Consider the following 72,089-nt stretch of genomic DNA (forward strand, 5'->3'; position numbering starts at 1 on the left):
GCCTTTTGTAACAACGTGCTTATTTTTATTGGTTTGGGGTGGCAAGACCCTTGTTCAAAACCTGCCAGTTCTAACTGCAGTCCTGAAGTTACCAGAGCTTTTGAAGTAATCCTTCTGAACTAGCATCATGAATTGGAGAGAGAAATGGAGGGAAAGAAGAGTTGGGAGCAGAGCTGTGTCCTTTGCAGTTGGCTGCTTTTTCTCTGTTGGGTTAAACCTTTTGGTATTGCTTAGTGGATATGCTGCTTGGTTGGTTCATTTTGTTTCAAAAAACTGAAGAATAAATTCCATTGGTATGAGAGAATGAAATGACTCCAGCATATAGAGCTCTCGTAATTTGTCAAGGGAATTGCCAAACTGCTGGCCTATAAGAAGCTACTGAATTCTCTAAGTACCTGAATGAGTGATCACCTATTTTGTAAACTTATTAAATGTATCTGAAAAGGACAGAAATCTTTAAACAAAGGAATAACTTCCATCTGTCTAAAAATACACTTTTTTTTTTTAAAAAAAAATAATTACAGGACAATGGAATTGAGGAAGAACTCCAGCAAGTTTTACGATTACTTTACTTTAATGTATTTTTCATAGCAAAATGACTGGTATTTCTGTGGCGAGAACTCATTTTTCTGTGTGAATGCCATCAGATTGGATGGACTAGCAAAACATTGCACAACAACAGATTAAAACTGCTCAGTGAAGTTAGTGAAAGATGGGCTAGGTGTAGAGGTCAGAGGGTTAAATTTAGCAAGATGTAAAGTTATGAGATAAGGAGTTATGACTAGTTAATAGAGAGCAGACGTTAAAGAGGCTTGGACAAGGTTACAAGAAGGCTGTTAAGGAAATCTGGAAGACAGCCAAGGTGGAGAAGTATAATATATAGTAGTTTACAGTAATCCATACCAGTAACATATTTTTTGGTATTGTGTGTGGAATATTTTAACGATACTTAAGAATTGGTGCTGCAGTGGCATTTGCAGTGGGTACTGCCTAACTTCAGAGTTTGCAATGCTTGCTTGTAATGACATGAGCCTGCCCCTTGAAGTGTTTCACAGGTGACCTATCAAAACCAAGTTTGAGGCAAAAGGTTTCTCACAACAAATTAAGAGGATTTGTTAAGATAAGGACAACTTGGGAATGATTCAAGTGCCTGAGTATAGGTGTCTAGAGCCATTTTAGATACTTTTGGCCTCGTAAAGCATCCCCATATCCAGTCCTGCCATATGTTGTTGAAGTCTATGGGAGACCTGTGGTACCCTAGAGGCCTGTATGATGGTTACCAGACAGTATCTAAAATGGCACTAGCTGTTTAGTTTAAGCAACTGAATCCCATTCCTCATTTGATAACACAGGTGACAGGACAAAGAGCTTTAAATAAAACTAGCATTTTCCATACCTCTCCTTATGTACCTATTAAAATAAGGAGGATCTCTGTTCACTGCTGTGGTAATTTGCTTCACAAAGGAAGTACTGATGTACTTGTAAAGATCTAATGATTAAAAAAAGTGTAACAGGGATCATCTACATAACTCCACTTGTCTATATTGAATCTTGCAGTTAAGTGAATTAGCTTTCAAATAGCATTCATGAAGTAAATAAGAGAGCTAAGAAATGCTGAGAAATACTGCTATTAATAAGATTTAAACTTGGATTGCATCACAGTTGTAATATGGCTCAGAAAATGAAATCTTTCCTAGTCCAGCAGCTTTCTTCTCTGACTGTTGTTCATGCCTTCTAAATTCATGAGTTGAAAGAGAGCAAAGAAAGGATTACCTTTAAAGGCTGATCCTTGAAAAAATTCTGAGGAATGAATTATGAATAAAATTGTAAGTTAATGTGGCAATACCAGGTACATTTCCCCATAATGAATTATTATATCATCTAGGAAAGTCTGCTTAGTTTCTATGAATAATGATTTGATGCTTTTGCAGGGGAACAAAATCTTTTGTAAGGTGTTCTGTATACACCTTTTACTTGACTTTAAAATCTTTTCCTTCTATGCATCTTTAAGTGCAGAAGATGCTACTGGAATTGGTTGGCTGTTGTACAACAGGGCCCAAATGTGATTGATTTCCCACTCCCATTCCCAGCAACTATTTCAGTACTGTCTGTTATGTCTGTCTAAGTCTTGTTTTTTTTCCTCACCTGTGAGTAGTCAGAGTATCTACGCATTCCTCAGGTCTCTTTTTTTCCTTCTAGTTGAGCCTCTCCAATGCTGTTAGCTGGTGCCAGATTACCTCAGCCTTCAGGCTGGCTCTGCCTTTTTTACCTCTAAAGCAACTAAAAATAGCCAAACTGCTGTGGTTGAAATTTTCCAAAAAGAAAATTCAGCTTGACACATGGACCTCATACAAATTTTCAAACTGAATGGTTTAAGACTGTGAATATCTTAAGTAGCAGAATAGAGTGTCTCTAGCAGAATAGACAGAAGCATTGAGCAACCTCTACCTTTTCAGAGTTTCCGGGGAGTGCTATTGCATACTACAGGATGCTCAAATCTGCTATAATAGCAAATCAACAAAGTTTCACTCATGTCCGTTTCTTAAATGGCTGCCTTTGTGGAAAAAATCTCAGAAGTGTAGTAGTATTGATCTGGAAGTATGTTTTGAGTCTTTTGTGAAGGTAAATGAAGAAGATTGTCATACATAGCATGGTTTGTATGAACTTTTATGATATGTACTTTGCAACTATATTTGACCTGGGTTTTACAATAATGGCCTTTCCTTCTTCCCCTTTCCCCTCTTGTAGTCAACCTGAACCTCACTGAGTTCTGAGGGGGCTTTACCATTGACATCAGTGGTGTCTGATTTAGGGTCTAAAAGCTCAGTGCAAAACTATGTTTGCAAGACTAGGAACGAGCTTGGGGTTTCTTTAAGTGGTATTTTCAGTAGCAAGTTGTCAGTGAAGTCAGGAACTACCAGTTTAGGAGGAGGTCCCAAATGGGTATTGCCCTCCTATTTTGTTTCTCATAGACTAGGAATGACAGGCAACCATTTGCTCTCTCACTGTCAGTGCCTGTGGAGTCAAGCTGCATCAAGAGGAGTTCTTCACAGAGCTGTTTCTAGGATCTCTTGTTAGATTCTTGATTCGAAAGGTAAGATTGAAGAGGAATGAAGGGAATTTTCCACTTGGTGAACATACACCAAGCTGTGAATGGAGCTATAGTTGCTTAAATCAAATAATGGCCTCAAAAGTTTGAGTTCAAAAGCTGATTTTCTTAACCAACTTGCTAGAAAAAGAACTTTTAAACATGATTTTTTTAAAACATTCTGTGTTTTTTGAATCATCGTGGTCTTGTCACTTGAAGCCAGTAGCCAAAATTGTGCAATGTCTTTGTGTATTTTCCAAATATGAAAAAATACACTGGAATATTGGAAAAGGAAGGGTAAAATGTTGCATGGATGCTGTTATTTTAAAAAATTTAACTTACCTCCTGGTACTTTGCTGGATTTTGCATCTAATGCAAGGAATGTTTTTGTAAATGTATGTTTGTCACCTCAGTGTTGAAAATACAGAATTACTGTACAAGGCAATTTTATACAATTATTTTTTAATTTAAGATATAAAAGTCACTTGTCAACAAGTCAGGGATAATGCAGGGCAGTTATATTCAGTGTAACACTCGGTGTATTTCAAAAGCTTTATGTACACTAAGACAATTTTCCATTATGTAAAATCCATTTGAATTCCTCTTATTAAAGACAAGAGCTATGTTCAGAGCTAGTGAAGCCCAAAAGACATCCGATAGCAAAGAATTAGGCCTAGTGACAAGCATTTAGAAAAAATGCATAATGAATTATTGTTGTTCTCTCCTATTCTTAATCAGTTGATTGATGTTAGGAAACTAATCTACCTTGGAACAAAGTGTTGTGTTTTTTTTAATGGTTGCTCTTTAACCATATCCTTTTGAGTTGGAATGAGAGTGGAGGTCAAAATGGGTGGGAACTAGTTGTTATTTATGAAGCTGTTTCACCAGCAGTGATTCATCAGTGAAGTAAAGTTTTTCTTCTGAGCTACATTTTGATTTGAAACTGGTTGTTGGAGTTGATAGAGGAAATAGGGTGCCGTGCAGCACCAGGAACCCCATTGAAAGAATTAATCTGCATGTCAGAGGTCTGTCCCTGTATACAGACATGGCGTGGTGGGATTACAGTTTTGTTTAAATCCTGTTTTTCTGTCCTCGGTTTTTTGGATCGTGCTTTCGTAGGCGCTAGCTAACTAGCTGCTTGCCAACTCCAAAATGATGCAATTTCTAAGAACCATTTCTCTTTTATTTTCGTCCATATTAATATATACTTAAGAAGTATCAATCACATATGCTACCCTTAATTTCGGGGTTGTTTTGTGTGTGTCTGTAGACAACTGGGAAGAAGAATTACACTATTTGGGTCACTCGACCAAACAAATAATGCAAACCTTTATATCAATTTGAAAATAGTTACATAAAATAGTTACATAACATGGTGCGTGATGGTGAAGCATCCTGAGCTAATGCATGGATATGAAACAACAAAATCAGTTGGCTAGAATTTCAGCTCTACAAAGAGGTGGGAAAAAACACGGGTTTTTTACCTCATTGCAACTGAGATATTTGTTAAGCGAAACAGTATAGTATAATGTTGCAATAGATAACCCTCAGCAAATAACAGAAAGGGGGAATAAGGGGATTACATTTAACAAAAATAAAATTTAAAAACCTTTTAGTAGCACATAATGGAATTTTTTATTGTTTGTTTTTTTTTTTTGGGGGGGGTGGGTGTTGAACAATATCCTATTTTTAGTGGAAGGTCAACTTGAGCTTTATTTAAACAGAGTCTCTGGTTCTGAATAGAGATAGGAACACTTTAAAAGTGATAACAAAAGGGAGGGCTTGGAGCCAGACCTTCTTAACCTATCGTTACCAGCACAGGATAGCCATCCATGTAGGAACTGTATGCCACTAATAGAGAGGGATCCTTGTTCCGTGCTCAAAGTGCATGCAGTGAAAATAGCACAGAGACTCATGTGAAAGGATATTTTTTTTTTTCTGTAAGAATTTGATATGGCTCCAAAGAGTATTAATGAAGACATTGTCTTTTTGAAATAAATGCTACCATCTGGTGTTGTACCACCTTGGTGTATTTTTTGAATTAAATGCTTTTTCAGTATCTTACATATTACAACTGCCGTTCCAAGACCAAAAACTCCGGTACCTGCAAATATGTACTTGGAAGAAGTGTTACGAAGATAAGATTGGTAAAGCATTTCTAAACCGAGCAGGGTTGTTTTGATTCTGCTGTCACCCATAATGGTGTATATCCACTAGAATTTCACTGATCTCAGTGGAATTATTCAGTTTACTGCTAATACAGTGAGAGCATTGTCAGGTTCACAAGTTTCCATGTTTACATTTCAGTGGAGAAGACTTTCCTTGCTGTGGCTGTAGGCTCAGGACCATAACACACATTTTTGGATAGCTGTTGGTTGAAAAGCAGAGTATGGCATGCTAGTACAAAGCCAAAAGTTCTGTAGCTGGTCAGGCCGTAGGATTCACACCTCTGCTGGAACGTCTCTGAGAATTCATCAGTGTGTTGCAACTGCCTGGAAGTGCGTGCGTTCAACCACGGCAGTAATTTTGATAGTATGTTTAAGGGAGAGGAATGTGTTAGCTGACCTTACTGAGAATAAGAAATATTAGTATCTGGATAACTTTGACATGAATATGGAAGTTGAAATTATATTCTTTAGATTAATAGCATAAATTGTATTTGGCAATGTTTTACTCTTCTTATCCTGTTTATTGGCCTCATTAAAGAAAGTGTGAGTAAGGTGCTCTAGTGCCTAGATGTTTGTATCCCAGCACTCCATCCCTGATTCTGCCACTGGCATTCTGTCTGATCTTGACTAATAATTTTTCCTTTGTGATTCTATTCCCTTATGTGGTATTGGAAGACTACCTCTGCTTGAAAAAGTGCTTTGATGGAATGCACTGTAGAAAAAGTAGCTATGACTATTAAACAGGGAAAAGAGCATGTTCTGAGTGTTACAACCCTGGGAAAAATCTTTATTTGTTGTCTTACTAGGCATCAGAAAGTCTGCATGAGATGAGTTCTTTGAGATGTAATGCTTTCCCCCATCTCAAACATGTTTGGTTTTTTGTTTGTTTGTTTTCCCCTATAAACCTTAATTAAAGCTTTTCATGCCCTTAGGTCAGTCATGATCTGTTCCTTGCCATGTGGATTCTCTGGTATCCAGTAAGAACTAGGCTTATGCTGTGTTGCTTTCCTTGGTAGTTTCATTGTAAGGGATGATGTAAGACGCTATTTATGCTGAGAACTGTGTTGCAGAACTTGGTGGAAATCTTGTGTCCTTGGGAGTTTCAGCTGCTTTTCAGATGTGGTTGAAGTTGACCAATGGATTAAAAAATTGCTCTGGAGAGAAAGTAGACACAGAGAGAAGTGAAAAGGAATGTTAAAAAAAAAAAGTGGGGTTTTTGGTTTGTGTTTGTGTTTTTTTCCTCTCAGCATTAAAAATTATCTTCCAGTTACTTCACTGCAAATCTACACCTAAATGCAAAACCTGTTTAAATAAAGTAGCCTTCAGTGAATAAATGTTATTAACAGATTTGAATCTCACCACCTTCAGTTCTCCAGCTCTTCTTTCCTTTATGGTGTCTTTTTCATTAACAGACATGTTTCCTGTTACTAGTGATAAGAAGTGATAAAATCTGAGGTGGTTAGAGTGTAACCTGACAGCTTTGTATGGAAATTTAAATAATTTGGCAGGTGTGTTATAGGTTTTCCCTGGTGTTAAATGGGCCAGATCCTTCCCAGGTGTCAGAGGTATTACTCCATTCCAGGGCATGTTCTGGCCCAGAAAGTACAGCAGGTCTTCAAGCAAAAAAAGAAGAAAAAGTCCATGCTGCTGTATTGCAGACAGAACTAGTACATTTTAGGATTCTGAATATCTTATTCCATGTATCAGCTAGAGTATTAAAGAAAAGCACAGCAACTGTTTTTGTGGCTTCTATAAAACCTGATCTGCATTTGTGGTACTGACTCTGTAGCAAAAGAACTAACAAATTTTATTCCCAGAGTGGTGTTGGCATGGATTGATGAAGCTGTATAAATAAATATTGAAATGAAGAACAAATAATAAAACATATTCTATTACATATTCTCAGCAAAGTTTCACATCTTAGAAGCCCTCGGGTGTCCTGTCCATGTGTATCTTGTTTAAAAATACTAATCCAGACTACTTTGTTCTAATATTTTTCTTCTTGTCTTCCTTGTTTTTTAGAAGGCAAGAGGCCTGTGCATTTTATGAAATTGATAGGATAATATATTGTAGGTCAGTGCAGAGTAACATACAATAGAAAAAAAAATCCAAAGAAAACAAATTTGGTGCCAAGTTACTGGGCGAGAGCCTTATGAATCCCTTTGCTGTCCAGCTCAAAAGTCTGAGACTGAGTCATTGCATCGAGACAGAAGTTGGCATACAATCAGAATGTATGGGAAACCAGTAGCTGTGCTGAAAATTACGAGAATAAGCACCAGAAGTATCAGTACTGACATGTTTCATGTCATCTAATTGTTTACGAGCTTTTTAACTTTAAATTTTTTTGATGTATTTGTTCTCTAGTATATAGCTTTAAGGATGCCCATCCCCCTGCCACCCCTCCAGCAGCCACTGTGTCCTGTCAGTCATCCTGAAATACACTGGAGAGCTTGTCAGGCGGTCCCTTGCAGATGCCTCAGAAGCCAAATAGTGAGCCATAGCAGTTGCACTGAAGTTCCTAACATAAGGAAATTGCATAGACAGTTGCTTTAGTGCTGAATATGGACCATATATATTCTAGGATAGGTGAGTGATGTGCTATTGGCTTTCTAATGATCTAGCAGGAAATGGATTCTAAAGTTAAGCTTTTATAATTTATGCAGAATATCTTTAGGTCTGCTTTCTGACACTAGTTTAATCTATGCCTGTATACAGTATGCTTAGAGGTTGTTTAAAAGCTGCAGGTACTGTGTTCACATTGTGTTGCAGATGGATACAGACTTTGACTGTTTTTTCCAGTGTCTCTTTTCTGTACACAAAAAGACTCAGCAGTTTCAGTTTGGACATGTTTGCTGAAAAGACAAAAGTCTCATTATCTTAAAAGTTTGTAGCACTTGGTAGGAGTGTGCAGGTGGCTGCTTTTCTGGCTGTTCTGAGAGACGACTGTATCTTGTGACACACGCTTAACATCCTAAGTGTTGTAAGAGCTGCTGGTCTACAGTGCTGAAATTGCCCACTATAAAGGTTAATATAGCCGAGTGTGGGGTTATAGCAACCTTCTACCGAAATATCTCGCAGTCAAAATCCCTACTCTAATTAGAGGGCATATTATACTGGAGTAGACATATGCATTTTAAAAAAAGGTAGAAAATGGATGGTGATTCTCATTTTTTCCCTGAGGCAAGCACCAAAATTTGTCATCTTAATGAAGATAATCTGGAAGGACAGAAATTTACTTTTTAAGTGGAAATACCAGAGAAAACTCCAGAATGCTCTTTAGTGACTGCATATTTTTCTTTCTATTGCCTATTACATCTCGATCTAAAAAAAACCCAACTTTTTAAATAGCGATTAGCTAATATGGCAAATAACAGTAAGGAGAGCCTGGTAAGGTAAAAATATGTAGCCAGAGTATCAAAGTAATTTAAGATTTATTTAGTTTTCACTGCATTGGCTTGCAAGCTTGTTTTCATATTTTGGCTGCTTTAAGGAAGTTTCAGGAAGCATTAGAATTTTACTTATAAAAAAAAAAAGACTAGAATCAGCAAGTGAGCATTAAGTAGATTATTTATACCTTAGTATATAATTGAAATTTTCAGAAACAATTTCTGCAATTGACTTCCAGTTAATGATAAGTTCTGGGCCTGACCCAAGGCTAAAAAGCTATTGTTGAGTTCAGAAGCTGGTTGAGCCAGGGCTCAGACAAAGAATAAAAATGCTTATGTTAGACAATATACTAAGGTTAAAAAAAACCCCAACCCCCCCCAAAACCTGGAAACAACCCAAAAACCCACAAAAGGGAAAGTCAGAGCACATGGATTTACGTTTTTCTGATCTACAAAAATGAGATTGGATTTGTAACGCTTCCCAAGTTTGAGACTGCTCAGTGGTAGGATTCCGGAGCACAGGGATCTGTAGTAAGACGAAGTGACTATAATTACAACTAAATTTTATCTGTGAAATTTTAGAAAAGATCTAATCATTGTAGGTGACCTGCAGTATAGGAAGTTGTGCTGTAAGAATGGAGAGCAGATCTTGCTGCAAGCAGCAAAGGTTTTATTTCTGAATTTTGAGTAAAGCAGTTGCTAACACCCTTCTATCAAGGAATTGAGGGGAAGCCACTGCAAAATTAAAGCATGAGTGTATCTGCAGGAAAAATAACCTGAAAATCATCTAGCGATTTATTCAAATCTCAGTAGAAGCATATAGTGCTATCTCCATCCAGTTCTTACCTGTCCCCTTGCAACTGATGTATGTCTTGACCAGAAAAAAATTCACAGCACAATTGATACCATCCATTTGCAACTGTTGTGATGGATTTCAAGAAGTACCCATATACTGGGAGGCTTGTGAAAATGTCAAAGATAAGGGTTGTGAACCAGCAATACCATAAATTGTTGTTTGTTTGTTTGTTTTTTAAATGTGAATAAAAGGCAGATTCATTGAAGTGTTGGCCAAAGATTTAGAGAACCAGCGAACTGCAGATAGTAAAAAAGGTCTGTCTTTTCAAGAGTGTGAAATGATGGGTTTTGATGCAATCCTGGTGAAGCCGGAGGAGAGTATCTTGTTGAATTAAAAGGCTTTTTGGTTCAGGGGTAGATGCAGCAGAAGCAGCTTTTCAGCAGCATGGGTGCTTCTCAGCTAGATGTTCATAGGCTGCACCAGCGTGCTGACAGGCACAGACATGACACGCTGTTTGCCAACACTGCAGAGTCAAACAAAGGTGCATGCACCACTGTTTTATCATGGGAGAGGCAGTTTAAGAAGTCATTAAATAGCAATGCAACTTGGAATTGAAACTAACTGAGAAGAGCATGCTGTGAACGACAGACGTTTGTGGCTTTCAGAGCAAGTTATTGGTACTGTAGGAAAACTTACTTTAATGGGTTAAAAAGGCTCTCACATTAATATTTGCTAGCAAGAGACTTGAGTTGAGGTCTGAATGTCGGTGGGAACCGGGCTTCCAGGGTACTCATAGCTCCCTTGCTAGTGTAGCAAACATTGCTGGAAATAGCGATATAGCTGTAGCTATAAGAAAGCTTGACTTTTAGTCTACTTTGCAGACACAGAACCTTTCTGAATATTCATTGTTCAATAAAACATGCGGTTAATAGGTGTTGACCCTGTAAGATTGCATTTTGTACTAGACCTCTCGCTCTTGATGTTTACAGACTTTACTGACATCATTATGTATTTAGTGTGTTTCCAAAGAATTATATGGTTGAGAAAGTGGTTTCACTTTTGGTTTTAATTTCCATACATAAAGAACTTATAGGTATTAACAGTAAGAATCACTATAGATAAAACCAAACGCCTTCTTGTGTAAGTACAGAGTGGGGGTGTCTTTGGCCTGAACTGTAAGAATAAGCTCCTGTTGCGGAGCTTGGCTCGCCAAGGATGTTATATGCACAATATAAAGAAACCAGGAGGTGTTGCACTTTCATGATGACCTAAGTTGTAGTTGTATGAAGCCCTCTGGGTGATCGTGAATTTGTCTCAGCAATTCCTCTGCTAAACAGCAGATGGAAAGAACCTGCCTTATTTCTTGCTTTGTTGCATATACAGGGTGTTATTAAGAATTGATAGCCTGATCATAACAAACATAGTGGGCTAGATGGACTGTTGATCTGAATCAGTAAGACATTTATTATGTTGAATCTGCTTGTAGCTATTTTGAGTTCATTGACTTTTGACATCTTCTGTCTCTTCTGGTTCTCCTTGGTCTGAAATTCTGAAAACATTAGTTAAGCAAAGTTTGGAAACAAAATATTTTGCCTTCTGGGAGCATGCCCTAACCAGCAGCCTCTACAGCTGTGCTGTGTTTTCAGCCTGTTTTGTTCTAAGCTTAGTGAGTAAATAAATATGTTACGTTCAGTAGAACAGAACCAGCAGAAGATACTGAGTCATCCATCTCAAAGCACTTTGTAACAGCTGCAGTGAGGCTTTGTGAATAAGAGGTGTGGTCTGTACACTTGGATAGCTACAACTTCATCAGTGAGGGAGGATATGTAACAATTTGAGCTAGCAGAAGGGCTGGGGTCCTTTGCCTGACTAGGAGCCACTGCTTGTGTCTGGAACAGTGAATGATAAGGGGGCAGAGTTCCCTACAGAGAGAGAGATAAGTTAAACTGGAGTACTTCAAAACTGTGGGAGTGTCCTACCTACTGATTCGTTGGACAGAAAGAGAACCATTGACACTGGCCATTTTGGAAGTCTCAAATTTTATTTCCCTGGGGTTTGTTACAAGTACCTCAAGGTTAAATGTGTAAAATATGGCCAAAGAATTTGCACTGTTTCTAGAGTTCTCTTTCTGTTATTGGTTTCCATGGAAGAGAAAGCATAATTCTGGTCAGTCTGATCTCTAGTTTTTGTTCTCTTTTATCTTTTGACTTGGAATTGAAACTGAAAAATCAGTTCTTTACGTATGCTATCACCTGACTGTATGCAGCTGAATCTGTGATTAGTATAGCTTGTAATAAAAGAATAAACTTGGCATTTGTATAACCTTCACTAAGAATGGCAAAACCCTAAATGACTTTTAACCTTAATTCTTTAATTATTTTTTCATACTATCTTTGCTTGCAAGTGAAGTGTGGATAACTATTCTGTGATAAACAATTCAGATCCATTTCTACACAACTTGCTATAGAAACGCTAAACTTACTGTGTTGTGTTAAATCAGTGATAGATTCACTGGAAGGTGACATAATATATCTCTTTAACCTGCACAGCTGCAGTACCTTATTACTTTATTATACAGCAACAATGGTTATAATAAGTCCTGCTTAAAATGGACAGATCTCAATTACTTGTGTGTTTGAAGCCTTTATTGGCTAAAAAGGCTTTGCTGAGCTATGTTTTATGGGAAGTTAAGTTACTGGAAAATTCAAAATGTCTTTCATTTTGGGACAATAATCAGCTGCATTCCTACTAGAGCATGGTTATAGTTCATTGGCACACACACATTTCACTGTGGCTAAAGGCCTGAGCCATGGCTCAGTGAACTCAGTGAAAACCCTTAAATTAACATCAGTGGACTTTGAATCAAACTCGTAATGAATGATTTATTGACTTTAAAGACCTCACTTAGCTTTACTTCCATCTTATTGACTTCAGTAATAGGCTTTCTTGGCTTAATCTGTCTTGACACTTAGAAAATGTTTGTTATTACAGGGTGTAAAATAACTAAATGTTTCAATTCCTCCTGCTATTAATTGCCAGGACTTTTAAGGATATATTTTTGTTTTAAAGTGTTTATTATGACCACTGTAATTTGGCAAATGGAATAAGATACCGGTATTGTGCACATAGCATTAGTGTTTTTGTTTTGTGATAAATTCAATAATGTAGTATATAATTTTCACTTTAAAGCTCCTTTTTATTGACTACTAGAGAACTTACATTCAAAGATCTTCTAATGCAAATATCCATGTGTATTTTTAAAATATATGGTCAATTTGGAAATCTGGAAGAGAAGAGAAGGAAATATACATACTTTAAATCTGTTATGTTACAGCTTATGCAAGTATCTGCATTTTTTTTTTTCACAATTTAGAAATGAGGAGTCAGAAAAATCCTTGTTATCTCTTGAAATTCTAAGCCTGTGATGGAATCAAGTCTGTACTCCCATAGGCAGTCTCTGGGCTCTGACAGAGGGCAATGAGACTTGCGGTTGTGGCTAATAATTGCTTATTGCTTATTGCAATTTTTTTGTTTGTTTTGTACCTAGGTGAAATGTCAACAAAAGTGCCAAATGTTAAACTGAAAATTGATCCTCGGGATCTGCAGATCCAGACGTTTACAGTGGAGAAGTTATTGGAACCATTGATAATTCAGGTATTTTTAGTATTGCAGAAAATAAATTAGATAACCATAGAGGGAGGGGAATAAGGCTGAAGAACTTTGGCTAAAGGCACTATTGTATAAGGCGTACCCACAGCTCTTCTGTACTGGTAGTTTACTGTGGCTTAGAAACTCTCCAGGGGGATCTGTCATCTTCCAGATCTGGTCATTCATTTAGTCACTTCCATTTTTGCAAATGCCACACACTATATCATAGAAAATGTTGCATATTCTATCTAGTCTCTTGTACAGTATTATCTAGTGGATGTTTAAATGTACATTACACTGCAAATGGATTTCCAACACGTGAAAGTTTCATATTGTAAGTAGTGGGCAGAGTGGAAAAGAAGAGCCTTGAAATCTGTAGATGAGCTGCTTCATCTGAATTTTGAAAAGAATTGCGTTCTGTTGCGTTTTGGAAGAGATGCCCTAAGAACAGTGCAATTGTTGCATATTGTGTAAACCTATTTTAATACTTTTCCTTCCATCTAAAGAAAACTTGGACTGAGTGATTTACAAAAATACTTTCAGGTTTGTTGATTAAACTTTCTTTTTATCAGGAGCAATTTTATTGCAGATTTCAGTTCTATTTCAAGTATTCACTGGTTAAATATGCAGTTCTTAGCATGTTAGAAGATTCTCTCATTGTCTCCATATTTGGCATGGATTAGAAATGTCTCTTTTTAGTCTCTTTTTAATACGATGGGAAGGACCTACTTGAAGACCTGCCCTCATTTTGCAAATAACGTGTATAACTAAGAGAGTGTTTAAAAAAAAACCTCTGTAGCAATATGTTACAAGGTAAAGAACAGAAAAGACATCTTCTATTTTGAAACTCAAGGTATTTTGAATTTCCTCTTCAAAGGTACCCCCAAAGACTTTGGGGTACCTGCATTTAATTAGTCAATTACACAGAGCACAAGGATGCCAGCTTATCACTGTCCTTCAGCCTTGCCAAGATGATGTAGATCAAACTCCTTGTCAGAGCTGTACATTGCTTGTTTAGTACTCTTGGTGCCTGAGGGTATGTTTACATGGCAGTCACTGCTCTGGCTGCGGTTTGTGTAGGTCCAGAAAGGTGTGACTTCATTCAAAGCTTACTAATACTTTCATTTTTTTTTCAGGTTGTGAAGAGGTTCAGGTATAATGGCTATGAAGTAGTTTCAGTGGTTGGTTGATTAAGATCTTTCCAAGCTCTTTGAGCTATGCTTACAAGAAAATAACTTTTTGTTAAATAGGTTATGTTTTCAATCAACAAACAAAACTGATACTGGGAGGATGACCGTTGGTAAACAGAGCAAAGCCAGATTGAATACTATACTCTGGCTGTTATTCTGTTTATATACATGTAACAATCAGGGGTGAGCAGCTTATTTAAAAAAAAAAAAAGGCAAGGACATATCTGCCAAGTTTTCTATTATTTCAATTTTTTTCAATTTGCAACTTTTCTATTTTTTTAACAAAATAAATAAAATTGTTTTAATTAAGAGCAAAACAATTATTATTGTACTTGGACAGATATAAAAGGAAAAAATATTTTTTCTCGTACAACTCATGGGCTTCATTTGACTGCAGTCAGCCACTCAGGTATATAGTAGATTTTGTTATTGCAGAAATGCACATTTTTTCACACACACTGCTCTGATGACCTCTTTCCTTCTTTGTCCTGGGAGCCAGTCCTGTGCATACTGTTTCCCTGGGCTTGCCAAAGGGTGGTGACTAGATACAGGGGAACAGTCAGATTATAATTAAAGCAGCAGCGCATAATGATTAGAGGGAAGAAGAATACAGAGATGAAAGATAAGGACAATAAAATGAGTACGTTTGATGTGATGGTTCTTATGTTTATTTGGACTTTCAAGTTGGAAAGTGCTGTATGTGCTCTAAAAGCTAGGAAAAGCAAAGAGGTGCTGATCATGTTTTATAACAGTTCTAGGAAAAGTTGCTTTTAAAATTCAGTTAAGTCATTGAAATAAGTTTATATTTGACAAATAAGTTGTATTTTCCCTATTCAAAACTTTTGCCTCTCTCTAGCTCATCCAGTTTCTTTTATTAATTTTTTATTACCATCTTCAAAATTTCTTCTCTTATTTTTAACTTGATCTTCTTTTCCTCCCTTACTCATTTGTCCCTTCTGGAAGATTCTTTTCTTCAGAAAGTAACCTTTTCTTTTTATCATTACTTCATTTCAGGCTGTTATTAACTGAGCTGCCTGTCACTCATTTTGTCTGCCTTTATTTATTTTTGCCTGGATGTGACTGATGGTGTATAAAACCTCAGTTAACAGTTCAGTGGTTTGTGGGAAGTCGTCAAGCTGGAGCATCATATGTGGATGGATTATAAAATTAGTTTCAGAGTAGTAGTAATAGATGTCTTGATAGGCTGCATTTTAAAACCACCTTTTGTATACCAGTAGGTCAGACTCTGCTGCAACACTCTGGGTAATTTTAGAGGAGATGAAATGTAAATTTTGGGCTGAGTTTTACAGGATCAAAGAAACCTGACAAAACAGAGAAAGACAGTTCCAGAACAAAACAAAGAAACCATCTAATTATTATTATTTTTTTAAAAAAAACTCTTCTCAAGCATCTTTATAAAGCTTGAGTCTGTCAAAACCAGAAATGCTTTGGTTCAAAGAGAATGCAATTTTGGCTGTCTTTCCCCCTGCTCAACCTTAAGGCTTTGTTTCATAACAGAACTGTGGAAGGTAAACTTGCGTTTTGAGTGGGAAGGAGACAGAAAAAATGTTGAAAATGTGAAAGCAGGGATTAAAACTAATACTCAGTGAAGGATGATTGAGATGCTGGAGAGGTAATAAATGAAAACTGGTCTATGAAAGAGAATCAGACCAGTCACAGATAAAAATGAATAGTATTAAGCTCTGGCCTGATTCACTTAACCATCTGCTCCTTTGAACACAGTTTGACTTTATTTCCAGACTTATGTTCTAATTTATTTATTTAATAGTCTTGTAATGCTGTGGTAGGAAAGAGGTAGTGGAAGTGTTTGAGCTTCTCTGAAGTCTGTCCTAGCCAGTTATGCTAAGTGTTAGAGCGGTCATTAGGTTAACAGCATCGATATGGGAGAAAATGAAGGCAAAACCAGCTTATGTGGGAGCAACTTTGCAAATGACTTTGCTAGATTCTCTCTCTTCCCTGCAATCTGCAACTGACAGTGGTGATCACTTTGAAACTGTGAGAATAATGACACATTATTTGTATAATACCTTCTCTGACTTGGCAAATTCTCCATCCTTGGAATAAAACAATGTCCCTAAACTACAATGTTTGCAAGATTGCAGGGACAGCAGTCTCACTGCATTTCCCTCTTTGCATCCCAAACAGTGGCCTGGCCCAGGGTGCTAAGTTCAAATAGTGCTGTGCAGGGCTCTGCAGAGATAGAAACTCGTATGTTGGAAGGGCATAACTGCATTAGTGTAATTCTGTGACCAACCTTATAAACTGTACTCTCATGGGGATGTACCACTAGCTGCACTCTGTTTTCTATGTAGTGCAATAAAGTTTCTTTAATCCTGTCCAATTGCCACCTCACCAGAAGGAGTTCCCTCTGTCTGTGGCCTTTATTTTATTTTATTCCAGCTACTTTGAGGACATTAATTTTGAAAGGAAGGCTTTTAGGTAAAGTTCTCTGTCGATGCATCTGGCACGTTAAAAATGATAGTTGTCAAAATTGACATAATTCAACTGACAGCTGCCTAGATGTAAATTGGGTGCGTGCTCAGACAAACAATCTTTCCTTAATTCTGGGATTTTATCAGAGATGCAGTCTGTCATGGAGCAATTAGTGTGAAGCAATCGGTAGATCATAAAGCATTTTCATTTGCATAGCTGATGTCTAATATTTGTCATGCTTGTGCTAGGTTTACTCACAAAATGTAACAATTAATGTAATGGAAAATATCCTCTTGTTTTGTCTTATCCTCAGAGACAGAAGCCTGTTTCATCTCTTTGCTATACTATGTAATAATTACAGTTACAGCTAGGTATAAATTTGCTTCTGTAGCAAGCTATTATAAGACTTTTTTCCTTTTGAATTTATGTACAAGTGAAAGTTTTGAAAGATATGACTTGATGAGATTCATGTAGCTTCATTAATTCATGCAGGAAACACTTCATAACTGCCTTTGCAGTCATTACAAGTCTTATAAGCTGTAAATTTGCCGCTAATTTGGATATTGCATCTAAAGCACTCTCTATATTTATGTATACACACACAGAGTTGATATATATGTGTGTGGGATGTGTGTATGTATACATAAGCAAACATTTGTAAGAACTTTTCCTTGCCAAACCTCTTGCTTCCATCTCTTTGCATTTTATACATACATACGAGCTAAGGGAAGTTTATGGCTGCAAGAGATAGGTAAATTTTACAGAATATGTGGAAACATCCGTGTATTTTAGTCCCTTGCATCACTGATGAAAAATAGGCAAGTTGAAAGGCATTTATTCTCACCTGTCATCCACACCTACAAAAGCTTGCTCATACAGAAAACATACACTGTTGGTTTTAGTTCTATGTATGGTGAGTTTACTTTATGTGCACTGAAAGTGATTAACCAGTATTTATTTGTATGGGCAATACTCTGGATTTGAAACAGTGAGCAGGGGAGTCTGCTGTTGTCATTAGGTCACTGAGTTCATGACTTGTTTTTTCAAATGTCTAGGGATTGCAGTTACACTGAACTAAATTTTAAACAAAAAAGAATGTTTTGTTTGATTGAGGTTTTAAAATACTTTTATATTGATACCAAAGGTGAACCAAATCTTTTGATACTCAAGGTACCAAGACATTGTTTCCTTAACTACTGCAATATTAAAAGGTCATCTGTAAGGGCTGGTAGCAATTGAATATAGCATTGGAAGAACTGCTGCAGAGTTCCTTAGGAATTTAGTATTTGGGATAACCATGAGAAAAAAAATCCCACCGCTTCAGCCTCATACATAATGGCAATAAAAGGCAATGGCAACATGATTCAGCTTTGCAACTGTGATGGCATATGGGCTTGAAAATCACACTTAAAACCCCTTGTGCCTCTAGCACAACTCTGTTGCTGCTACTAGAGATACAAAATAAACCTCCAGACAATGATTTCCATTGAATGCTGGGAGACTTGCTGTGTATGGCAATAAGAAGGTGCTAATAACTGGGAAATGCAGTCAGGCATGAGCAGGATTAATGGGGAAATGTGTGGTGTTTTTTTTTTTTTTTTCTTTTAATGGTATCATTTTGACTCTGTATTCTACCACTACAGTGTAAGCTGTATTGGCAATGGATCAAAAGGGCATGCTAGATTAGCTACTGTGTAGCTCCATTCTTTCTATGTAGGGTCTGCGTAAAGTTTTTGCATTCCTCACTGGGATTCTGAGTTAGAGAATTCAGAGTACTTTTTCTGTATTCCTTAATCCCATGAGCCAAGAACTGCCTATCAAATTTTGACTTGTATTTGAGATCAGAAGCTGCCTCTGGTATTTCCTGACAGTGATGCTGAAGATGAAATGTCTTGCAGTCAAGAGTTTTCACCTGCAGGAATGATTATTTTTCATACTTTTCAATTTGTTTTGTTTCCTTTCCTCCTCCTCAACATATGAATGACCAGTACATACAATGGTATTTTACATAAAAAAGAGACTACAGTAAAAATCTGAGAAATAGAATATATTATTTTCTGGGAATGGTGATTAAATAGTTAAGACACTTTAAAAATGTCTTTTATTTGATAGGTCTTTGGGGTAGCTTCTGATTTTTTTACAATGTTTTATACCTTTCTTGTTGGAAGTATCAGCGTATAATCTCTTTAACTCACTATTAAAAACATGATCATTATAAATGCATTAAATGCTCTAGAACTAACAGTAGAGGGTTTGTAAAAATAAAAGATATTAAGATTCTTATTCCCAGGGCATTCTCTACAATCTGTCTGATTTATGCGCAATAAATAATTTCTTTTACTTTCTTTGAGCCACAGTCAGAAAACTACCCAAGCCCTCTTTAACAGTCTGAGCCAGAGTTATTTACATTGTTGTCTCCCTTGTGACATATCAAAGCAGTCTAGGTCAAGTGGCTGGTCATTTTTCTGTGAAAATTCCACATGAATGATGTAGGGGTCAGAGCTTTTGTTTTTCAAAGATGTGTTTATAGAAATGCTTCCCAAAGGATGTTCGTCAGTTACTTTTCAAAGTACTGGTTCCTGAAAAGCACTTAAGAGCGTGAATTCATGAACAAGGTCTAAAGGTGAGCTAGGGCACAGGTGGCACACTCCTTATTATATACCTGTGAAAGGAGCTCTTTTCCATAGACCAGCTCAAACCACAAGCTGTGGTTGCCTGCTGGACTGAGAAATTCATACACAGCTTTTGCTTTGCTTATACAATATTGTTGATGATTGCAATGCCATCTAATAAAATTAAGCAATTATATATTTGCAAAATGTGTTCACAACTCCAAGTCTAGATCTGTACTTAATATTATACTCTTCATGTTCTGGCACAGAGAACAGAGTAGAAGGAGAATTAAAAAGCGTCAGTGAACTTAATGAAAATAAAGTACGTTTTAACGTATCTATATAAGATTTTCTTTTAAAATCTTTCAGGAGTCTTTCCTTAGTGTGACAGTGTAAGTAATGTCTTGTAGCGTAGTCTGTTAGAAACATCTGTTGGACTGTGGAGACTGTGCTCAAATGATGAGGAATGTGGAGTGGGTTGCTATATAAAAAGTTCTTTATGGGTGTTGAACTGCATTGTTAAAACACGTAATTTGGACAAAGTTGCAGTAAACATACATTCTGTGTAAAATGATGCACAATTTTAATGTTGAGAGCACCCCCCCTCCCCGCCCCGAGAATTCTGAGGTGCTGAGTTCTGACCACTGCGATCCTCCTTTGTAAGACAAGGAAGCATTTTGAAATGTGTCTATAACTCATTTTGGGTATTTGTTTCTGAGATAACTTGGGAGATTTAAGCCAGACGTATGGGAAGATTCAGCACTGATTATAATTCCTGCCTTGGATGAAGCTTCCTTACATAGCATTAGTAATTCGTTTTTTATCATGAGGAAATTTTAAAATAAGCAGTGTTAGGAGTTTGCATCAGGGTTAATAGGAGAGTGAAATTTCTGGAATACAAAGATGAGGCATATTAAGTAAAATTATCTGTCAGATTTGACTCAATAGTTTTGCCCATTCTCGGTATGTATGCTGAACTTGCCTGTCACTCTCTAAGGCAGGGGGAATCTCATTGCTTATTCTCAACTATATTAATTTGATTTTTTTTTTAAATTTGAGAATGATATAAATTGACTTCTTAGAGAACTTAAACCACTATTGTCTTCTTTGTTTCTTTTAAATGTAGGTTACAACACTAGTGAACTGTCCGCAGAATCCTTCCAGTAAAAAAAAGGGCCGTTCCAAAAGAGCTCGTGTCTTGCTAGCTTCAGTGGAAGAAGCCACTTGGAATCTGTTAGACAAGGGGGAAAAAATTGCCAAGGAAGCAACTGTGTTTAAAGAGGAACTTCAAGCAGCACTCGCTGATGTCCAGAAAGAGAGTAAGTATAGGACAAGTAATTTAGACACCACAAGGAATTAGTTTAATCATGTAACACTGGTATCGGAATGAAGCTAGGGTATCCATGAGAAATATGTTTTGATGTGCAGATGTCTGAACTTTGAGTTGTCTAGTTGTATGTTCTTCTTCTAAGGAGGTAAAGTATTCAAGCTGGACCCCATTGTGTAAAAACACGTATCAGTGGAAGTTTCATTGTTGTTGTTTTTTGTTTGGTTTGTTTTTTTTTCAATGAAGACAGGATGCCCCTTGTTAATTTTAGTGGCTGTTAAGCACAGGTTTAAGTTAATGCATGCTTTAATGCTGCTCTTGAAAAGAACTGTTTACCTGAATCTGGGATTAAAGCCTTTAAATTTAAAACCAGAAATCTTCCCTCTTTTGTGCAGTAGTGAGGACTTAATTTGGGAAGGTACAGTAGTCCCATTTGGAGGTACCTTTTGAGACTTCAGTAGGAGGAAGATGGATTCTTGAACCTACTGTAAGAGTCATCCCCTCATGATAGAGCAGCTCATCTTTGGTGAGTTTTGCCATATTCCATTTCCTCGTGACCTATCTCCCCATTTCCACTCAGACTCCCAGAGTAGGACTAAGTTTTATGATCTGCTGAGAACGCTGTATTAGCCACTTTCTTTTAGACTCTTTCTTGCTTTGTTGATTTTTACTCTCCCCATGGATAATCAGGGCCTATTGGGTGAATATTAAGGCCAGCCTTAAATAGTAATAAGCCGGATGACAGACATCCAAAACGTGTTCCTGCAGAAATGAACCTTGAAAACTTATTCAGGAGAAGGTTTCAGAGGAAAAAGGGAACAGAAGAGTAATGCTTTTAGTGCCAGGTCATTTGAGAATTATACCCTTTCATCAGTGCTCCGTGAATTTTGTAAACAAGTGGTTCCTGAGGGTCGCCTGGAATCAGATTAAGAGGGGCTGATGAAAGTCCTCCCAAACAAGTGGGAGCAGATAAGCAAAGAGCAATGGTCTGTACCATAAAGTTCTTGTTAGGCCATGTTATCAAATGAACTAGCAGCCAGGCTTGGTTTTGTCAAGGGGCAAAGCAGGCTTCAGTTGCCTTTTCACTATTGAGCAGTGTGGTGTATGTTCTAATGCTATGTGACAACTTGTGCCTGAAGGACTGTGTGTTAGCCATTTAAATAAGGTCTTTATGTTAACCTGCTCTTACTAAAGTTGCAACTTAATCAGGATTTTTTTGTTTGCTTGTTTTTTATTTTGTCTTCATGTGCAGCTGGGGTGGTTTCTGAGTCTCCACTGTTGTTCAGGGTAGTGATTACTAGCTGTTGGCTTCCTCTGGATCCAGAGATGGCTACATTTCAGAGTTTGATATATGCATATCAAACCTTAAGATACCTTAAGGTCCTTTGTGATTAAAAGCATTATGACCAGCAAATATAATTGTTATCTGCCACACTGATCAGCTGAAGCTTTTTAAAAAATCATTCATTTTGGAGTACTCTTAAAATGTTAGCCCATTTGTTCCAGGCCAATAACACAAGACAAGAATAAAATACATAGTTGATATTGATTTTTATACATAGATAATAAAAATATTTCACATTTTCAGTTTATTTATTGATTCTCAGCCAAGACCAGAGATAACTACAAAAATAAATAATAAAGTAGATTATATACACCTCATACATTTTAAAAGAAAGTTAAGTCCACATTATCACCTGTCATTATGCAATGACAAATTGAGTGTTCACAGCCAATCTTCCTCCAAGGATTTTCCAACTGCACAAGTTAATTTTAAGTAGTTGGTGAACAATTGTAAAATGAATAGCAGTTTGTTACTTTTGCAGATATTTTTAGTCCTTTGAAGCTGTGGATTATTTTTAATTTGTGGTATGTCACATCATATTTAACTTTATTGCCTGTTATTCAAGTCACATTCTGCTGCTGTTAAATGTCTCATGTTGTTTACTTCAGGCTCTTTCAAAGGATGTGGGTCGTAAACTGGGCTTGCATGCAGTCACCTGCCATGCATGTCATAGCATATAGTATTTTCCATGGGCATATTTTTCTGTGGTGACTGGCAGGTATTTTTATTCACTTGCTCTTAAATAAATTATGAATATTTGCATGTGGCTACAGCTTGTATTTACTGTATGGTGGAATTTTGAAACAATGCTCTAGTTAATTTCAGTCAGATGTGAACCAGCCTATCAGTTCCAGAGTTGTACACCAATATCTGGAAAGAATAAATACTTTCTCTTCTCTTCTCTTCTTGCATTTTAGCTTGTGTCACTCACTGAGCTTGTTGAGTTGGAGACTCTAACATGAGAATTAAATGCTTATTTCTTTTGAATGTCAGTCGCCAGTGTGAAAATGGTATTTTGTTACTTTTGGACCTCATTAATAGGGATTCCTTTTAGAGGAGTGACAGACTTTTCAAGCTGCTGCTGATAATCCTGTTCATAATAATATGAACAAATTAGTAGGATAAAAGTGAACAGTAGAGATTAATTATATATCACAAATCTTCTATTTATCTTATCTGGTGACTCATCTAATGTCTTCAGAAATGGGGACATGGGTATGGTTTTGCGGACTACAGTTTGGTCTTGGCAAACACTGTCAGTAGATGAGATTTTGGTCTCTCAAATTCAGTTGAGTTCTGTTAGTGACATCTGAAAGAAGGTGTTGCTATAATGGAAGGCAGGCATGTTCCCTGGATAAATCTAGTTTCTACTTCCTTTGACATCTGCAAAGTTCTACTGAAGACTTACAGTCTTGGAGCTGGTCGTTTTAATACAGAGGTCCTTTGCATTTTCCTTTGAGTTTCCTCTCAAGAAAGTACTTTTTAAGGCCTATCTTTATCCACATCTTGATTCACCTTCTTCTGGAACTCTACTAAATGAGTCAGTAGGCAGGCCTGTGGGTGGTGAACTGTGTGCCTCACCCAGAAATCTCCTAGCCTAGTAACTGAAGAACTGCCATGTTTTTCTGTTGATCTAGGTTGGTGAAGCTTTGTTAAAGGGTACTCATGTTCACATTTTTATTCTAAAATAGTGTAATAAACCCAAATACCAGTATTCTGAAAAATTCTCACTGCCAGTTTTCATGTATTTCAGAAAATTGCTTTGACTCATAATGTACTGTGAATTAATGGTAAAGTAACTGACCCCTATCCAAAGGAATAAGAAGCATTGTTCAACCATGAATGCTTCAGACACTAAACATCAGACTATAATTAATGTCCTGATTCTGATATTTAATAAATCTTAAGACAAAACAGTGATGTGGTTTGTGTGGGGAAACGTTCTCTTAGGAATTTGCATTAAAGTCTAGCGTTACACTAAGGATGATTTTTTGGATTTACGTCAAGGTGTGATTGCTTATAGTTTTCAAACAGTTGTACAGGCATAGCTAAAATGTTTGGTATTTATTGCCATTGCTTACTGACTATATATGGCCAGAAACACAACAGTTGTTGTCTGCGTTGTTTCTATCTATTGCAATGTCAATGTTTCATGCGTTTAGCTGTTATCATGCTCAAGTGTGTTCCTAGATAAGCCTTTCATCACGCTTAACAGTGAACTGAAAGAAAGTTATTTGCTGGAGTTATATTTTGAGCCTTCAGCTACTCTTTAAAAGGAAATTAGAAAAAATAATTTGATATTTCAAATGTCCATATTTAATGTCTTTTGACATTAAACAGGGGAGGCAAGACTTTGATGGCATGGAAGAAACTACTGTTCATAGGCAAGAAATGGGGAGTGTACTGTAAGGATCTTTACTAAAGGAAAGGAACAGTGATCCCTTGTATTATACTTATTATACTATATTCTCATTTGTGTCCCCCTCTCCCCAAATCTTAAAAATAAGCTTAGCTTTCTCATCCTACATTGAGGTACATGTGTATGCTCTGCATCTAAGGGACTTTCATTCTGGGAGATAAAATTTAGATATTCAAGTGGCTTAAAATAATCTGTGCTGTACACCCTTTTCATCAAACCAAGAACAGATCCCTTGTAGAAGAGCTTCCGACATCACCATCACTGGATCAGGTGTCCCTGAGTGGGAAAGAGGGAATGCAGAGATGGGTGTAAGTCAGGAAGGGGGTGTGTGGTGGCTCCAATTACACATTCGGAAGAACTGTATGAGATGTGGAAGTGGAACTTCCTGGTATGCAGCAGTGAAATAATTGCAATGCAACAGAATACAGTGGTATCTGAGTGGGGTGTCTGACTGTGTGGCAGGAGAAAAATGTCCTGTAACATCTACGGAAAGCTATTGTGAGAATCTGAGTTATTGTGGTGTTGAATATTAGGAACATGCAGGAGGTATCAGTCTGCTTTGCCCTGACACTGGTAGTGTCACTTCCAGATGTCTGTCTGAAGCAGAATACTTTATTTGCTGTAGCAGATGGAGGTGGTATTTGTGGGAGCAGAACAGGTGATTATACTAGTGACTAGTATTGTTTAATCTCTTGTTTTTAGAAAGGGTAGGTTGTTTTGTGCTCTGATGTGACACTGACTCCCAGCCTTCTCTGGTACTGATTCTGCTTATGTGTGTGGAACTTGAGGCTGCAAATATTGGTGTAAATCAGAGTTTATAAGTCATCTATTACTGGTGTAAACCATATTTATTTTTTTTTCTTTCCTCCCCCTCCTCTCAAATTTGAGACTAGGACGTTTGAAAACCTTTCTTTTTACTGACTCTGGTACATCCCTCCCACCCTTAGTCGATGGGCTCCCTTCGACAACTGTGTTTCTCTGGAACTGTAAATCCACCAGCCTCTTTAAGGGTGCAGTTCACAGGAATGGGTAACAGGACTTTCTTGGCAACAATACCTCCTTGTGGGCGGACACAAGAATGGCACAAAATTCACTGCATTCCATGTGGATTTCGCACTGTTGCAGTTAGAAATGAAAACAAGAGGAGAAAACCAGATGCAAAAACAAATGGAAGAGAAAGAAATGTGGTGCTTAGGTAGGATTTAGTAGGAGAAAGAAAATCTATTCAAAGAAATAAAAGAAGAAAGTATGATTCTGATAGTATTGCCTAAAACAATAAAGAACTTTTAGCTGTTGTCAGTGTGGTGTTGAGCATTGTCTCAGGGGGGTGCTCACTGACTGCAGTTAGTGGTATTACTGCAAATATCTATATAGACAGATTGCCTGCCACCTACTAGCAGCCCAGCAGAAGTGTGTACCTTTTGTCAGCTATTTGTGAACAGGCTTACAGTTGACTTGTTTTTAAAGGAATTTTCATGGGAGTTTTTGGATATTTTTGGTGCTGGATAAAGTGGATGAATCCTTGAACTTTTAAAAAAAATATCTGTGGCTGAACTGTGTTTTTACGTTTCCTTATGCCCAAGCATAGATTTTTGTAGGCATGTGCATAAACAGTGGTCATTTGACAGTAGCAGTAGCCGTCAGTAGCTGATCAGCTAATAGTGCTGACACCATTTACTTTGGGAGTCATCTATCTGTGGGTACTGAACAGTGTCTTGGAATTACCTACCTTCCAATTATTATGTAGTTATGATATATCCTGACTTTGGTTCTTTGAATTGCTTCTCATTTGAATGTCTAAAATAACTGAAATACTATGAATATTCCTATCTTTCTGCTTTCCTATTTGTGCCACTAAAAGGGCACTGGCTTTCACATTTCATTGTTTGTGACAAACATAACTGTGGAAGAATATCCACTTGATGGGAATTATAATAAAATGGATGAAACTGCATTGAACTGTCATGCTGTCTACTGCATTTTAAGGAAGTTCTAACATCATGTTGTTGTTGGAGCTGTCATTTTCTGCTGCTTGTACTCATAGCTCCTGTCTGCCTAGGCTGCACCTGATACCTCTGTTTTAGGGTCATGATTTTATCTGGTTTGGCTGTCTCAGCTTATGTCCAACTCATTTCTAAGGGCTTGGTCATATTCAGACCCTTCTGGTTTGTCTTTGCTTGCACACTCACTCACAGAATCACAGAATGGTTGAGGTTGGAAGGGACTTCTGGAGGTCATCTGGTCCAATCCCCTGGCTCAGGCAGGGCCAGCAGTCTGCCCAGGACCATGTCCAGTCCGCTTTTGAATATCTTCAAGGATGGAGACTCCACAACCTTCTGGTCAGCCTCTGCCACTGCTAAGTCACTCTCACAGCGAAAAGATGTTTTCTGGTGTTTAGACAGAACCTCCTGTGTTTCCGTTTGTGCCCATTGCTTCTTGCCCTGTCAGAAGACACCACTGAGAACAGTCTGGCTCCATCTTCTTTGCACCCTCCCTTCAGGTATTTACATATACTGATAAGATCCCTCTGAGCTTTCTCTTCTGAACAGTCCCAACTCTCTCAGCCTTTCCTCATGTGAGAGGTGCTCTAGTCCCTTAATCATCTTTGGCTCAAGTACCCAGAAGATACCAGTGTTGAAATGGTACTATTTTCAGATTTTAGGACTGTTCGAGGTTTTGAAGTGTCTCAGGTGCTTGAAGGACACCCAAATCCATACAGCCATTCTTTTCTGGAAGGCACAATAGCAGAGACCTGGGCAAATAATGTGTCCCTGCCTATGGCAGGGAGGTTGGAGCTAAATGATCTTTAAGGTCCCTTCCTACCCAAACCATTCTATGATTCTATAAATAATCATATGTGGGGCTTGTGAACATGCAGCTCAGCCTTGTGTTTATGGGTAGAGGAAAACATTATATTCGAGATTTCTGAGGAGCTGCTGTGCTGTCAGAAGATTATCTTTTTTGTTCCCAACGTTTATTAAATATTCCTGGTCATCGCACTGTCTCCTATCCTCAGCTAAGCTATCTCTCACTTCTCTCCTGATCCATTCAGTTACTAACTCATAGGCTCACCGTTCACTCCTGTCTGGGCTTCTCACAGCTGAGTACTTTCACTCCTTCCTAACCAACCAGTTGCTTTCGAATCTGTAGCTCTGCTTTCCATCACAGTTTTGTTTGCTCCACTTCTACTGTGCACAAAGAGACTCTACTAGCAGAATATACAGAACTTAAAAAATAAAAAGTAGTTGGTTATTGGCTAATGCATACAGTATGTAGCTAAGATTAATGAGTAACTGAGCAAAGTCTTAATGTGTATATTACCCCCAGTAACGCTGGCCAAACAGTTGTCAGTCGTGTGGGAAAATGTTGGCCTCTGTTGCTCCTTTGGAACTGTGGCTGTTTTGCAGAGTTGTTATCTTGCAAGTTCCTGGGCCTTTTTGCCTAAGGTTTATAACTTTTCATGTCAGTATCTTTTCCTCTTGGATTCTTTGACTGCTAATTACTACTATCTCTATAACTCCACTTCTGTCTGTGTTTTTACTTATTTTGTGTGATGTTAGCTGACATACTTTCTTGCACCTTACCAAAAATTTTCTCAGCTAAGGTCACACAGTTGTACTACACCAAACTAGGCCTTGGATCACAGATAGCTGAACCACAGGACTGAGGATTCCAGAGAGTTGTCTTCTGGTTGATTGATTCTCTCACTCTAAAATTTTCCTCTCAAAGTAACCAGTTCTATTTTCTTTGCTTATTGCCTTTCCTTCATTAATTCTCTTTTTAGTTTCTTGAGACTTAACTAGTTTTCAACAGAAGTTCTTCTGAACTGCAGCAGATTTTGTGCCTAAAAAGTTTGAAGTTCCCCGAAGGTCACCAAGCTGACTTGCTGCTTATACTTTTATCCTGGGGACTGCGTGAGGTTGAGACCACATTTCTCTTGGGCTACAAACCTATTTGAAAATCTGGCTTAAAGTGCTGAGTTAAAGTGAGATAATAGCTGCTTTGCCTTTGCTCAAATGGTACAAGATACTGCAAAAATAGTAGTGAATCTGGTGTGTTTGCTTACCTAGTAAGTAAATGCTAATAAGTAACTGGTAGTAGAATACTGCGTGCTCTTTTCTTCCTCTCCTTATAAACACTTCAGGTGTTCTCTGTCAAAAAAAAAAAGTCAGTCCAAATAGTGGAACAAGGAGAGCCTGTCTTCCTTCAAATTTACTTCTCAACACTTTTGTAGATTCTTTGAAGCTTAGTAGTAGGTGAGCTTTTACTGCCAGCTCCAGCTTGCCAGAGGTGAGGGCTTTAACTTGGTCTCTTTCCTGATTTCCTGTTTTCATGGAAAAGTAGTTAGCTAACTTTGAATATCTTCCTCTGTGTAAAAATTTTATTGAAGTTGGTCAGGAAGTTCAAAAGTTACCTGGTGTTCAGTCAAACAGTGACGATGTTAATTTGATTGTTGTGGGAAACAGCATCTCCCTGATGCTTTAGTCAGTATTTGTTAAAATGAATCCTGAGGGACCAAGGTGGATGGCTCTACATTCATACATCTTAATTGCAGGAGAATTTTCCATTGTCTCATGCTTTCTTGTCTTCGTAAGACATTGCGTGTGTCTGCTCCATGTTTTTGTGCAAATACTTTTAAGAATCTGATAGTTATAATGGTCTGAATTAATACTACAGTGTACACATTCCAAACACCTAAAAACCACGTGATGTTAACTTGTACTTTTACAGCCTGAAAGGTAACATGTCAAATTGAAGATATTCAAAACCAATAATTGGTAGGGCAACAGATGGTAATTATATACTATGGAAATAAAATGGAGCCAGGTTTTGCTATTCATTGACTTTGCTTGTTCTCAGAAATTTGGAAAGTTTTCTTTTTATTTGAAGTCATAAGAGAAATGAAAAGGCAAGGATTTCAGTTTTATGATAGTGTGTATGCACTGTATTTCCCATGTCCTTATTAAGCTGTGATGCATTTCCAGAGTTAGTATCTTAAATTCCTATTAAAACTTTCCAAATTGCTATTAATTTATCAACATTTGTGGTAGTCACCTTCAAAAACACATGTAAAGATATGTATGCGTGTAAGCAGGATTTACTCTCTGCATTTACTTCCCCCTCCCCAATATTGCTGGGCTCAAATCAGTGCTTTGGAACTTCTGTCACTGAAAACAGTACTCAACCAGAAAGGTGTTTCTGTCTGTTGCAGATGAGGAAATAAAAAGCCTTAAAAATTGGTCATTCTGATTAATATTTGATTTTTATTTCCTGTAGTTTTATTTGTTGTGATGTGCTTAGTTATGGTGCATTATTATCTCACCAACTATTAGAGAAATGTTCTAATTTGTTGTCCTGAGTACAAGAAATTGCGATTTTTTTCTTTCAGTGTTTTGTGATGTAGCAGGTGCTAGAACCAGACCTCGACTTAGTATGATTTTTATTTATTTGTGGAGTTTGCTAAGCACGTACTTAAGATAGATGATTTGCATAAAGACTTTAACAAATTCAAGAGAAAACCAGAGAGCACTATTAAAGATGGGTGTTCCTGGAAAACTGTTGAGTTTCGGCATGTTGGGAGTATTCAGTGTTCTGAGAATGAGGCCAGTACTATCTCAGGGGCTGGTATGGGGACTCCATAGTAATTGGTAGGTTTATTTCTGTGGCCTTTGCTCAATATTTTTCTCAAATGCAGTTTCTAGTAAGAGCAGTAAAACTTGGTTTTCCTCTGAATCTTGAGAAATGAAGTCACATATAGAACCAGTCTGGCAAAAACTCTGGTGCACTTGAATAGTGCTCATTCAATTCGGATTAAGGGAGAACATAAGTGTCTTTATCTATGCAATTACAGGAGATCCCTTATGTTTGTATGTATTTCTACGAATATGTATTCGTTACTGATTGTATGTATTTTACACAAACCTTGTTGCCTAGTTTTTTATTTGAAGACTTCAAAGCTTGTAAAAACACATGCTTGGTTCAGGTAGCAAAACTCCTTGCGTGACTTTAGCTTTGACTTTACTGCCAGATACTCTGAAGTAGACACGCCAATAGCGTTCCTGCATGAGGCCTGTCCAGACTTCTTGCCCTTGAGTGAAGCTATATAGTGCTAAGAGTACTGTGAATTTTATTTCAGCAGGCAATATTCTCTCCTTACTTTTGGTCAGAATTTGTAGAACAAAATGGAACAAAAATTACGTGTTCCTGCACTCTCTTTCTATGTAGAAAACCTCTGTGATTACAAATGACTGCTTGGAGAAATGTACCCTATTCTTATGCCAAGACGTAGGTTATTTAGATATAGGTAGAAAGAATATTGCATAATAAACAGAGGATTTAACTCTGGAGCAATATCAAATCTTTTAAACATCATATTTTTTTTTACTGTTGCATCTAAAATCCAGGACATGCATAAAGCAGTTGTCAACAAAGGGCTGGCTTCATGAATATGTAGTCTTTTAATTACCTACGTTTACTAATGATGTTTCCTATTTTTAGCACAGCTGAAACTTCATTTTTGTGACTTTTGATCCATCTTTGGTTTCCAAGCTGATATGGAATGTTTAATGGGTCAAATGTTTATTTTAGCAGTTTGTGCTTGTGTGACAAGAGTTTTCCACTGCTGTTCTGTGTAGAGTGAGTTCTCCCAAGGTTGTGCCATGACTAGCAAAGCTCTTTAGGTGATATTAGACTTTGAAATGCTTTTAGAAATGAGTGTAATGACTTTTTTTTTCTCAGTCTAGATGACAGACTGCTGAAAGTAAACTGGGGTGCTTGTCATTGTTCTTACTAAATTTCATTTGCAAAACTTCATGTTGGATAGCAGTATATTGTTGTCTACTGGCACAGTTACTAGCTCCATTGCATAGATTTCACATATTTTGCGTCACAGTCAGATGCTTGAGTGTATGAGATTTTCATTCCTTTAACTTATATTTATAATGAGAAGAACAATATTTGATTCCCTTCTGTGACCAGGAATAATTTAATGGCAAGGACAGCAAAGTACATAGTAATATAAAAAGCAATGAATAGAAAAGTTTAACGTAACGCCCCTGGCCTTGTTGTGTACAGTTAAGAGTAATAATGTGATTGCAAAGGGAGTTATTTCAGAATTAAATGAGTCAGAAGAACAGAAAGGGAACATCATTCAAAACGTGGAACGTTCTGCATGATTGGTAATAACTGACCTTCGTTTCAAGACATTAGGGCAACAAAGAGATGCCGAATTTATTGGCAATACTTGTGACTTGCCACATAACCGATGGAGTTTTAATTATTTTTTTTTTTCTTCCTGAGTATTGTAATATAGCCTAAGGGAATCTATGTCTTAATTTTGCAGGTCAAGCCTTAAAGGTATCAGCAGAGGCATTTACCAGTGATCCCTGCTATCTGCCTAAGAGGCAGGCTGTTGTCCAAGCAGCACGATCTCTGCTTACAGCTGTCACAAGGCTTCTGATTCTGGCGGACATGGTTGATGTGGCATACTTACTGGACCATTTAACTGTGGTGAGTAGAATTTGACTTAACTCAGACTCCCTTTAGCCAGAGAAGTGTCTGCTGATGGTTCTTTCTACATTGAAAATTCTTCTTGTACTTGGGAATTGCAGATCTTGTGCACGTAACACCTTGGCAGTTGGTAAAAGTGTAGATTCTAGATGAGATTTTTAGAACATACCAAAAAAAAAAGTCTTCTACTTCCAACTCAACATATTTGATCTGGGGAAGCAGATGGTTATCCATACAGTTAGGTTTTAACTTCCTTTTATTTCTTATTTCCTATTTGCTTACTTGAATTTTTGTACTTGCATAGCTTTCTATGCATGAAACTTTCTTGATGTTTGTGGCAGTAGTAGGGAATAATTTATTTGTAGAGAATCTTAAAGGTGGAATTTTATATGGATGTTTATGGAGGGAAAGAACTGAGTAGATAAGGGTCTTTTTCTGTATTCAAGTCAGTGTGTGAGAGATCAGCTAAAAGGAGAGAAGATTTGTGAGGCAGGCCTCTGGCAACTCCCCTGCTCCAGCTATGTATTCATACACTGCAGATAGAAGACTAGAAAGTCCTAATGTTGGCACAACTTTAAAAATTGTGCAGTAGAAAATATTCTCTAAAAGGCACTTTAATTTTTTCCTCAAGGGAATAATGTGTTTCAGAAGTGCATATCACAATAGTGCAATGTTTTGGATCATTTTTTTTCCACCTTGCTCTATGCAGAAGGGATAGCTTCATTCTTTATTCCCATATAGAACTAACCAGTGGTTGTGCCACCATTGCTGAATTGGGCAAAACGTCCACACTTCTGTTGTTCAACATCAAAACACTTTCCTGTCTACATAAATTCGAGTTCCTTTAATGTCAGCCATAGTGTCTCATGTGAGCAGGCTTCCTTCCTTTTTTTGAGCAGTGTGATTTTAATCTTACCAGCATCATGTGTCTGACCACAAAAATGTGTTTCCTGAGTTTCTTCTCTGGCTGCTTACTCCATTCAGTCTGGTGTGTGTCTTTGCTGGGAAGAGCAAGGAATTGTTCTAGTGTTGTTTCCTTTTTTTTTTTTTCCCCCTAACATCTTCAGTAATGTGTGGCAGACTGATAAATGTTCAAAGTCCTATTGACTTTTTAATATTTCAAGGCAGAGGTGAATAATCATTGCCACCTCTAATAATGCCTGATACCATGAGAGGACCCACTGACTTAAAGGCAACCATTTTGAAGCAAGTTCAGTTTGATGAGGACAGAGGAATGAAAATTTAGCTCCCAATCAGAGTAGGAACAGTATTTCATAATAAAACAATGTTGTCTGGGTTTCAATGCTGTTTGAAACATCCAAATTTGACAGTTGTTGGAGATGTAGTACAGGCTTGCAGAAGCTTCTACGTTGTGATATATATGTATGAAATTTGTCAGCTGTAAGAGGAGTGGCCTATGTCTTTTGTGCTGTTTGTGGAAAATTTTCTTAAATTATGATATGGAACAGGTTGCCCAGAGAAGTTGTGGCTGCCCTATACCTGGAAGTGTTCAAGGCCAGGTTGGATGGGGCTTTGAGCCACCTGGTCTGGTGGAAGGTGTCCTTGCCCATGGCAGCGGGGTTGGAACTAGATCATCTTTTAAGATCCCTTCCAACCAAACCATTCTATGCTTCTTTGATATTTTTCATTGGTAGCGTATTACATTTTTACATACATATCCTCATAATCCTAGATGCACCCTTGTAAAATGTTTTCAGTATGTTTTACATGAAAGAACTAAAATTGAGTAGTTTTCTTTCCTAGAATTTCAGTATTTCTAAACAACCATATAATTAGCTTCATGATTTCCATTTGAAAATTAAAAGAAACAATAACTAAAAATCATAAAAAATGCAAAGTATCATTCAGGGAAGAACTCCAACACTGCAAAGAGTGCAATTAAGTTTTCTTCTTCTTCCATACTTTAATTTAGTTCTCTTAATAGGAGTGAGATCTGAATTCTTCAATTAACTCGTAGAATAAATCAGTCTGGCATAACACTCTCCAAAATGCCTATGTAAAAAGACTCACCCTAGTCCTTAGAGGAAGATGGTACTTTCTCTGTATTTATTTAGTCTCTACCCTGGCTGTTAAACTCGCCAACAGTGGTATTAGCTGTAATAGTGTCTTTTTATGTTGACGTCTAATTAGGAAATTGACTTAGGGTAATTTCAACATATGCTACTGCACATCCTTCAATTTATAACAACTTTTGGTCATGCCTAACTGAACCAGATTTAAATGCAATTTAATATTTTAATGAGTCTCAACTTTGCTCTTTTCAAAGTTCTTAACTTTAGTTATTATACTTTAAAAGTCCCTTAGGAATTCAGTTTTTCTTCAACATGGACTTACTGTAACAAAAAGACATTGTATTCACACAGTGGCTGCAGTGTAGAAAGTAGACCTTGTCTTTGCTGTACCAGCTTTAATATTCTCAGTGTTTGCATGTTCATATGACTTGAAAATCAGGTCTCTTTAAAAGTCATTAGCAGTTTTCCTTTGAACTTGTTCTGAAATTTTAATACTTCTACCATATTGTCGTCATCTTCACAAAGACATAGATGTTACAGCTGTTATTAATCATTTAAGAGATCAGAAATTTCATTGCCCTTTATTTCCATAACTCTGAGCTCTATAATTGTCATAAATAAAATGAAGAAATTTAAAGGACTAAGCCAAAATTAATTTTAAAAATGAAAAAAAAAGTAATAGTAGAATAAATGAAATTAAAATTCTAACGTAGATGTTAGTTTTTTTGTTTGTATGTATAAAATGAAAGAAAGTGGTCCAGCATCATCAAAGAACTCTATAGAGTATTAATCAGATCTTATTCAATATGGAAGTATTTAATGGGGAATTATCTATTTATGTATCTAATATTTTTTCAAACCCATTTATCAGAGTGCTGAAAGTTTTTAGTCTTGCTCCCTCAGTAAAGCTGGTTAGTTCCAACACTGACATTCAAAACATTTGAAACCATATTACTCCTACTGACAGAATGCAGTCTGGATCATTAAACTTTAATTTCCTCTGTAATCTGTGAATAAAAATAGAAAGGAAACAATGACAATGTGACTAGCTGTCATATAAAGCCTCGTCTAGTGTTACCTGTGACATCTACCATTCTAAGTATCTAGGAAAAAAGATGAACCTCAGCTACCTCCTTCCAGTTTATGCAGTCTATAAAAGTATTGTCTTCTGCACGTTTTACTTAGACTTTGGACTGGTTTTGACTTCTGTGTAGTAAAATCTTTATATAAAACGGAGTATAATGTTGAAAATACCGAATATTTTTGTCACAAAAATATTGAAATACACTTTTTAAACTAGAAATAACAAGTCAGTCTATTTAGAGGAATTTGGTAAACCTGACAGGAATTTCACTCCAAATGTCCAAAAAGATACCTTTGTGAACATGAGATTAGCTTTTTTGAAATTTCACTCATAAAATGGAGACAATTTTGGTTGATTTATGGATTCTGTAGAATCTTCACCCAGCAAAGTGTGTGTCAAATAATGCTTATTAGAAACCAGTGACTGATTGTATTCTGGCACAGTACACTTCTAGCCATTTGTGGATTTTACAGCCTTATAATAGTATGATGGTGCAGTACAGACAGCAAACTCTTTTTAGAGTTGACTGAGAAAATAAAGTACATCACACTGATAAGAAAGGTTTTGCTTCTTTAAACAACTTAAATTTTTTTAAACAAGGAAGAGTTTAAATAAATAGCTGTTTGTATCTGAGTTTCCATACTTATTTCAGAGTTTGAAGTCTCTAATAAAAAAATCGAGTTGTGAAAAATGTCATCAGACAAAGGGCTATCTCATGTATTGCACTCTTTGATTCAGAGCTGTATTACCAGCCTCATTCATTATGGTTAGTAATGCTCGATATTATTTAAGTGAATTAACAGACTAATGGAATTGCTTGAATTTATTGATCAGAAGAGAACAGCAAGAAGGTAACAAGTTCTGAGACTTTAATTCAAAATGCATTGGCAGTCTGTCTTTCTCTAATCTATTTCAGATCATGCTGAGCCAACATGTTTTATCTGCCTTTTTTCCCTTCTTGTCATGCTTGTAGATTTACTGTTTAAGTCTTCGTATTTTTCATGAACGCCTCAGACAGCATGATCTTTATAAAATGCTTGCTTGGAGTTATGTAAAACTCTTGCCAGGAAAAAAAATGAGAGTGGCTACAGATAAGAAGCAACTTGTGAACTTGGGCCCTGTGGGCATAGTGCTGTCTGTTCCTTCCTTCCCTGCAGAGTATTTATCAACATTAAAAATGTTTTGAGCAGGAGAAAAACAGTATGGTTACATAAAAGAAGAGAGGTAAGTCATTTCAGGCTTACCTATGCTTCAGGCTTAGGTATTTGGTTCAGCTTGCATAACTCTGCTTAAACTAGGATTTGACTTGCTCCCTGCATTACTTCCTGACTATTTTTGTATTGTGGTATTGTGCAGTAAAACATTAAAAAATGGAAAAAAATATGTAGGCTACCCTGGGGGTACAGGGCCAGGTTGTGAGACTGAAAATGATAAGAATCATGAAATCATTTAGGTTGAAAAAGACCTTTAAGGTCATCAAGTCCAACTGTAAGTGCAAGACCTGGCACTGAGCCTTATTGAACCTCGTACAATTGTCCTCAGCCCATCAACCCAGCCTGTCCAGATCCCTCTGTAGAGCCTTCCAACAGACTTCCAGCAGACCAACACTCCCACCCAACTTGATGTCATCTGCAAACTGGCCGAGGGTGCACTCAATCCCCTTGTCCAGATCACTGATAAAGATATTAAAGAGAACTGGCCCCAATACTCAGCCCTGGGGAACACCACTTGAACTGGCCACCAACTGGATTTAACTCCCTTCACCACCACTCTTTGGGCCCAGCCATCCAGCCAGTTTTTTACCCAGCAAAGAGCACACCCATCCAAGCCATGGGCAGCCAGTTTCTCCAGGAGTATGCTGTGGGAAACAGGGTCAAAGGCTTTATTAAAGTCTAGGTAAATATCCACACCTTTGCCCCATCCACTAAGCAGGTCACCTGGTCAGAGAAGGAGATCAGGTTAGTCAAACAGGACCTGCCTTCCGTAAACCCATGCTGACTGGGCGTGATCACTGGGTCATCCTGTATGTGCTGTGTGATGACACTCAGGATGATCAGCTCCATCACCTTCTCTGGCACCGAGATCAGACTGATAGGCCTGTAGTTCCCTGGATCCTCCTTCTGGACTTTGTTGTAGATGGACGTCACATCTGCTAACCTCCAGTCATCTGGGACCTCCCCGCTTAGCGAGGACTGCTGATAAATGATGGAAAGTGGCTTTGGGGGGACTTTCACCCCCTCGTGAGCACTTCCACCAGCTCCCTCAGTACCCTTGGGTGGATCCCATCCAGCCCCACAGACTTGTGTGTGTCCGAGTGCTGTAGCAGGTCACTGACCATTTCCCCTTGCATTATGGGGGCTTCATTCTGCTCCCTGTTCCTGTTTTCCAGCTCAGGGGGCTGGCTACCCAGAGAACAGCTGGTCTTACTATTAAAGACTGAGACAAGGCCTCATCCTTTTCCTCATCCTTTGTCACTATGTTTCCTCCTGCATCCACTAAAGGATGGAGATTCTCCTTAGCCCTTCTTTTGTTGCTAATGTGTTTATAGAAACGTTTTTAATTGTCTTTTGTAGCAGTAGCCAGATTAAGTTCTACCTTCTTCCCACCTTCCCTTTGGTGGGCATGGGTCACTCCCATGGCAAGAGAAATCTCTGAAAATAAGGCGTGTTAAGAAGATGACAGGAGTCTTTGGGTGAGGATTTGGCTTCTCCTTTGGTTCATACTTATATTTATTTTTCTCAACAACCAGCAGAAGTTCTTGCTACCAATCTGAGGTCAGTATATGGTACGTGGGATGCAGTGTTTATCATTGCACTCTGCAACTTCTGTGACAGTCTGTAATGTGCAATAAATGACAGAGGAAAAGCAAGTCCTAAAGAATTACTTCTAAGAGTTGAGCTTTTCAAAGTGAACATCCTTTTGAGCGCAATAGGAACCTGGATCTGCTTCTGTTCTTGGTATAGCGGCCTCTTGACTGCTGCTTTGTAACTCCCCAATGACTTGTGGCTTTACAACCCCTAGGGCTTCCCTTGAAACAGCCATGTTCTTAATGACTCTCTTCTAACTGTTGCTAAGGAATGGGCTCCCCAGTGACGGCACTTCTGATTATGTAATATCGGTTTTGGTCTTAGCATAGGAATCACTGAGAAGAGCATTATCCTTTTCTTACCAGCTGGACACATGGCTTTGAAGGGACCCTAACTGGCCAGCTTCAGGTACTGCTGTTACAGAATTTCTTTGAAGTGAGCAAGCCTGAAAGCTCCCAAACCTGTTTTACCAGAGCACAAGAAAACCACATGGAATATAGTGGCAGTATTTCTAAGAGAAGAACACACTTGCTGGGTTAAAACCACACTTAAATGAAAAGGTTTGAAAGGAAATCCAATCCTTGCTTCTTTGCAGTGTAGAGCCTTCCCTTCAGTCTTACTTCTAGTTCAGTATGTCTCAGCAGATTTGTGTCTGCAATAGACTCTTCAGTGTCACCTTTATGTGCATTGAAAACTTTTCTTTGCTGTCACATCTAAGACTTAGGTGTGGGTCAGCTCCCTCAGGAATTTCTGCTTCTCAGGAATTTCCTAATTTTGATTCTGCTACACCTTGTGTGCTGTCTTTCACTGTTTCCTGTCCTACCCAGTATCCTAGAAGGGTCTCCGTGAGCAAAGCCTGCTTGGTAGATTTGAGAGATGATATTTTCCATTTCTTCCAGAGAGTCTGCGTGATTTAGAATACAGTAGGAGCAGATCCTCACCCTTAGTGGTGGCAGGGCAGATAAATATGCAGCCTTCCTCCCTACTGCTCAGCCACTGCCTTTTTAATAGTCGTGGGTCACAAAAGCAAAGGAAAATCATGTCGATCTACTGTGCTCTGGGGTGGGGGGAAGCAACAGGAGAGAATAGGTTGCCCTCTTAAAACTCTTGCCTGGGAGGGAGTGAGTTTTGACATCTTTTGAAAACTGTGCATGTAGGGGTGGGTAGACGGACCTGAGAAGAGCAGATATGAACTTTTTTTTATTATGAATTAGGGATAAGAGTTGAGGAAAAGATTCCTGAAGCTGGGAAAAGCTGCCTTAGACAACAGTGGTATCTCTTTGTATCCCTGAGATGATGGGAGAGAATATAAGCAGCAACCTGTCAGTTACACAAAATAAATAATTGTGAAGTTGTGAGATAAATTCCAAATGAACTAAGTTTTAAGTATAAAGCTTGGGGAGATCTGTGATACAGAGGTGGTTTGTAGCATAGGGGTTAACACAGAACACATGAAGTTGCCAGAAGTACAACTGAGTTTGAGAAATCTGTATTGTGTCTGGTGATGAAGTTTGAAAATTATTTTGGCAAAGTTAGAAGATGGGATATTAGAAAAGCAGACACCTATTTTAATTTATTATTTGTACTATGTAAGTGCCTGTGTACTCCAATTAGTGACTAGGACTCCTTTGCAGTAGACTCTCATTGAACCTATCAGGCAAAAAAGAACATTGCTTAATTGTTTCCTTCTGAGTAGTTATTAATGTGTGTTGCTTCTACAGCAGCACTTACTTAACACTGAAGTGCAGTGCTTATAAGAGAATGATATGGAATTGATGCTCCGAAATTTCCTTCTATTGAGCACCAATCTTGGAAGGCAGATTGTAGGTTGGTAAAATAACCTTGGAAAATCAGTTTCTCTTGGCAGATTATTTATGGGTAGTACAGTAATGAAGTCAATGTAATGTAGAACGGCTTGTCTGATCAACAGTTATTTGTATCTCAAGCATGCACAGATCATTCTTATCTAGAGAAATTTATTTTATAACTTGCTCTTGCTTTGGGAGGCAGAAATGAGGAAATGCATGTAAAACAAACAGTGTCTGCTTTATCATCAAAATGCATGTCTTCAGACCTTCTTAAAATGAGAGTGAAATAATCTGACATTTTCTGAATGGGAAAAGCTGTGTGACCTACTCTCCACAAACCTCTCCAAAGAGGCACATTGCCTATTCTGTTACAGCAAAATATTGGGAGAGCAACTCTTTTCTCATACGTATGTTTGTTCAATAATTTGAATTAATAGAGGTTTTGATTTTTTTCTCAACTATATCTCCTGGTGATTTAAAATAGTACACTTAGTATAATTTAGTCTTTTAAAGAAGCAGCACATTATTAAAACAGGAAGGTATTTTTTAGTGAACAGCTTCCTTATGTCAGAATGGAAATAAAATTTGCTTCTGGTCCTCAATTCAACTCCTATTAATCCATATGAAAATAAAGAGAACTATTTCACAAATGGAAAAAATAGTTCAATGCTATTTTGCTGTCCTGCTTAGTGGAAGATGATAATATTGATATTCTGAAAGACAAATATTCTTTCACTTCTGCAGCTCTAGACACACCAGAGAAGAGCCATTTCTCCTTCTTCTTAATAATGGACTGGCTTTTTGCAGCATTGGCCCTAAAGCTGAACCAAGTATGTAGAAGGAGACCAAGATGTGTAAAGGATGTGTAGCAGGCCATTTGATTACATCACCCTTGTAACTTAGCTAGACTCCCAGGCAAATGACATTAAAGATATGTGGTTTGTCAAATAGCATCATTGACAAACTGAAGAAGCAGTATCTGCTGCCTCCCATACCTCTCTCTGTTTATATGGAGGTTGTAAGTTTATTATCAGGACTAAGACTTTGTATTTAATGATGTCTCCTCCCACATCTCTGAATTGCATGCATTGAAGTACTTTGCACTGCATGTCTATAATCTCATATTTTTGTGGCCTAGCCTCCTGTTTAACTGACAAGCCATTAATTTTCATGGCCTGTATTGAGGTTTCCAGGCTTGTCAGGTGAATCCCTTTAACTTGGAGAGAATTTTGTCCACCTCAGGCCAAACAAGCTCAAGCTTGTCTTGTGCAGAAGCTATTTCCTTGGGATTCCATAAAAGCATGCTATGAAGTGCAGCTACAAAGTTACATTATCAAAATGTAGTAATTAAACTAGACTTTAAAAATCAGACAGTAACTAAAAATCAGACAGTAACTGCCTTTAATATCACTACTTATTCCACAAATACTCATATTATGAATCGATTTGCTTCCAACAGCTCAACATGGTAGCAACAGTGAACAGTGACCTTAACCTTTTATAGGAAGATGCAGAGCTAAGCTACAACATGAAGAGACTTTTAAACCTTTATTAAATTGGATAAATTAATTTGAATGAAGTTCAAACATAGTAAACTTTAACTTGAGTAGCATCGAAATTTTGGTATGATTTCCTGTTGAAACATTATGTAACCACTCTCTTTATGCCTCAGCCTCTTCTCTTTGAACTCATTTCCATTACATGTGGCAGAAGAGCAGAAGTTCCAAGGTTCCTGAAAATAAGTAGATGGATAGTGGAGAAAAAAATCAAAAAGGCTACATCAGGAGCTTATAAAGACACCAGAGGTTTCTCTGCCCTTATAAGCAGCTTTACTGCAGGAGAAACTTCAGTCAGAGTGCACATCTCTTCCTTGACATTACAATGGATAAGCTGTGAGACTATAGGAAACTTAGTCCTGATGCTTGCAGTTATGCTTTTTAATTAGACAGAACCATGATCATTATCTGAGAGAAGGTTGCAGGACTACCATGCTAATCGGGAGCATCATACTTATGAAGAGGCCATATTAATAGCACTCTTCTGGTCCATCCACATTCAGGATCTTCATCACTTTCAGAGTTTTGATGGTCTTTGTTGCTTCAAGAGACCTAAAATGGGACTGTAAGAGTCCCTCCAGTTGGTTTAAGACATCCATCATGTGTTGGTTTCCAGTTGGATAAGCACTCAACCTTCATTCAGCAATGTCTAGACAGTGCACATTCAGGATATAGTGACTGATGTGTTATCCGCTTTGTGAGTTTTAGTGTCAGGGTGCTTGGCTCTAGTTTTACAGTTGTTGATTTTGGGTTTTTTTTATTGTGAATTTTCGTGAATGTAATGTAATGTTCTTGTGTTTTGAAAAGTTAAGTTGTCTATGCAGTATTTCTGCTATGAAGTTGTTTATGGTAACTTGACAAACAGGAGCCGCTCTTCAGAATTGTTGAAATACTGGTATTTCTTCTCTACTTGTGGTCCAGATTTCCTCAGAGGAAATAGCAGTCCGGGTAGTTACACAGTATTACCACAGAGAGCAAAGGTAGTAAAGGAATGCCACTTCTCAACTTCCAGAAACTATGTTCAAAGTACTTTGAAAAAGAGCTTCTGTGGATCTCTTACAATTATTTACATTTGGTTATTGGTGAGAGAGAGAAAAAAATAAGTTCTGGAGTACTAGTATTTCTTTTCACCTCGAGACAGTAGAAGTGTCAGTGAGAGAAGTTTTCTTGCCATTCACCCAGAAATGGTGATTCACACTGATAGCAGAATCCTACAGAAAGATCCAGATGTGCTTTTAAGTTTAACACATGTTCTGATAACCTTTGTGTGTCCAAGGCACAGTTTTCTGATTTCCTTTTGATGACAGTGAAAAGAGCATATGTATGTTTTCTTAAAATGGCTTGTTTGTTTTTTATTTACTTTTGAGTTAAATTATAAAAAAGTGGTTTTCCCTTGCATCTAAATACAGACTTCTGAGTGGATGTCCTGGCCATTACCCATCTATTTTATTGAAGTATATTACCCATATAGTGACACATTTGGTTTGTATTTACTCATCCTCACATGCTGGCTCTTCTATATCTTTCCAGAGAGCCAAATGCATTATTAATGTTTGGGTTGCTTCAGGACGCGAGGAAGTGAGTGAGCTTGTTTAGTGGAGTTCCTGCCAAAGGAAGAATTGAAGCTATGGCATTAAGTACATCCTTAAAAGGATGATGGTGATTCTACAACTATCTTGTAGTCTAACGTGTTGATGATTAAAAAAAAGAAAAGATGTTCAAAAGAAAGACTGTACCTTATGTCCACTTAGTGAGTTTGGGAATCATTAGAGACCTTTTGCCTGTATTACTCAACGCCATAGCAGGGTGCAGCAGCTTTAGGGTAATTTCTGGAGAAGTATGTCATGGTTTAGAGCTGATGGTGTATGATGAACTTTGTACAGATACGTTATGAGGAGTTTCTTACACACTTATAAAGAGGGAGCACTATGGATAGCTTTTGGTCGGCTTAAACTGTACTCAGGTCTTGCTTGCAGATGTTGTAATTAAATTGCTTCCACCTAATGGGGATACCCTGGAGTGGTAATTGGTGAAAGCAAGCATTGCAAATTCAAGGCTATCAGAGCAACTCTGGAGCAGAGAAATTCTGAAAACAACAGATCCTATAAAATGTGAAAGATAATGAAGTCAAACAGAAAAGAATAGAGAGGGTTGTGGTTTTCTCTTAGCATTTATGTTCTGTCACCCATGTTGTTACAGAATTCGTTGACATATACTTTGGGTGAGAGATTTCTTTTATTTTTTGGTAGCAAACATTTCAAATGCAACTAGAAAGTCTCCAGTGGTGCTGAATGAGGTATAGTAAGATAAATTACAAATAGATATAAACACTGCCTTAACTTGGTTCTTGGTTATGGGAGCAGTGAGACTGAAATAAAGGCTGCACTGTGGCAAACAAGAAGTGTTAACTTGCCTGAAGATTCCAGGTTATATCTGTCTGTTGTAAATTGTCAGCTGAAATCCACTGCAGCTGCTTATTATCCCCGAAGAGGGATTACCTAGTGGCTGTTCAACAGTGTATACAACTTGGGCTTGTTCTCAGTCAAACACCCACAGAATGAGTCATACTGTGGAGCAGTCTACATCCATGGTCAGCACCAGCTGTCAATTCTGTTGTCAGCTTTTTAAGAAAGGACTGAAGATGAGTGGATTTTTTTTTTCCCTTCTACTGTTATGGTTCATTTTTCCAATTCAATGACTGTAGTTTTAGCAAAGGTATAGACAAATGTGCACTGTAGTTACTACTGAAGTGCTTGGTTTTACAGAACTGACTGGAAAGCAGTACCATTTCTTTTGGTCTTTTGCCCCATTCCCAGGACATCAGTACCACACACGATCTTACAGGAGGTACTTCATCTACAGGGCCTCTAACTGTAGTAAGCTAAGTCAATATTTTGGGTGGATTTAGAAGACATGTAGTTCTTCCTGATTGTATCAGTGCAAATAAATGCTTATAGACTTGCTTCTGGTGGTAATCACTGTGATAACAAAATATTTCTAAACTACTTACAGCTTTACAGCTGTCACATGCTTGTGACATGAAGAAACATATTTACAGATGGGGAAACAGAGAAAGTCAGAGGAGAAGGTTCATGATTTCCTGAAGGTAGCAAGGAAGGTGTAGCTTGCGTTCTCCTTTCACACAAATCTTAACCTTTCTGTTACAGTTCCCTACAGCTGGGTTGGTATTGTTCATCTCTTTAAAAATAGTACTGGTATTTTTTAATAATAGCATATGCATGAAGGAAGTTTTAAATTTAAAAGTAAGATTTGTAACGAAGTATAATTAACATTGTCACAGCTTTCATACAGGATGTGAGCACATTGCCCAAGGTGAGTATCCGGTTTTGCAAATTACTCTTAAGTAAACTAACTTGACAAGGAGTACCCTGTTATATATAAGACCTATTGTTATGCTTGATAGCATGAGGGGTTCATGGCATGTATAGAGTTGCGTATGCTTTTATTAGTTGGAAAAAAGATATTGGATCTGTAGGAATATATTCCAACCTGTAACATGGCATAGAAAAAGAGCTAACCTTTAGAGATTGTGTTGATTGCTGCTGTTTTGTCTTATGCAAGTCTGACCTATGAAGTTAGAGGATTTAGTTTAATTAAACAGGGCATATATACTATGCTTTGAATTCTGGGATTGATTTCAAAACAAAATTGTACAAATGTGTACAAGTTGGTATACTGAAGAGGTGACACAGCTCCATAACATTAGTATTTAGTAGAATAAAATCCTAATACAGTGAAAAATACAGCAACTGTGTGAATGATGGTATTTGTTTTGTTTTGTTTTTTTACCATGACAGTTTCAAAGGACATTCGAATCTTTAAGAAATGTATCCAGTAAATCTGATCTACAGAAAACCTACCAGAAGTTTCAAAAAGATCTGGAAAATCTCGATTATTTGGTATACAAACGTCAGCAGGTAAGAACGAGGAAGCTTGGTAGGAAGACATAGAATACTGTGTATAAACATGGTGGGTGGTAAAACTGATGCATTTGATAGAATTATTGTTTTATCAGTAGGGTTTATGCTTTGTGTAATGTCATCAGGTAAGCCAGCAGGAGGGGTGACAAATCTGTTTAATGCTGTTGGACTGCATGGTTTTTGATTTCTCAACAGAGAGAAAGGTAGGTAAAGCAAGTAAGTGAGACTTAGCAGACTATTAGACTTTGCATTAACACATAAGAATTTTTTTTTAATTAAAGGGCATAGAAGTACTGTTTGAATTTTTTAACTTGAAAAATGAACTAAATCCACATAAGTTAATGGAATCAGATATTGACTGTGCATACAAAACACTAATTTTTTGTTCTTTAGAAATAAATTTACGAGGCTAGATTGCATAAAACTTTGGAGTGTATGTGGTCTTTGACTTGTGCTTGCAAGATCAGGGTTAAATCAAATTGTTAACATGTATTTAACGTTGAACATACATGTCACTTATGCATGGCTTCTGTGAAAATGTCAGCTCTCATAATAGGTCTTCACTTCTTTTTTGTGTTCTTGGTAAAATAAGACTTTGCCTCTTTCAGAGCATACTGATGAAGTGCTCTAACATTTCTAGATGGGTGTCGTTTTGATTTGTATTTTTCTGAATTCTGTCGCTTGGTGTCAGTGTTGTCAAACACTTCATGTGCTTGGGGACAGATCACTTACAGCTGTTTATATCCGGTAATTGATTAGACAGTTAAAAATTAGGAAAGGGCTCAGGGACAGATGGTATCTGAACATATGAATATTTGATTCTTGAGATAAGGAGGTCAAGGAGCAATTGGCTTGAGTGAGTTTCAGTGTGGTGGGAGCTGTTACTGTGGTAGCACTATAGCATAGTTCTTTGTGCCCTTTGACATGGGGCTGCCAGCAACCAAAAGACCATGTTTTAACTGGCAACTAATGTGGGTTTATGTTATCTGATCTCATAATTATGTCAAACATAATAAATGTCACATCTGCAAGGGCTTGGAGAGCATTTCTGAGCCAGGGAAGTGTAAATTCTATAATTACTTCTCATGCTATCATCACACATTTATTGGGAGTAGCTTTCGCTAATCTGAATTCTCACTCTCGACTTTGCAGAATTCCTTGTTATTTCAAGTGATATATGTTTCGTTCTCTAGAAGATTCTGAAGATGCTTCAGCAACCTACTTCATTTTACCTTGATCAGCGCATCTTTTCTCTTTTTAGTTCTTCACTACCTTTCCCATCTCAATACTTTGCACTTTCAAACCATTTGGAGAATATCAGCATCCTTGTTTAATATCAGGCATGCATATATCTCCTCATGCTGTTTCTGCTCCATATTTAACTGTGTTGGCAGAACCTTTTGCATTTGGAGGTACTGAAGGTGTATTAGGTGTAAAATAACTTCCTGCTTTCAATCACACAACAGGAGATAAGCTGTTCTATATTCTCTTTGACTGAATCTTTCTAAAATGTATACAATGCTATTAAGAAAGTAAACTAGGCAAAGGCTGAAATTATTAAAAAAAACCTCAAACCCCAAACCAAAAACAAATGAGGGAGACTGGAGAGGTTTTCTGTGTCTTAGTTAATTTGCATTGTATGCCTGATCAGTAGTTTTATGGTTTTCTTGTAGTATTTTACCTGGTTTTGATACGGAGATTTTCATCTCAATAGAACTTGCTGGAGAGGCTGCAGTGAGGGATTTGAAAAACTGCCACATCTATTTATTGTAGAATATGCTTTGAATTGTGTCCTGCTTTGAAAAGAAAGCGATCTTTCTGTGAAAAGATTAAGATTTGATTACTGTGCAAAAATCACAGACCTGGATTGGGACTGAAGCTGTTGTGTTTGTGACATTTGTATCTGAGTTTGTAGAGTGCATGCATTTAATTGATAAGAATTTATATGCTGTCTTATTAGATTAAGAGTATATTCATAGCCCCACTGGCAAGATGTTGAGTCACTACCATCTGTTTGCAGACAAACAATTGTATACAATATGAATATGAATCCATTCATGGTAAAGTAAATGTTTTATCTAGTCAAAGTAATGGATATTGCTTTTGAATGAATTGTGGTTATCTGCTGCTGTCCTTATTTTTTAGACATGAGACATAAAGTGCAATACCACAATGTAGTTCTTCAGCGGTGAGGTTTACAGGACAGATGGGAAATTAAAACTGTGCTTTTTAAAGGATGTTTAAAATGACCTATGTTGACTCTGGTTTATAAATATAGACCAAACTTCTATGCGTGGTAGAAGTATACAAGAGGCAAACATATTTGGGATGGTGGTTTCTATTAAGTCATTTTTAACTAGCAATTTTCAGAGTGGGGTAGAAGATTGAGTTTTCAGATAGCCTGCAGATTGCCAACAGAAATGTCTCTTTAAAATGAGCAGTGAGGTCAAGAATTCAGTTCTGGCTTTCTTTATACAAAACCCTCGGAAGTTGTTAGCATATGTTGGTCAAACTTCTCAGAGCTTTCAGATTCTAATTTTGCAAATAGGCTGAGTGTATGTATGAGCTGGCATGGAACTGGTCAGAGTGGCTAAATTCTTTGGTAGTTACAGAGGAGGATGATGGCAGGTTCTTGGAGTCGGAGACTTTAGTGTTGCAAAGCTGAACTGTGTGGATGACATCCAGTATTGTGGTCAAGAAGCCTGAACGATGGTCTTTGCCATTCTTCTGTGTCCCAAACACAGTATGAAGTATTGAATTGCATCTATATGCCAGGTGTAGTTACTGTTGCTGTGCTGTTGCTGTTTGCGATGAACTCGCACTGTATTCAAGTCTGCTCCCAAATATATTGCTGCTTGTCAGAGCTTCCCTTCTTTACTGTTGGTTAGTGGAACACACATCTCCCATTTCTACAGACTTGCCATACTTTTCCAAGAGAGATGGTTTATTGGCCAAGTTAGTTGAAAGTATGTTTAACATGGGCCAGATGAAGATAAAATACAAACAAAACATTTATACTTAACAGTAGAATGTAGGCTGACCCCTTGCAAATGTTGATAAATGGCATAGGTGAAGAAATGCGCGGGATCTGCTCACATTAAGATTGTGGTCACTTGGTTGGCCAAACTAAGCGCTGGCCACTGCAGACCCACCTACAGAAGTTGCATTAGAAATTGAAGGAGTTAAGGGCTGTATCTCAGACGTTTACAGGGCACACAGTAATTTACTTTGCGTATGGGAAATAATGCTTCCAGGAGATGGAGTAGAGCCCTTAACCTGTGTTACTTCAGAGCAATCCATCACTATCAGTACTGCAGTTAACTTTCATGATCATACAGGTCAAATGTACATTTTAAAAGTCTTAGTTTTGGAATGACTTGTTTCTACAGTCAAAGGGTATTTCTATTTGTTAAAAGGAATAAATGCACTTTTATTCTCTACCTTTGATTGTTCACTTTGCATTTTACGATGGCATTGTGTTGTGCATGAGGCTTGTTCACCAAATTGCTCTACTTCAGAAACTGGAGCCAAGTTTTCAAAAGACGTTATCACCTTTAAACTGGCAGGTTTATTGTGTGACAAAGACTTTACAAAGTATGCTGAAAATTAGAGACAATTCAGGGTAGAGGCGAATTATTTGTTGTCAAGAAAACAAGCATTATGATGGAAAACTTAAGGAACTCAGTCATTGTAGCCTATCTGGCGAAGGTTATGGCTAGGAAATATCACAAATAGAGGTACTTCACTAAATCTTTATTCTAGTAGACAGAATATTCTGTCAGAAGTATGACAATATCCAATGGATGGAAGTCAAAAAATTTGAAACCAGAAAGCAAATAAATGTTTTTGACAATTAACTGCTGAGATGGCTTACTTAAGAGGTGCAGTACAATAATCACTGCTGGTGGCCTTTACATCCATAATCCATGCCTTTCTAAAAGATGTGCAGTAACTGAGATGCAAATCAAAGGTCAGGAATTATTATGGAAATTTTCGAGGCTTGTGCTATTCAATGAATTTGAGAATTCATAAATTATTTTCCTAGACTTAAGAATGACAATACATTTGGTTGTGTCTTTGAGAGCAAAGGCAGAATTATGTCTTTTGAACTGCCATTCTGGATTAATAAATGGGTAAGTTTGTTTACTTTTGTATTTACCACTCTGCCACTGTCTATTCTTCTGCAGGGTTGGATGTGTTGAGTTCTTGTTTAGGAATTTCCAAACAAGCCTTAGCACTTCACTTTAGGGTAATTTTAAGGACATGTAGGCATTTGATTCCCATAGGCTTTTCTGAAAATGCCTTTTCCTTTCCTTCTTTAATATTTAGTCACACAATATAAATTATAAAATAAGAGTATATGTTGCATTTCCAGTATTCTAGCTTATTATGTCTTGACATACGAACAACTATCTGTCATATTGTGTAATTAAAATAATTGATTTATACTTTCATTTAAAAAAAGCAAACAACGAATCAGCCTCAGCAGCCGAGTGAAAAATTATGACAATTTGTTTTTCAGCCACCTAACATTTCTTGGTAGTTCCATGATTATAGCTCTGTCATTTAGCCATTGCTTCTGTCTGTCCTGTATGTCTGTACAGTTTGCTTAATGGGTGAAGAGGTTTTCCTTTCCCCTGCCCACTCGAAAGTGCTGATATTCCACTGTTTACAATTTTTTATTATGTATTCAGGGTGATAGGGTGGAAGACTTTTGTATCCCCCCATCAACTTTGCCACTGCATGCACCATAGTTTTACAGCTCAGCTCTTAAATTGGATTTGTCTGTCTAGTGCTAGTCTTGCATAATTTTAAGCTGCAAGCAGTTCGTATCTTCATGTGCACAATTTTTCTATCTGTGCATGGAAAACAGACCTCTGAGAAAAAGTCCTATCTTTTCCCTTTGAATGAAGAAGAAATCAAATGACAAATCTAATCGCAACCGAGGAAGTAAGGAGCAAGGTGGAAGGAAGGAAGTATAGTGAAAAATGGAGAGGCAAATTTTCAGTGATGATCTAGGCAAGGTTCCAGGTGATAGGTTAAAGTGGACACCTTGAATTTCACTCTGGCGCTCCTGCTCTCCAGCAACAATTTGCTGGCTAGTTAAGTACAAGTAGTGGAAAATATAATTTTGCAGATAGCGTACTATCTTTTGAAGTAATAGTAGTTTTCAATTGGTCTTCAGGTATAATCCATAGCAGTGTATGTTTTGATTATTTAGCCCTAATCAAAGATGTGGGCTTTGGGCACACATGTGGCATGGGTAGACTTATTCCACAGATATTTTCTATTCAGAGAGTACCAAGATGGTATATGTGAGTGTGTTTTGTTTTGTTTTTTTTTTTTCTTTTTTTTTTCCCCAGAGTATCTGTAGTTTTAATTTTATTTCCTTCCTGAATAGTTTTGTGCTCAGGAGAGATGCAAAGATATGGGAAAGCAGAAGGTAATTTCTTTCAGATACAGTTTGCTCTACCAACAGGGGTGTCCTTGCTGAACTTTTTTACTACAGCTTGATTTGTACCCAGCAATCATTGAGGGTGTGGCAGTTGTAACTGCCTGCAATGTCAGTAAGTGTATTGTGCATTAAGCAATGTGATGAATAAAGCAGGATCTTTAGATCTTTAGAATTTTAATGATGGAAAAATTGCCCGATAAGAGACTACTGGAGAACTACTCCTATACAAGCCAGTATTTGGACTTATTTCTCTTTGCTTTATATCGAGAAAATACAGTGCAAATTTAGGATGATGCAGAGATTCAAAGCGGAAACAGTCTGTGCTTGGAAGAGAAGCAAAATGATTTAGAATTAATTTGATTAAGTCTGTGAGCCTTATTCCTTCAGCCTTTCGTAAGACAAACCTATTGCTAACTTAAAGTAGTATTGGATTGAGCAGGGACTGTAAGATCAGGGTCTCTATCCTGATGTTTAGAATTTTTGAAGAAAAAAGTATTTTCTGAACTGCTGAAGGTGCAGTGACATTAACTAGACTTCGGTGCATACGTTGAGAACCTGGGATTAGAGAGTGGTTTGACGAAGTGACTACTTACCCTTGTTTCAATGATAACTTTTCCGGCCTGAACAATTTGAGTTCTACACACTTGCAAGGAAGACAAATAGAGAGCATCTGATATGGAGGAATAACTTTGAGTGGGACAGATACAGTGCTCTACAGTAGCTTATATGATTTAGCTGAGAGTAAAGGTGAAATAATGTAGCGATGTATTAAAGTGCACAAAGGAATAATTCTGTGCTACAGAGCCTAGACTGTCTGAAATGGCAGTCATTAGGTGTGACATTTCTGGTATAGATAAATGCTGGAGTTGGTTGGATTTTTTTATTAAAATGTTACATTTCAGGGTGTGTGTGTGTATATATATATTTTTTTTTTTTAAGAGCATGAGATGGACAGACTGACTGACTTCTATGCAAAAATAGTATTTACTCCAAATTCAGATTAAAGTTCCTATTCTATTTGATTTGTTGAGACTTAAACCAACATGGTCTAGTGAGTTTGGTAGTTGTAATTCTGGGTAACATGCCTCTTCTCTTGACAAAGGTTTTTCAAAGTGCTTCATTTTCTGGTCCACTGCAAAATGGGGAAAGATCTTGAAATCTCTGGGGTCATTTTAGAATTACAAGTGGTCACCAGCACTTCTGATGAACAAATATAGGAGAAATCAATCTGTTGCTGCATTAACATTATGTCTGGTGATCCAAAATATGTTAACTACATTAATTGGATGATTTAAAAAAAAATGGATTGAAACCAACTAAAGACAAGGTTCTCGGTACATTGTCCTGTTAGTTATAAAATCCTAACAGCACTGAAGTAATCACTTTGGTAGAATTCTGCCAGCTACTGAGAGAAATTCTGTTCTTTGACCTTGAAGTTGTAAAAGGCATACTTTCATACCTCCAAATGCTGATATCACATAGGCACCTTTTGCTGTGGCCTTTGAAAATCAACACATTTAAACTGTTTCAGCCTGCTCTAATATTCTATAAGACCACAAAGAGTTGCAAACCACTCCACTATCTTTTCTGATAGTTGTCTCGGTTTGCTTTCTTCTGATAATAGTTGTGGCAGTCCAAGTTCGCCTGGAAGTTCCTGGGCAGTCAGTGTGGGTCTACATTCTGGGATACCACATGGGTTCCTAGGCAGTTTCTGTAGCTGAAGAGACGCCACCTTTCCTGGAGAAAGATGAGACAACACAGCGCAGTGGCTGCAGGCTGCTGATTAGTTCAGAACACAGAGGTAATTGAAGTACTATTTCCTTACAGCACAAAATTGTGCTGATCTTGTTGCAGTGAGAGGCAGCTTGCTTCTCTGGGCATAGAGTGCATCAGATGATTGACAGTGGCTTACGTCTGGGCTGATTTGTGGGGCTCCTCTGAGCCCCTTACACACGTCCAGGATACACACAGAATGAGACATGGAAGCCGCATTTCTGTGTGGCTTGTCTTGTCCACTGTATGATCCACATCTGAACTGTAATCAATGCAAATTTTGTCATCTGTACATGATCAGCTTCTTATTTGTGAATTCTCTCCATAACAGAGAATGAGTCATAAATTTTGAGAAAAAAACCCTAGATGAGTTTATGGTGCCTAATAAGATGATCTCCATGTTAGCCAAATGGCTTTGAGGTACACAAAGTTTTTGAGAATAATGGGAAATGGTAAGAGAGCAGTGATTTGAGAAACATATCTGAACTGGGCATACTTCAAGTTTATATGACATGTTTTCTGATTAATGGAAGCTCCTCTGAATAGAGGATTACTTTTGAGTAAACTTCTGTGTTGAGGAAATAATCAAGGATCATACATGATCCACGTTGCAGGGGACTTCTTTTATACTGTCCTGCCTGCTTCCAGTTAATACTTTTTGTCCAATATCTCTGTTACAGTCAGTATCGACAGATCTATATAACCCAGGTGGTCTATGGAGACTGTTTTGAGAATTACCATATTAGGTCATCTGCCTTCCATTTTATTTTAGTGACTTCAATACTTAGTTTCTATATTCTGAGCTGACTTTATTTATTTATACTGGTCTAAATGTGAAGTAGTTTTACGAAGTGAATAGTGTTGTAAACTTATACCAATATAGCTAAGGTTAGAATCTATTCTAATTGGACAAGAGCAATTTCAGTAAATTAAATGTTTTAAAACTAAATTACTTGTTACTTTGAGGCCTGACTTTCTTTGCTACCAGCACTCAATTCATGTGAATTGTATTCAGAATGAACATTAAGACAACACAGCAGTATTACTGTTACTGTATAATTCACTTGGAGATAATGGAAAAACTGTAAAAAATTGTCTCTCTTTGGTGGCATGGGTAGACTTATTCCACAGATATTTTCTATGCAGAGCGTACCACGATGGTGTGTGTGAGTGTGTTTTCTTTGTGTGTGTTGTTGTTTTTTTTCTTTTTTTTTTTTTCTTTTCAGAGTATCTGTAGTTGTAATTTTATTTCCTTCCTGAATAGTTTTGTGCTCAGGAGAGACACAAAGCATTATACCTTTTGGAAGAGTCCAAAGAACAGTAGAATCGGGAGGGCCCTGTAACAATTCCCCATGTTTTAACATTCCCAGCTAAAATAAAAGTTCTTTGAAGTGTTCCAGGAGATATCAAGCAGTTTGGTTTTTTTTGTTTGTTTGTTTATTTTGTTTAGTCTTCCCTTTTCAGAAATAATGTTCCTCCTGAAATCCTTTGTGGTAATTTCCATTAATTATACTTAGTCCTATTGTTGGTGAAGAATTTATCAGCAGTAAGCTTTGCACAGGCTAAACTTAACCAATATACAGCTGTGAGCACCACATGTGTCTCTCCTTTGGAAATCACCATGAACTTTATGAATTATATCCTGTACTTTTGGAATAGATAGTAACCTACTAGAGAGGAGAATAAAATATCCTGTGTGTTCAGGAGTGATTAAGAGTGGGCTTAGCAACTGGGGAAAAAAATGGACGTAGTAGGTGAGTCTTAGTTGCTGTGTTTGTTCTGTTGATCTTTTCCTGTTTCCAGATACACAAGCAAAGTAAATTTATTGAAACCTGCAAGAATTTTGCAATAGAAAGGCACTGATACAGATGTTAAAAGAAAAAAAAAAATATCTCTATATGGTCATAGAGGAAGAAATATAGTACTTTGAATTGTTGTGACTTGCTCATGGATATAGGGGAACCGAACAGTAACATCAGTGAATCCAAGAGACATGGGATGAGAGAATAAACAAAGAATTGAAAGTACAAACAGAAGACAAATTACAGCCTCAAACTTGATCACAATCCTTGTTTGTGGTTTTCTCCTTCTAATTGTTCTTGCCAAGAAATTTGATCTGGTATTTAACAGGATCAGATCATACTTGTTTTGTATATGTGTGAAGCTACATGAAAATTAATGGGATAACTTGTTGGAGACATTTGGATAGATATCCTTCCTTGTTTTGCGAAACTCCTATTTAGGAAGAAGAACATTAGGGAGGGAAAAGAAGCAGCAGTAATATGGGGAGGGAAGATGGATGAGAGAATCAGAGGAATTCTCCGTTCTTTTAAGTGTTATTTTGGGGCAAATCAAAGTGTGCCTGTGGATGTGGAAGTTTGTATGGGTTTTCTTTGATTGTCAGTAAGAACCATTTGCATTAGAAAAGTCTAAAACATTACAAAAGTCTAAAGATAAGTGTAAATATCACCAGAGAACCCATGAGCTTTCAAGCCTCATGGTGGGGGGACATCTTGGAAACTAAGGCTGTGCCTGATGCCCTTGTGCCTCAGAACTTTGACAGGCCTATGATTGTGCGTGGGCTATGACCTGCTTAAGACCTGCTTCTACTATGTGTAGGAAGATTGGGAATATTTTCCTCTCCCTCCTGTTTTCTTAAATGCCTTTTCCCACTTCTGTGAAAGAGTAAATTATAGTGTTCAGTATCTTATAGTATTTTTCCCTTTATGCTAAACGGTGGCATTCTGCCTGGAGAGCAAAATATATTCTATTGGCTGTTCTTATTGGAGCAATAGAACTTCTAGTTGTGAATTGACTGCTGTATAACTTGTCTCAGAATCAGGCAAGGAAGGTCAAACCCTTCTATGTTCAAAAAGGCATCAGTCAGATTAAGCATAAATTAGGTTTCCTGTGGTTCATACCACATGTCAGGAAGTTATCAATAACATATCTGGGAATGGACAGAGAAATAGCTGAGGAGTATTTGAAGGAATCTTAGAATCATAGAATAATTTAGGTTGGAAAAGACCCTTAAGATCATTGAGTCCAGCCATTAACCTAACACTGCCAAGTCCACCACTAAACGATGTCCCTAAGCGCCATGTCAAGGAGTGAGTCTTGGGAAGCATGTTCATCTTTTATGACTCTGATTTTGCCTGATAAAAAATATTTTATCGATAGAGATTTTACAGGATGTATATAAGATCCAACATGTAGTTTGTTTTAAGCAGTCAGCACACTTTGGAAGGAATGTCTTATTGTTCATGTCAAGATATAGCTAAACTATCCCAGGGCAATCTTAAAAAATAAATTAGGATGAAAATGATAGGGTCAATTATTTGATAATGGAAGTTTGTGTGATTGTGGCAATCTGTTCTGTGTACAGAAACAAAAGCTGTTCTTTCCAGTTCTGATAAGTCTTATTTTAAAAGAAAAAAAGAACAAGAAAAAATTAAAGACATTAAGTATGGTTGAAGTATACATGATTAAATTAACAGAGAAACTACATGCAAAACTTTTGCGGGAAAGATGAGTGTTTTGACAAGTGTGATACATTTGCGACAACAGTTGTCTCTCATTCAAATAGTATTTTTCTTTTCTGCTTTTGTTTGCTTTCTTCATTTTATCTGTTATGTTAGTTTTTAGAAAACAGTGGTGTTCCTGACTTCCATTCTACTCTGCCTGCCCCCCAGCTGATATGGTGTAGTGTTTGTCAGATTCTGAATACGCATCAGGAGTCACTTCCAGCAAATAAAAGTGCTAAGCTCTTTTCCATAGACCTAGTCCTACTGTATTTATGCCAGACAGTTTTGAACCTGGAGCTCTGCCAGCAGACAGGGTCCCTGCAGTCAGAAGATTTCTGCCTTCTCTTTGGAAAATATATCATCTTTTATCATATGTTTAGGTAAGAACCTTAGGGTAAAGATCCTGATATACCATATACATTGCACAATGCTAAAAGCATCCCGTGCTTAAAATAATCTAACTCTTCAAAAACTTCATCATAGTGCTCTGGACTGTGAATGTCAACAGGCTGTGGACTTGCCAATTGTCTGGGTTTTCCTGGGTTTGCCCTGGCCTTAGGGAATGGTTTTTCACACAGTGCTTTTTCTTTAAGGAGAAAAGTCCTAGCTATCTTGATTTTTGGGGTACCTCCTTCGGTTTCCCATTAAAAAGCAGATGATGATTACTTTTTCTTGAGGCACCCTTTTTCTCCCACCCCATGTATGCCCCCCTCCCAATTCTCCCTTACATCTTTATGTTCCTAAGTAATTGGTGTATAAGGAAGAAGGATGATATTAAAGCCAAAACTGTGTATAAAAGAATGTAACTAGACCAGTACACATGGAGAACTCTGCTATCAAGGTGCTAAACTTAGTTGCGGAGATCATAGATGGATGTGAAGAGCAGCAGATTGTGTTACAGAACATGGCTTGCTGGAGGACAGTATGTACTGACTCCAAGCAAAGCACCAGTAATTTATTTTGCTTTGAACAGATTTTATTCAGTTCTATCCTTAAATGTGCAGTTATAGCCCATGGTATATCTACTATTAGTTGACTAGGTTTTCAGAGCTAAGCTTAGGCATAGGTCATTGTAAGCAATTGCAGAGATTGACTGAATGAATGGTTGTGGTATTTGCATCTTCTCTGCCTGTGCCTCAGGTTGCATCAGGTGTAAAAGCAGAGCTGCTCTTGCATTCCCTGTGAGGGTGAGTTATTTCTATGTACCAGACTCTGCTTTTATTGAATCCTCCCAGACCCTGTGGAACAGTGCAGCATGCAGTTGTGTCTTGGCCTTTCGCCTTCCTTCTCTTCTGTTCTCACACAGCTCACCAAAAAGGGCTGATGTACTTTTTTCTGCATCCTGATGCTGGGCTTCTGTGCAGATCTGAGTGGATCTGTTTAATGTGGGGAAGTTCAGTGATACTGAAGATGTACTATGCACTACATAGTATTTTATGTAGCTGGGTATAAGAGAGAGGGGTGAGGTAGCAGATATGCTCTATAACTTTCTGAGTGTGAGTGGAAGGGTGATCCTTCAATATTTTTGGGCCTATTATGGATTTTTTGTGTGCAACTGTTCTAGAGAGAAATGCATAAGTCTGGCAGGAGAAAACTGAGTCTTTGTAGGCTACAGAACACAAAATTTACTCATATAAATCAACAGTGATCTCATGTGCTAGGTAGCTGGTTGTTAATTTTCTGTTAAATTCTAATTAGTTGTCACCAAAAAAAAAAAAGGTAGTATTTCTAGTTTTTAAACTTACTTCTTTTTCATGTCTTTTACTCCATGTAGCAACAGTGGGAGTAAAATCCAAAATGCTACTTTTTGGCTGTTAACAGTCAAGGGGGGTGAAGATAAATACATGAGCAGAGTCAATTGAAAACTGTCTGAGAGCAGGAGATCAGCAGCAACAAAGCACTGAAACAATGAACTTCATCAGTTACAAAAGACAACTTAAAAATCTTGAAAATCTGGCAGGTTAGTTCACATCTTCAAAGTGATCTCCTGTTACTGGGACACACTGTATGTACTTGCAATGAAAATGGAGCATAAGGATGATTTAACAAAGAATGCTAGTTCTTTTCTATAAGGCTTGTATATCATATGTGAAATTTGTTACAGTGACTTTTCCACTGATTTTCACCACTTAAAAATGATTTCCAGGTTCTCTTTGTGAACACAGTTTTGATGAATGCAACTTAGAGCTCAAGCACAGACAGACTGCTGGTGATACCTTTTTTTTTCTTTTCCTTTTTTCCTTCCATTTACCAGTCTGTTGCTGGGCAAGCTGCTTAGCCCTGCCACTAATGTGTCAAAGCAAATCTGATCTTTGTTGCTGTTGAGCTACATATAACATAGAGGTCCAGGTGAGGGAGAGGAAAATATATGAAAGAAAAAAATACCAACCAGCATGAGTCTTCCCACTGCCACTGTGAGAACCAGCTATTACATGTTACTGTCTCATCTTAGTAAATCACCGCAGTGAAGGCTGTAAGAAAATGAAATACATCAAGGTTCTATCTTATTTCTTGTATGAATGTGGTCATGCTAAAATGAATGTTCTCACTGCTGAATGAGAAAAACAATCACAAGCCTAGATGCCTGTGAAGATAAAATAGAAATACATTACATTGTGGAATGTGCAACTGAAAAATATACTGTCTTCCGAGAATTAATACATGAACATATAAACTTCCTGGTGATCTAGTAAGCCAACACTTTTTCCACTAACGAACTGAAAACACATTTTTCTTGTATGTATTATTAGTTACAGAGTTGGCCAGGTATTTCATGTTGGAGTAATCTGATCAGAGAAAAATGTTCCATCCTTAAATTAAGAGGTTCTTTTTCTTGCGGAATCGCATTTCAAGGGCATCAGATTGACTAAATTCAAGCTATTAAGACATGGATACTTTGTCTTAAACTCTGGCATTCAGCTGAATTCAGTACAGCTAAAGATGTAATATGAAGAGGGGGAAAAAAAATAGACTGTATTCAGAACATGCAGAAAGTCAGAAACGGGGAGGAAATGAAACATTTACTAAAAGTTGCATTTAAGCAAGTTAGATTTTCTTTTCTTAATGATATCAGCTAAAGTCTCAAGAAAGTAGTGGGCCCTGCTAGCTTCTCAAATTCGTAAAAACGTTCTGTTTACTCCTGGGAAAATATTCATAACAGATAGTGTTCCTTAGACTCAAATCTGTCTCATTCCTACAGATGGCAAAGATCTGGTCCTTTGGAGTTCATGCAGATATGTTGTCTTAAGGCAAGTTGCAGAATACTAGCTATTCCAAAAATTGTGCTCCTTAAAGTAGGCTAGTACATTTGTTCAATGCTCTAAATGTAGCTAAGTGCATTTGTTTGTGAGGAGCTGCATTACACCTTTATTTTGCATACAGGTGTCATTCATGACTGCATGTTGGTACATTAATGTTAGACTACTGTTTTGCTTTAATGCAGATGAAGTGTATTTAGTATCTTCTAGTTGTCATGTTCCTCTATGGAAGTGCTCCAAATACTTCGTAAGACTATATATGAGACTTCTGTAAATTAACAGGTAAGAGAGCCAAAATATATATTAATCCCATAAATTGGTGTTGAGGAATGAGTGTCTCAAGAATGAATGCAAAATAAAAATGGAGTTTTTTAATTTGTTTTTCCACATGATGGAGCATACAGTGATTAACACCCTGAGTAGGGCAATAATCCACATTGCAATTAGCCAAAAGAGAGAGGAAAGCAGCAGTTTTAAGTTAGAAGACTAGACTAGCTAAAGAGAAAAAAGTGTAGAAGTGTATTGCAGATAAGAACATAATATATTTTGGATGAAGACTTTACTGTTGCTGTCAAATTCCCCCCAGCTAACTCAGTTTAGGCTAGTGTGTTTACAGCATGAATTACAGACAGAGCTTGTAATATACAAACTTGAAACTACTGGTTCAAATAAGTGTTACAACAGAGTATTGAGATCCAAATGTTTTGCAGCATTTAGGATGTAGCTGTTTGTTCACAAGAATGCTTTCTAAGTATTTAATGACACTTACGTAGCCTTTGGTTTGTAACCCTATTATATGTACAGGGGTAAAAAGAGTTGATAGTCTACTAGTATAGCGAACCAGAGATGTTTGTGCTCTGGAAACACTTCCAGCTCTCTCTCTGGTTCCAGGTATTCTGTGGTTTACCAGCTTCAGCTTCACCCTGTAACAGGTATCTCACAACCATTGGTACCACCTCCTCCACTAGTGCGTGTTTGTTTTTCCTGTGCTGGCATGTGGTAGTGCCATTCTGCCAGAAGAGTTGGGGAGTGCTTGTCCTGGAATGCTTCAGTACTAGGATCTTTTTATGGGACAAAGTAATTATTTTTGTACAGGCCTCTGAGGTTTTCAGGATATGAATGCTGCACAGCAGATCATTGTGATAAAGTAGTATGCATGCTTGTTATGGTTTCTTTTATATAGATGTTGTGTGATCCTTGTCTAGGAGAATATAGAGAAGAACACCTTTCTTTTTCTATGCAATTTACATATTGTGGTTAGTTATAAAGTTTTGGGTTGGTTTTCTAGCTCTGCTCCTGTTGAGTCAAAATGATTAAAAACATTCTTGGTTTTGCTTGCCCACTCTGTGATCTGCAGAAGTCTGTGTCCACATAGACTTACTTCATAGCTACTTGCAGTGAAACTTAAGTTTATTGGATGAAGTGTTCTGAGTGCCCTTGATATAACATGGAAAGTACTCTTGGATTTTTCTGAATTAATATTGCTATTTAAATGCGAGTGGTTTGTAACTGGGGGCAAATGTTTTGTTTGTGTGGGTGAGTGATTTGGAAGAAAAAGTTCATGCTTGTACGTTTTTAGACTGCATTGTTCATGCAGTGGAGATAGCAAAACAAGTAGATTTGTATGAATATAAACTATTGTAAGGGAGTGGGGTATTTCATAAGTGAAAGATTAATCTTTTACTAGAGTCATCTACTTGCTTGTAAGAAAGTGATTGTGCCTTCATTTATATGAGAACTGTGAGAAACTTGAAAGTTGTAGTGGTGCTGCTCCTTGATACTGAATTTGGTTGTCAGATGTTAAACCACTTGTGACTTTTTATTTTTCCATATTTACCTCAAAGTTTCTTGGGACTAAAGTATGCATATGTCCTGGAGAGGAATGACTGAATATTTTCAGAAGTAATTTGTGTGTTCAGGTGTGGTATATTTGATTTCCTTTGTGATTCGTGCATATGCATTTCTTTTTGTATTTGGCAATCATACGAAATGTGTATATGGGGTTTTTAGGAACATGGAGAAGATTGCAGCTATCCCTGCTGAGTATAACCTAACTCGGTTACATTTTTGTATGTTGCGGAGTTATGTGCAAGGCCTGTGAGGCTTAAGGAAACAGTAAGTTTATTGACTGACGGTCCTTGTTACCCTATCAATTAACCCAGCAGGATATCCACAAGCATCTTAGATTCCAATGGGAGAGCCAGTGCTCAGAGATTAAACTAGAGAGTTTTTTTTAGTCAAAAATTTAAAAAAAAGAAGAAAAGTTTTTTTGTGAGACTGGTTTGTCAATCTTCTGTTTATTCTTGGTAAGGGAATATCTAGTTGTGGTTTTTTTTTTTAAGGTTTCTGCTATGTCTAGACAATAAATTAAAAAACCAAAAAGGTTATTTTTTATGTGCCAGGGTAACAAGCATGTGATTTCTCACAAAAGTCAGTATTTTTATTTTTTTTTTTAGTTATCTTTCAGGGATTGAGGTAGCAGAGTTGATGCTCAAACAGTTGCAGTTTGAGTAAATTTTCCCTTTTTCTGCTGACTCTGTCACATGGAAGCATTTTCTTGATTGCAAGAAAATCATAAATTTCATTCCAGGTAGATCTTCCCACAGCATAGCTAATCTCTCTGACAAGAAATAAACTCACACATTAGATGGAATCATAGTGGGATCATGGCTCTATAACGCTGTGATATATACGGAGTCGAAGTTTTATTGGTGACATCTTTAGCACAAAAAAGTTGAGCCACGTTTCAGTTTCTCCATGAAATTCAGAATTTTGAGAACTCAGGTTAGTTTTCTTACACTAGAAGATCACAATATGCAGGACAATGAAAAGGCTGATGATACATGGTTTGCTTCATAAAATGCTCTGAATTTCATGGAAGAAAAGTATGGTGGTGTCTGAATTTGACTGCAAAATCTCCATATCACTGGTGACAGGCCGCTCTAGATTTTTTCTTTTCCTCTCATATTTACAGCATTAAAAAAACAAATCATAATTTTCTAAACATAACCACACAAGCAAAGTTCTCCATCTGGGTACAGTTTATACCAAGAAGGAGAGTTTATTTGGTGATATAAGTTATACCTTTTCTGGACAGAATTTTGTTGGTATGAATATATTGATAAAACTTTTGTGTTGTAATAGTCTATGTCAAATTGCTTTGGGAGTTACTACAAATATGGAAAAAATCTAAGGAAAAAATATTAAAATCTATTTATGTGTTTTTTTGTTTTTTTTTTTTAAAAAACCCATAAACTAAAAGGAATATCAAGAACATTATTCTGCTTTTCTACTACAGAATTAGATAAACTATATCAATAATGTCAGACTTTGACCTACTCTGACAGTTGTCTTTATCTAAAATATTGTTAAAACCTTCAGTGACAGATTCCACAACATCTGTGGCTGTCCTTATGTTTCACTGAAAGTTCCTTTTCCTAATGTCTATCCTGAATCCTCCTTAATAAATTTGAGATCATTGCATCTTGTACTTTCTACTGTGGACATAAGAATCAGATTATTCCTTTTTGCTTTGCTATGATCTTATGTGTATTATGATGCCTTCTGTCAGACTTCTCTGCTTTGAAACAACTAACCACAGATCATTCAGTCTTTCCTCCTAGGTCATGCTTTTGACACCTTCTGTTACATCCTGGAGCTCAAATGGTTCTACCCCTTTGTTAAAGGATGCTGTTAAGTGGAACGGAAAGATTTCTTCTGGTGTCTTCTATTTACATGTATGTGATTTGACTTTTCTTGTAAGCACAATCATCTTCATGATCCTTCAACAATTTCCCGTGAAGTGATTCCTAATTGGTTGTTTCTAATCGGACGTTGTGCAGCTGTCTGTTTCTGCCTATGTGTGATGACTTGTACTCATCCTTGCTGAACTGTTTCCTATCTGAGAGCATCACACCAATTTATAAACATTATTTTGAGTTCAAATCCTGCCCTCCAGTGTGCTAATGGTTCCTTATCCTTCCCCCCAAGAAATCCCTTTCTATTTTCCTGTCCAAGTTACGTTGCATAGTGAGGCACCCAAAACAAACCCCTGCAGAAAATCATGTAATGCATTCTTCTTTAGTGGCAGTGAATCATTGGTAACTGCACTTAAGAAATCTCCATTGATTCCAGAGTAATTTAATCTATTTTCTCCCCATTTATTTATGAGAAAGTCACATGAGACTGTCAAAAATCTAGTCATATTATGAGACATTTGCTGCTAATCCTATAACTACAAGAACACAGGGAGAAGGAAATTAGACTGATTTGGCAAGACTTGCCAAACCTGTGGTGGCTATTACTCATTCCTGCGCTTATTTCTTGGTATCTAAGTAAAGTACTTCATTATTTGTTCTAATTTATTGCCCCAGGAATTAAAGTGTAACTGACTGGTGTAATTCCTTGGTTTCTGTCTCTGAAAAAGGACTAGTCAAGTTTGCTCCCTTTCAGTCTTCCATTGTCATGCAGATCTGCACACTCTCTAAGGGGAACATTGGTAGCAAGGAGCATTGAATAGCTTTGTTGTCAATTGGTGAGTTCTCTGTTGTCATCGGATGATCGTTCAACCCAACTGCCTTAAGGGAACACACTGCTGCTTATTTTGCAGGTTTTCCTCGTACCTTTCCAAGAGTAGTGAGTGCCATCATTAAACTGAAGTGTCTTTCAGAGCTTTACATAGTTCTTCCACATTGGTTAAAACCAAATCTAAAGGAGTTTCCCTCTCACCACTTGCTCCACCTTCCTTATCAAACACTGATGGTTTTCAAGATCTTGCTGAACATTTTCTATGCTACTATATTCCCTTCCCCACTGGGTAGTTCAAAGCCTACGTTGTAAGTCCTGCACTTTGGATGCTTCTACCAGCTGTATACAGAAAAATTTCCCTTTTGTTATGTTCTCAGTGTGGTTTACTGTACAGATCTTCTTCTCCCCTGCTGGTTCACTCTTGCAGAACTCCTGTTTGCAGCAGCTTGCTTGCGGATCTTGCTGGGACATGGGACTGTTAGGTTTTAATGTCCTCATTCACTCACCTGTCAAGATTCCTATATTATATAAGCCTTGTGTAAAAGCTTATGCAACATTACGATCTGTAAAGTGTTACACTCTAAGGAACTTTGACAAAGTTTTAAATGAAAAATATTATAAAACATAATACTTTCATATTTGTGCATGAGAAGCAATATTTATATTTGGACTAGGTTTAAGTGCTGACTTTATATCTCTGGAAATAATAAAAATTTGGCTTGAAATCTGAAATTCTTAAGGGATGTTATTTTTGAAGACTGTGACAAGTTCTTTGTCCCTGTCTTATAGATCTATAGCTCAGTACGCTTTTATTGGTTGAAATCATCACCTAATAAAGGGATGCATGATTCTTAGCCATAATTGCAGGAGAAAATACATTCCCTAGTTTTCTGGGAAGTAACATGTCTGAATATTCTGCACAAAAAGCAAGAATTATACAGGATGCTTCATTTGTGGAACGCTATCAAAGGTGAGATATGTGCTATTTTGATTTGACCTGCTTTCTTTAAGTAAACCAGTCTGGAGCAATAGGGGGTCATAGAATAAGATTTTCCTTACTGAAAAGTGAAGAAAAAGAAAGAGAAGAGGGAGATATGTATATAGATCTCTTGCAAACAATTTCAAATTTACTTTCTCACAACTTTCTTGTGTGACCTTGAGCAAGCCTCTTAGTACCAGACCTACTGGGGGACATCACTAAATGCCTCCACCCAAGAGTTAAAAATCTATAGGTGTATAAGGACTTGCCAGTAAAATTCTGTGGATATTTGAAGTTCCTTTTGTCAAACTATGACAGATTTATGTCAGACTAGGTAGGTCCTGTCATAGGATGAGAAGACAGGAGGTTGGCCCCTATACTAGGTCAGTCTGGCATGGGATCTTCATATTGAGAATTTGCTCTCACTTATCTCACCTGAGTGAAGCAGCTCAGTGAAGTTCTGTCTGAGCACAACTGACACATCTTTACAGGGTCAGAGGCAGCATAAAACATAAAGTCTGAGCCACTATTTTTGTGTTTGGTGGTTTGAGCCCTGATTAGGACTGTCTAATGAATGATGTTATGCCATGGTGAAAATGACAGTAATAGTAGTTGGTAAAAGAGTATCTGAAGGAAATGTTACATTGTATTGATCCAAGCCTGATAGACATATGCTAGTTTCTCACAGAAAAATAAATTCTCTCATAAAATGTTTCTCTACCTTAGCACTTCATAAAAGTCAGATTAGATGAAATTCAAAGCTTTGCAAAATGACTGAGCTGTGAGTGGAAAGGAAAATGGTTTGAGAACATAATGCTTGGGAATGATGGGCAAATCCTGCAGGAACACTGTTCCTGAAGTTCTTGCTCCAGGAACCCTTAGCACACAACAGCAAAAGCAGAGTCTGCCAGGAGCATTTGTGTCGTCTTGCTGTATTTTTCTAAGGCTGAGGTTGTGTTGCAATTACTATGCCTGTACTACTTGCCCATACTTCAGAGCTTCAGTAGATAGAACATTCACATAGGAAATAGAAATGTTTGGATTTAGTGCACTCCTTGAACCTGAGAGAGTTAATTCAGGATGTAGTTTCTTTTCTCACATGGATATGCCTGACTGCCTGGCCACAGGTTTGGAGGTAGAGGTTGGGATCTCTGTGTCTGCTGTGAAACTCAAGTTCTGTAACCAATTAGGATTGTGTAACAGGTGAGCTTCATAGCTCAGCCCTGGCTAACAACCTTGTTTTGAGGGAAGAACTCATAAGCCCTATTCATGGGGTTTCTGTCACTTGAATAGTAGGTACCCATACAGCCTTTGGCTTCCAGCTGTTTGAGGATACAAGCTGGAACAATGCTACACAGGCCTGAAACAAAAGCCTAAAGATAGAAATCAGTGTTGCGTACACTAAGGAATTATTTGTTAGTCTAGTCTTGAATCCAAGACAATATGCTCACTTTGTAATTTGTGACATTATCGAATTGGGCTCTTAGTGCTTCTTTTTGTATTGTCTCCCCAAGACACACACCCACTCACCCCTTCCCCAGCACGTATTCTGCATAAAGTTGCATTCCATATTTTGCATTTGCGTAATGTTACCCATGTGCAACTTCCCTCTAAAACTCACTCTAGTCATTCAGCACTTAAATTTCTTAGCCAGTCACTCTGCATCAATTTTGATTCAATCTACCTCCTTCCTCCTCCAAGCCTTTCCGTCATCTGTCATCCATACCTCATTTCTATTTGTTCATTCTAAAGATGTTTACTCATTCATTTTGCTCACAGAAAGATGTTTATCACATTAGATACAAACAAACATAGCAATCCCACCCACGCATATACTGTTCCCTTTATTCTTGTCTGTCTGCACACAAAAGATACAGTACTGCTGGGTGTGTATGTTTTTATGTAGGGTCTGAAGGATTACCATATGTGTGAATGAACAAGTCATGGTGATTTTGTGCATGGAGGAAGGAGGGCAAAGGGTGAGTCATGACTAGGCCCCACCCTAGGTTTGACCTTCCTGATCTGAATTCAACCTTCTTGTTCCAACCCAGCTGAAGTGCATCTGATTGTCTGTGATAAATAGGCCTGTCAGCTGTGACTGACTCTCTCATCAAGGACTTGCGAGAGCACAGTTAGACCTTCCCCTTGCTTGATGGGGCTTCAAGTTGATCTAACTTGAAGTCTGCCTTCATGTCATTTAGCAAAATTGTGGCTTTATAGATGGTCATCATGGAACAAAATTTTCTTTGTAAGTAATATTTTGATACTTGTAACAGTGGTTTTATAACTAATGATAATTTTGCTGACAGTGGAACAGTGAACACTTTCCTATGTCCAATTTAAATCTAGGTTTATTTGCTTGATTAAGAAAGATTTTTTTTTTGTCTTGCATGAATTTAACCGTGGATCTAAGTTAACATTGTATGAACAAGAGATAATATGTAATAAATTCTTACTTCAGTCAAGCTTTACATATGCAACAACAATTACATTGATTTTAGCTGTAACTTGATTAGTTAACACTGGGAAAAAGATGAGCATCCCCTTTGATTTGTAGGAGAGAAGTACAAACTGTACTGCAGGACAATTTTATGTAGTTGTTTATTTTAGCTAGATCACAAAGGGTTGCCAAAAAAAAAGTGCATTTTACTGTATAAAATTAACATATAAAGTTATGTTATCTGCACTCAAGCAATTCAGCACTGGATTCACTGAAGTGTAAAAGAGATTAACAGACCACATGATCACAGAGTACAGTTAAATATTCTTCAGGGAAAGGAGAACTGAAGGCTAAGATTTCCTAATGATGATTCCCTTTTTCACTTTTGGGACCCGGGAAAGATGTCTCTGAGCAGTTCCTGCAGATGGTATGTCTAAAGTGCAGACTTACTGTGCTAAAGAGATATATCTAATTTGCACTTGGAACATGGCCCAGAAATGGAGAACGAGACCTAGAAGAATTGCTGTTATGGATTCAAAAGGTCCGATTAGCAGACCACGGATTGGTCTTACATGATCTTGACACGGTCTAGTAATGTGCAGTGAGTATAGACTGAATATATAAAAAGTTACGATTCAGATATTCTCAGGAAAGTACTTCAGATTGTACCGTAGTACAATCAATACTAAATCTGGCTTGGAACAGTGAGTTTAGGCACAGTCAGTTCAGAAAAGATTGGAGAATAAAGCAGCTGTTGCAACTGCTGGTTGAATGGGAGCTAAAAGCATGGAGAAATCAGGTGTTTGAGGCATATTCATGATGCAGTTTCAGAATATGATTTCTAGTCAGGGACTGAAAAACCTTTAAAAAGCAAGGAGAAGGTAGAGCCTAGTTACTGTCTTCCAGATCTTTCTGTATGCTGCTGTATTGAGGAAATGCTAACCATGAAAATACAGTGCTGAGAAAGAGAAAGCAATTCTATTTATGCAACAGCCATTTCACTGTCAGACTCTGTCCACAGTATATTCTCTGTACATGTATTTTAGTGATATTACAGCTGTATGGTATGGCTTAAATTAACTTTTACAATCCTTAGAGCTATAAATGAGTGTCATAGCTGTTTATTGGTGGATATTGCTGATATTTCCCAGTCTCTTCTGTAACTAAGCAAGCCTGCTGCTGAATTTCTTGTATGCAGAAGCCTAGTTGTGCTCCAGCCCAGTACGTAGTTGTACTCAGAAGTACTAGTTGTATTCTCTGAACAGTTCACATACTTACAAACCATTGCAGGAAGTGGCAAAGAGAAAGTACGAGGCAGAAGTCCTCGGAGCTGATGGTGTCGATAACTTTGATATATATTTTGAGTAATAGCTTGCTGGTTTGGTTAGTTATTGATTCTCTTTACTGACTCATACAGATATTATACTATGATTCTAGCAAGGACATACACTAGAGAGAAGTATTACACTTTTCTTCATACATTCAGATGAGTAAGCTAATGTTAAGTTAGTCTTTGCTTGAGCATCTTGAGAAATTACTGCAGTGTTTCTTCTCTTCTGCTAAGTTAGTAGAGGCCAATAAATTGTTTCAGGATCTGAACAGAGTGTGCAGCATTACATTTAACTTCCTTACTGATTATTAGTTTATAGACAAATAACAGATGCGCCAGAAATGAGCTGCTCACCATATGTCTCTGGGTAGGATTCCTGGCAAAGGTTATGTTTTCACCAATACCAACAGCCAGTGTTCTTACAGCAGTACTTTGTATGTCAAGGATCTGAATCTAAATGGACGGGCTAAAGTCCATGGAACTAAAATTCAATTGCGGACCAAAACTTTGGAGATGCTGATTATGTTTTATTGCTAAATTGATAGAGAGGAGAATATAGATACAGAGACAATTATCTCTTTATTTTCTTTTTTCTTCTTTTTTTTTTCTTATTTTACAGGTAGCTTATAATTTTTAAACACAATTAAAATGATAGCAAAGTGTCCTGATACACTTGAGCCTATCCCCTCTGAACTCAATGGGAAGTGTCTTGGAGAGTGGACTGCGTTTTATCACAGGAAGGGTGGATAGTTACCATTGCTATGGTATGTGTAGATTTGAACCCAGGACGTCAGGGAAAGGAGTTAGTGAGAAAGATAATTGAAAGCATGCTAAAGAGTTCTTGGTGCTGGTCTTGACCACTTTCTTGGCTTATTGGAAATGAAATGGGAATGGTTTTATGTTGCCCTGGAAAATGATTCATTAGAATTGCGAAGAGCTAGCTGAGAAGCTCTTAAGAATCTTTAAAAGGTTAACTTAAAGAAGTGTGTGTATCTCTGCCTGCACACTGCAGGAATCTTGCCTAATCTTTTTCCACCACTATTGTCAGCAGTAAGGATAGTCCAGAAAGGCAGTGTACTCCCTTTCCAAGTGTCTTTAATCGTTTAGGGGAGAAGTGACAGATGCTTCTGACATAGTTGTGAAATGGAAACAGTTGTCAGGGGAGGGAGGAAAGAAGGCAATTCTGAACATAATATATGAACAGAAATAATGTAAAACTAATTTGAGCACTATTGGAGTCCTCCAAAGAAGATGCAGAGGAGAAGTATTTTAAGAAATTTCAAAATAATTTCAGTGCATTTTTTCTCTGTCCTTTCTTCACTGCTTTTAGTAGATTCAATAAGACAACTCTTAAAATCTTTGTTTGTAAGTAGAGATAAACCTTAACCCATCTTACAGGACTCTTGCAAGGAGTGTTGCTAGGAATGAGATGTTAAAAAATGTTATTAGAGATGACACCTTCAAGTATTTATGCAGGGAGCTGTCACCTATCCACTGAGCGCTGGTACCTTTCCCTCTAGGAACCAGTACCCATGGAGAAAGCAGAACTGAGGATACCGACCACGCACATGTCTTAGCAGTCTGTGGGTTGCTGATAAGTGAGTCTGCCATAGGTGCAGTTGTGCAGTGACCTGCAAGGCTATTGTTCATACATCTGTTCCTGCTAGTCTATATTACTCTTATTCTCATGGTCCCACAGTTTATGGATCTTTGCCCAGGGCAAACTCCCCAGTGTGGCATGAGGGCTGTCAGTAGTATTCATGCACATCTGAGTGACATGAGAACTAGACAAGAGAAAAGAAGTAGTGTTTGTTTAGTTTCCAGCTAGTCAGCTGACTAATATAGAGATTGACCTACCTATTTAGTAAAAAAAGATAAACTAAAGCTAGGAAGCGATATTTTTTAGTTGGACAACAATGTACTTGACAGCCAGGAAAGGAAAATGTGTTTAATTGGGTTAAGTACTTGTTTTCTTTTCTGCTATTCATTTGCAATCACCATGGTTCATGTGACTTGTGACAAAGCACTCTGTCATGCTCATTCCTGAACCAAATCAGAAGTTTAGGAAGCTAAGTGTGAGCATCCTGTGAGCTACACACACCAATATTTCTATTTTTCAAAGTTCTGCTATAGCAAATACCCTAAAACCCCAACCCTGGTGCATTCATCAATATTCTTTGAGGCAGCTGTGATTGACCTAGTCTTATTCAGATGTCAGAGACAGGATGCTTGACTAAATATACATTTACTCTGGTCCATATAGGTTATTCTTTTTTTTCTTTATGGATATTGCTTTGTGCATGTGTCCTCTGAAAGTGAAGTGTTCTGCTGAGATCTTGTTTTTTCCAGCCTTCTCTGATACAGAGTTTAACAGATGTAGGAAATACATGTACAAACACGATGGAATGCTCTCAAAAAGCTGCTTTGGGGATGGGACTGAACCATATTTTACGTGGTCAGATATAGAAACATTAAGGCACATCTCACATTTAAAAAAAACCAAAACCAACCAAACCTCAACAAAACACCCCTCTTCTGGTGGGTTCCAGTGAATTGATGTTAGCCGTAAGGTAATCAAGGTTCCAGGTTATTGCAGCACATTTACTGTTCTTGTAGTTAAGTTGGAAAGATAGACTTAGGGGACAAAATGAAAAGAGTGGTCTTAGTCAAAGAATCTAGTTTGAATTAGAGCGTCCTTTGGTATTATTAATGTGAGTTCAATAGAGGCAGTACTAGCACTTGTGGGAATTGTTCTGTAAAATTTTCTGGCACAGACAAGATTTATTTAGTTAGAAAATCAAAGTTAAAAGCTGAAGCATGTCCATTATTTAAATATTAAAATGCATACTTGCCTTTTAGCAAGATGTACTTAATTGTAATGCTTAATCCTCTTTTTTGGAAGGAAGTAATGCTAATAAAATGTAACTACTTAAATCTTATAAAAGTTTTAAATTAGACATTTTACCATGCATATAAATTTTACTATGTTCATACATACTAAAGAATGGTTTGTGAATTTTTGTATAAAGACTTTATACTCTTGTATAATAATGTTGCTGCAATATTACTTTATATGTCACAAAAGTGTCACAATGATTTATTTATGACCACCAGCTCCTCCAGTTTCTCCTTATAATTACAGAATCACAGAATAATTCAGATTGGAAGAGATCTCATGAGAGCCCTAGTACAACCTCCTGCTCAAAGCAGGGTCAACTTGGGAGTCAGATGAGATTGCTCAGGGCTTTATCCAGTTGCATCTTGGAAATCTCTGAGGACAGAGGCTGCACAACCTCTCTGGGCAACCAGCTGCACTGTTGGGGTGACCTCCTAGGGAAAAAGATTTTGCTTACATCTAATCTGGACCTTTCTTTTTTTCAACTTACGCCTATTGCCTCTCATCCTCCTACTGTGCACTGCTGTGCAGAGCTGGACTCCGTCTTATTGATGATCTCCTTGCAGGTAGTGGAGAGGCTGCTGTTAGGTGCACCTAAGTTGTGTCTTCCCCAAACTGAGCAAACCCCCTTCTCTCAGCCACTCCTTACAGGGAAGTGTTCCAGCCCCCTGGCAATTTGATGGCCCTCCACTTACAACACCGCAGCTTGGCCATGTCTTTCCTGTGTCAGAGGGCCC

The 72,089-nt window shown here is 37.5% G+C and overlaps 1 protein-coding gene across 1 annotated transcript; it reads left to right on the forward strand.

The window, feature by feature from the left end:
* Nucleotides 1–2,971: 2,971 nt before the first annotated feature.
* On the forward strand, nt 2,972–45,168 carry LOC104156005 (catenin alpha-3-like; the record flags this gene model as incomplete). Its single annotated transcript, XM_009706975.1, has 5 exons — nt 2,972–3,094; nt 12,986–13,092; nt 20,469–20,661; nt 31,776–31,942; nt 45,049–45,168. Coding segments are annotated over exons 2-5 (582 nt in total), but the record flags the coding sequence as incomplete, so codon positions are not given.
* Nucleotides 45,169–72,089: the final 26,921 nt, after the last annotated feature.

Source organism: Cariama cristata, unplaced genomic scaffold (assembly GCF_000690535.1).
Source record: "Cariama cristata isolate BGI_N322 unplaced genomic scaffold, ASM69053v1 scaffold7049, whole genome shotgun sequence".
Lineage (NCBI taxonomy): Eukaryota > Metazoa > Chordata > Aves > Cariamiformes > Cariamidae > Cariama > Cariama cristata.